This window comes from Sinohyriopsis cumingii, chromosome 1, assembly GCF_028554795.1.
Source record: "Sinohyriopsis cumingii isolate HCF-2022 chromosome 1, ASM2855479v2, whole genome shotgun sequence".
NCBI classification, from domain to species: Eukaryota; Metazoa; Mollusca; class Bivalvia; order Unionida; family Unionidae; genus Sinohyriopsis; species Sinohyriopsis cumingii.
Window position 1 is genome coordinate 140113011 of NC_142961.1, and position 72089 is coordinate 140185099.

General features: G+C 38.0%; 1 protein-coding gene across 1 annotated transcript; it reads right to left on the bottom strand.

Moving 5' to 3' along the window:
- Positions 1-853: 853 nt before the first annotated feature.
- On the bottom strand, positions 854-44146 carry LOC149808013 (annexin A11-like). Its single transcript, XM_089972514.1, has 9 exons — positions 43982-44146; positions 29625-29703; positions 24254-24348; positions 18832-18945; positions 13369-13459; positions 7845-7993; positions 7466-7643; positions 6690-6802; positions 854-4591 (listed from the first exon to the last, which is right to left on the bottom strand). Exons 1-9 carry the CDS (start codon positions 44000-44002, stop codon positions 4472-4474), a joined length of 960 nt encoding a protein of 319 aa, XP_089828640.1. The 5' UTR covers positions 44003-44146; the 3' UTR covers positions 854-4471.
- Positions 44147-72089: the final 27943 nt, after the last annotated feature.

Consider the following 72089-nt stretch of genomic DNA (forward strand, 5'->3'; position numbering starts at 1 on the left):
CCGAAAAGTTTGGTAACTGTTGATGGTCGAGAACTTTCAAACTTTCCTTCTCTCAGTCCCAGTGACCTTGACCTCTGAAATCTCGAAATCAATAGGATTCTTCCTTATCCCAAATGCAAGCTATTTACAAATCTGATAACTATAGACACCTTAAGTTACTGTACGGAAAACAAATTGGTAACAGAGAGGCCATCATAACATAATAGGCTCCACCTTAAGGCTGACATATAAAAGCAAACAAAATGTAGGAATTACAAATGTAGAGAGGGATCCGGCAGTATATACATGTACTGAGTTATTGGGAATGGAGTGTAAAGGGTAAATTGCAAATATTATTGCATATGCATGTGTGTTTGATTTGGATTTTTAACATACCTTTAACAATTTTCCAGTCATATCACTAGAATGCCTGCATGATGTCCCACCCAATAATATTATCCTTATATTAAGCTGACCACTCCAAAAACTTACTTCTTAATGCTGAGCGCCAAGCAAGGCAACTGCTATTACCATTTTTATAAAAACCACAACCTCCCACATCTGAGGCTGACACTCTAACCACTTCGGCCACTGGAGTGGTCATTATTGTGTATAATAATGATTACACATAACGGGTAATATCATACCCTGCCATTAAATGTGTAGTTGCTTCATGTTAGTCCTACCCTTCACTTTCAAATGCAAATAGATCATTTTCTACCTCCTAACTGTACCCCAACCACAGCTCCTGTTAAATACTGGCTGCTCCCTTATTGTATTTCTGTCACCATGTAACCATTTTGGAATGCTGACTGCTAGACTTCAAAAAAACTAATAACATACAATGGATTTTCCAAGAAACTGCAAAAGACAATTTCTAAATTGAGAAATGCTTTATTTCATAATATAAGAAAAGAGAAGTATACTTACAAACAAAATACAAATAAAAACACATGTCTGTGTGTGTTTGTGTAAAGATGATTCTACCATACTACTACATCTGCCCTAACCTCTTTTGCACACCAAAAGTTTTATTTTGAAATATCCCACATCAAACATTTAGAAAATCTTGCAAGCCATAAATTTTCCATCATTTCTTTCAAATGCAGAAATATGTTATAAGATTGGAAGATTAGTTTACATTTCTCTATACTGGAATTTATTCTGATCACACACAAAAACATGCCATTGTTTGTATGTGTGATAAGGCCTAATACATACTGGGATTATTCTGATCACACACAAAAGAATGTCATTGTTTGCTAGTGCCATAAGGCCTAATACATATTAGGATTATTCTGATCTCACACAAAATAATGTCATTGTTTGTAAGTGCCATAAGGCCTAATACGTATTAGGATTATTCTGATCACACACAAAAGAATGTCATTATTTGTTAGTGCCATAAGGCCTAATCCATATTGGGATTATTCTGATCACAAACAAAAGAATGTCATTGTTTGTTAGTGCTATAAGGCCTAATACATATTGGGATTATTCTGATCATACACAAAATAATGTCATTGTTTGTAAGTGCTATAAGGCCTAATACATATTGGGATCATTCTGATCACACACAAAAGAATGTCATTGTTTGTTATTGCTATAAGGCCTAATACATATTGGGATTATTCTGATCACACACAAAAGAATGTCATTGTTTGTAAGTGCTATAAGGCCTAATACATATTGGGATTATTCTGATCATACACAAAATAATGTCATTGTTTGTTAGTGCCATAAGGCCTAATACATATTGGGATTATTCTGATCATACACAAAATAATGTCATTGTTTGTAAGTGCCATAAGACCTAATACGTATTAGGATTATTCTGATCACACACAAAAGAATGTCATTGTTTGTAAGTGCCATAAGACCTAATACGTATTAGGATTATTCTGATCACACACAAAAGAATGTCATTGTTTGTTAGTGCCATAAGGCCTAATACGTATTAGGATTATTCTGATCACACACAAAAGAATGTCATTGTTTGTTAGTGCCATAAGGCCTAATACGTATTAGGATTATTCTGATCACACACAAAAGAATGTCATTGTCTGTTAGTGCTATAAGGCCTAATCCATATTGGGATTATTCTGATCACACACAAAAGAATGTCATTGTTTATTAGTGCTATAAGGCCTAATACATATTGGGATTATTCTGATCACACACAAAAGGATGTCATTGTTTGTTAGTGCTATAAGGCCTAATCCATATTGGGATTATTCTGATCACACACAAAAGAATGTCATTGTTTGTTATTGCTATAAAGCCTAATACATACTGGGATTATTCTGATCACACACAAAAGAATGTCATTGTTTGTTAGTGCTATAAGGCCTAATACATATTGGGATTATTCTGATCACACACAAAAGAATGTCATTGTTTGTTAGTGCTATAAGGCCTAATACATATTGGGATTATTCTGATCACACACAAAAGAATGTCATTGTTTGTAAGTGCCATTGGCCTAATACGTATTAGGATTATTCTGATCACACACAAAGGAATGTCATTGTTTGTAAGTGCCATAAGGCCTAATACATATTGGGATTATTCTGATCATACACAAAAGAATGTCACTGTTTGTTAGTGCTATAAGGCCTAATCCATATTGGGATTATCCTGATCACACACAAAAGAATGTCATTGTTTGTTAGTGCCATAAGGCCTAATACGTATTAGGATTATTCTGATCACACACAAAAGAATGTCATTGTTTGTTAGTGCCATAATGGCTAATAAATACTGAGATTATCCAACATATGTGCCTCATCAAATTATTACCAGGCTGCCTAAATTTATATTATGATGAATAAACTGATACATATATAGGTTGCTGGTCCTCAACAGATACATATATAGGTTGCAGGTCCTCAAAAGATACAAATGTAGGTTGCAGGTCCTCAAAAGATAAATATATAGGTTGCAGGTCCTCAACAGATACATAAATAATTTGCGGACTTGTTCTAAAAAACACTTTTTATAAGAACAAAGCAGGTACTACTACTTGAACAATAAAAAAACAAATTGTTTACAAATAAGAAAATTATACAACTAATATAATATTATTTTATTAATATGCTACTAAGGAACATACAAACTTTTAACCAAAATTATAAAAGTGATGAATGAAAAGAAGTTAGAAACACCAGAAGCCTATTCATATACAAGTCCCAAAAGTATTAATTTTGTAATAAGTTATTTCCATTTCTAGGAATGGAGGCCCCAAAATCTTGTTTGAATTGTCCCTGCTGGTGAAACCATAACCTTCTTTCTCTTATACACAGACAGTCCACATCAAGAGATGAAAAAATGTAATGATGCTAACTTGGAATTCTTTGCCATATCATTTAGCACTGCCTTCAGTATTTTAATTGACTACAGTCACATTGCTATAATAGAAATGAGACAAAAGGAACAAAAACAAATACAGTATTTTACATTCTGGACAGAAGCAACTATATTAAACAGATTATATATGACATTTTAACGATAATGAATAGTGTTCAATATCTGTTTTCTAATCCTGGAATAAATTTGATAAAGTAATTAATCGCAAGTAATTGATATTAATCACAAGATTTCTGGGTAATTTTGTCTCTTCTATTTATTACTTGCCCTTTGTCCCAACTGTTTGTGGGACCCACTGTTTCAGTATTGTGGTTAAATGTACATTTTAGTCCTAATGAATTGGGCCTATAGTTGTACCTAGATATAACAATGCCATCTCTAGGGCCAGTTAATTTATACAGAATTCACTGTAGTCTGCAAATCAGTTATTCCATGAAGTCTAAAAATTGGCAGGAATTAGCAAAATATATAATCATGAATTATCTCTAGTTACTTCTGCCGAAGAGAAAGCCAAGGTTGTAAAAAAATTCAGTTTTTTTAGGTTTTTGAAAATCTGTTCATATCACATTTGGTATAACAATTTCCAACACTGAAGAATTTTGTTTCTTAAAATTTATGACAATTTTATTGAATTTGGTTTTTAAAACTGAATTGCAGATAGAATGAGGAAGGCCGAATGCATATATATTTCTATCATAAGACAAACCCACTTGCTTAAAAGGGCCATCAAACTAAAACTCAGGTGTCAATATCACTCCATATTGTTATACAACTGCAAATTAAAGTTTGCAAAGGACTGGTTAAAGAAAATACTTGACACATGTCAAAATAACTTCCAAGGCAAGAAAGAACTATATGAAGGCAGAAAAAAATGAATAATTTCTCCTGAACCATTTCAAAAGTAAAACTTGTAATCATCTGAACTCAGCATGTTCAACTGTACACAACATACAATAATGAAATTCTTCTTTATTACATCAGTATAAAAAGATGCCTCTCAATATACACCTTCTAGACAAGAACGAAAAGCTTAAGAAGTCAAGTTTGTAAAGTGCTATATTATGTAAGCTACAAAGAATACAACAGCTAAGCCATCTCAGAAAATGGTCTGCAATCTTGACCTTTCTTACGTGACAAGACGAACAAGAAGTTTCTCATAATCTCCGCTAGTGTCAGCTGCGATGTCCTTTTTAAGCTCCCGCCCATATTTCTTTTGATACTCTTTGGCAATATCCTTCAGATCGGTCTTTAATAAAAAGATTGAATATGTCAAATTACTTTAAATCAAAATTATTTTGTTTCATTTGTAAAAACTATGTATAAGTTATATGCCAACAAGGAAGAGTAACATCATGTTTCATTTAAACCACAGTATAAATATGGGCACATCACAGATTGTTTGCAACTGTTACAAAAACTTGCTACATAATGGCAGCACAACCATGGGCTTTTATATCACTGTACAATGTACATTACAGTTCACTCAAAAGACAGACTGATGGAGAAATAGTAATGATTTGCTACTAAACGTCATTGGAATGTACTGTCTGCATTTCTAAATGCCAAGACCTGAAATAAATTATAAAACATGAAGGCTGCACACACAACAATTGGAATAATTTTAATATTTCTTCCATTGACTAGAAGTATAGAGCTCAGGAAAACCACTTGTCCTCTCACCGTAACCAAGTAAAAATTAACTGGGCCAAGCTATGTGCTCGTCCCTTGTCTCAGTAGATGCAGATTCACATGTTCAGTAGATGCAGATTCACATGTTGACAATAAATAAAAATGTATTTTCTCCCATTGAAATTCAACATTACCTTATATTTGGTGCATATGAATTATAGATAATGTTTGCCTAATCTGCCTACTAGCTGTCAGTCTAGAACATGTCCCATAGGAAACCAACTTCATTTTCTTTTTTACACAAGTATCCATAAATACGATACTAAAATGGGGAACATATTTGTTGCAGTTTCATACCTAGCCCCCAGTTTCTTATTGGTTTTCACATTTTCAGTGATACTTTTCAGCAATTTAAGCATCAATTTTTATGTTAAGAAAGTTTTTATGATTTTTCATTTTGACAGGAAATACTACATGTGTAGGTCACCAATACTTGAAAGCTCAGATACATTGTCACACCACAGGGAAGACACTGGCTGATATTTCATAAGTATGTAATCACTCTTCACTGAAGAAATGTTAACTTACATCAAAGATTGTTCTTTTAAGTGTCCCATCCAATTACCACCAACTTAAACATAATCCATGCTGTTGAAAAATTTAAAATGCATATTTTAAAACAACAACTGCAACAAATGAATGGGCAAAATATAGTTGGGGTCATGACCTAGAAACATACTAAATCTTTTGGACAATCAGTAATCTTCTTTTTTATGGCACCCACTGAGTAAGTCTCTATACTGGAGATTTGTTGTTGTTGCTGCTGCTGTTGGATTTAATGCCATTTTTCAGCACCTGATAGGCTATACATGGCAGCCAGTAATAATGGTGGAGGAAGAACCCGGGAAAACCCCAGAAAGAACCACTGACCCACGAGAAGCTACTGGCAAGCTTTCTCACATACCCACATTGTCTGAATCTGAGACTCGAACCCACACAGACAGAGGTGAGATGGCAGTGATCCGTAATGGAGAGCGCTTTAGACCACTCGGCACTCAGGGCCCCCCTGGAGATCTGACCAAATTGGATAAATTTAGTACAAACATTGGTGGAGACTGAGATGGTAATGGAATTCTTCTTCCTAATGCAAATTACCGACATTTATTTTGTGAAAAGTAGCTACAGCATTATATAAATAACTGCTGGCATCGTTCCTGTGGTGTGACAATCTATTAAAAAAGCTGCACATTCCTGAAAATACAAGATATCTGGGACAAGCTAAACAATATCTGGCCACACAAAATGCATAAAATGTTGCCATTTTTTTGTTATTAACTTTGCCCATATCCAACTCATAAAGATGTGTGACAATTCATTGAAAGGAAAATTGATCAACATAAAATGACTTCTTGATTACTGAAAGACATCACTGTAAATGTGAAGAAAACTAAAAATATCAAGGGCTGTGTGTAACTGCAATGTTCACGCTAAATTCTCGTCTTTTACTGTGTTTGTCTATTATTAGAACATAATATTTTCATGATTTTGACTCAAATATGCATCAGACACCTGTGATTCTTCTGGTAAAAGTGTCACCTGTGTACTGTGTTGAGTATAAAGAGGACAGGGTCAAGTAACTAGTGCATCTCACTCGTCCCATGGACAAGTGCCTGGACAAAGTTTTCCTGAGTCTCAAGGCCAAGCTTAAAACTTACCTCTGAATGGGACACTATCAGTTGCATCAAGCGCTCATCATCAGTTCCAGCACCTGCCATGGTCTTGTTTAGAAGTTCTGCGAAATAGTCCCGGGGATTTTTGATGTAGTGAACTGAAAATGTATGAAACCAAAACTCCTTGCATTAATAAGATTGTTCGTGGTTTTCAATACAATCAAAATCAGTACTATTTCACAGTGTTGACTTGATAATTCCATAACAATTATTCTCAGACAAGAACTGTAACAATAAATCTTTTCTATATGCATAAAAAAGAAAATGAAATGTAACTCTGAGTGAAAATGCAACAACAAACAATTTTTACAGAAATCATTTGGCCATTATATGGCTATTGTTCTTAATTTTTTTTGCTAAAGTCATTGACAAAACTTGTTTGTGTGTGTGTGTGTGTGTGTGTGTGTGTAATTTGGATTTTTAACAAAGCTTTAACAATTTTTCAGTCATATCGCTAAAATGACTGCAGTGTGGCAGTTTATTGTGATTTCAAAAACTGTGGCATCATGCCACAGACATGTAGCATGATCTCCCACCCAGTCACATTATCCTGACACCAGGCTGACCAGTCCTAACACTAACCTCTTAATGATGAGCACCTAGCAATGCATCTGTTAGTACCATTTTTAAGTCTTTGGTATGACTTGGCCAGGGCTTGAACCCACAACCTCCTGGTCCAAGGCAGATGCTCTAACCACTAGGCCACCGAAGTGGTGAAAAAACCGGAGTGGCGACAAAACTTGCAAGATATGAATGCTTACTGATGCCAAGAAATGCTTTCTTCAAATCCCCACTAGTTTCTGCATCGACAACTTGCTCTATTTCCTTGCCATGCTTTTGTTTATATGCCTTGAAGACCTCCTGAAGATGTGCAATGCTGCGACGGACAAGTATCCTATTAAAGACTGCTTCATCTGTACCAAACTTTCCAGGCCCTGCCTGTCAAAAATTTCAGAAAATGATGCTTATATTGATCAAAGAATATCAATTATTGTCTTCGTAAAGTGTTGAATTCTGATTAAGATTGTTTATATGCATTCAAACTCACATTATTTCAGCCAACTCAAAAAGTTTACATCGGATTGGTTGGTGATTTGACATTAACCAGTCAGATTAGGGATTTTATCTAACTTAACTTACATCATAGAGCTCCTTGACATCTGTGTGCACCTGGGCGATGTCAAAGTTTGGATTTTCATCTCTGTGGCCCTGGCTGAGGGAGATCATCAGCAACTTAAAGTCTCCAGACAAGTCACTCCGGAGATCATCTTCCAGTGTTGTCTTGTACACTAAAAATATGTTATACAAATTTGAAAAACTAGAATTCAAGCATTCTGCCAGAGTACAAAACATAACAAAAGAAAGACAGATGGATAAGTGTGACATTATATGCCACTTCTATATTAATACATGTAGTAGGACATGAGAAAGACCAAATATCAAGTAAGACTTCCGTACACATTCAAGTTATTTTGCATTCAGGTGATGAAAAACAAATGAGTCTTTATCCACATGGCAACCAGAAAGTTTAAGATAATAAATGTAATCTGGTAAAATTAGACTGTAAATGTGATATTTCATAAATATCATCTGGTCTATTCATAAGTTTAAATAAACCAACTCAAAATTTTGTTTATTTTTCACTGCACTAGTCACAGTTAAGAAGAGTTTATGGGATGGTGTGTTGTCTATTGTCTGCTGTCTGTCCATCCCTTAGTACAACCTTGTCACTAGTCCTCTTAAACTACTTGAAGATTTGCCATAGAACTGCACACACAAATTCATCTCCAGGTCCAGCTGGTCCTAAAGAAAAATGGTGCTGCCACCGCAACAGCCAACTTAAAAATCCTGTTATCAATACTCCTTCTGAGTTCATATTCATATCAACATGGCGTTTCCATCAAAAGACTTCTTATGACGTCTAGTTGATCTTTTCTGAAAATGGTGCCAGTCTGATGTTAAATATGGCTGCCATCATCCTGAATGGAAGTGATATTAACATTTGGTTTTCAAAAGAAGATGCATGATAACTTTTAATTCCTTTTGTTTTTGAGTATGATTGATCAGGTATAATTTGGGCTGTAGAGTATATTGCTTGGTCTTACTACAGATGTGCACCTCTGAAAAGACTGCAAGCTCTTCTTGGTCATTTACAATTCCTGGACTTCAAAGGTAAGTTGGAAAAAAAACGTACTTTTACTTTTTATATATCGTAAAATTCAGTCATTGCACTTTCAGGAACTGATACTGTCTAATCTGGCAAAATTAATTTTCCCTTTTTTAATAACTGCTAAATTTAGTGTACATTATATTGTTTCTGGTTCATTTTTGAGCACCTGGAAGCAGCCAGTTTTATTGGCTATCTGCTTTAGTTAGTACATAGTTTCCACAATTACCACATTAAAATAATTTTGTCAAAGTACATGTAAGTATCATAGAGGTATGCCAACAGTCTCTCAACTGTACATGTTGCCAATGCCAACAACTTTACTTTATACTGATCCCTCTCTCAGAAAAATATTATAACTATAGGGCAGACCTAAACACAAGTCATATCAATATGGGTTTTCACCAGAAGGCTAAGAATTTATGACAGAAAGTCATAAATTGTGACCTTTTGCCCTATGACTTTCTGTCCAGTGACCACGAATTATTATGTTATCCTGGATGAAAACGGTGCCAATTTGACCTCAAATACAGCCACTATAATGAAGATATGGAAACTCTTCTCACAAATTCTCCTGAATGAATGGCCTTATAAAAATGTGGTTTCACCAAAAGTCTTCTAATGGTATGTGTGTGTGTGTGTGTGTGTGTGATTTAGATTTTTAATGTAGCTTTAACAATTTTTCAGTCATATTGCTACAATGTCTGCAGTGTGGTAGTTTATAATGATGTCTAGCACTGGGGCATCGTGCTGCAGACATGTAGCATGATGTCCCACCCAGTCACATTATCCTGACACCAGGCCGACCAGTCCTAACACTAACCTTTTAATGCTGAGCACCAAGCGAGGCAGCTGTTAGTACCATTTTTTAAAGTCTTTGGTATGACTCGGCCGGGGCTTGAACGCATGACCTCCTGCATCTGAGGCAAACACTCTAACCACTAGACTACCGGAGCAGTTTCTTCTAATGATATCTAGTTTGTCCTAAATGAAAATGGTGCTGATTTTACATCCAACATAGCTGCCAGAATTGCTAATTTGAGAATCTTATTATGCAAGAATATCAGAGATCATTTCATCACTCAGCAGTTAAAATGAAGAAACTGTCTTATCTTTAATTCTGTAAATTCCTTTCAGTCAGTAAAGTGTCAGTTCTTTCAAGGGACTCTTGTTTATTATTGCCCAAATGTGAACAAGCATCAGAAATATACATCAGATTTCATCTTTTTGACTTCCATGAAAAGCAGGTTTTAAAATGTTTCCTTTTCAAAAGAACCCAAAAGTGAAATGAAAAAGAACCAGGCAACTTGCAAGTTTCTTAGTTTGCTTCTTTGTCTTCATACTCACACATTTATGAGACTTATTGCCCCACAAAGCTACAATCATCAACAGTTAAAAACTTATGATTGTGAGAATGATCGGTTACTGGAGACAAAACAAGCAATGAATTCTTCATTCCTTTAAAGTTGAAATCCCTTATATTCACTTCTTCCCTTTTCTTCAACACATTAGTGATCTTGAAATTCTGATGCCTCTTACTGGACATCTTTTGCCAAAAATTAACATGGCAGCCATATATTTGTAAAATTTAATGCAAAAACATTAAAAAGAGATAAAACATGTGACAAAAAGAAAATACAGATATACCTAATTATTAAATGTATCAGAAAATGTGGCATTTCAATTTCATATTTACCGCTGTTTAGTGTTTCTTGGACTAAGTGGCTACCTCTGAAACCAATTATATGAAAATAATTTTTTCTCTTGGAAAACTATACAAATTATTTAAAGAAACAAGTGTATTTTATTCCACTCTATATTTTTTAGATAAAAATTAATTACTGGATTATCAATTAAATCCAATATAATCATAAAAGTTATATCACAAGTCCAAAAGTACAGAGTGTGCTGAATGAATTCCGGTACTGAATGTGTTAATGTACCAATAGTCTTGAATAGGTTAAAATAACAGCAGTCTTGATGAATCTTTTGGACCCCAATTATCAAATTATAGCGGGATTCCACTGTGTGTGTGTGTGTGTGTGTGTGTGTATATATATATATATATACACCCTATTTTCTGCATATTTTGGGACACCAGACTTTTTAGTGAAAAAAATCTCATTGTGTTTGCCAGTACTTTAACAGAAAGAAAGTCAGCTTCATTTGGTCAGCAATATATATTCAATGTGATCATATAAAAATAATTTTACATGTGTCATGAAAAATTCCCCAATATTTCAGTTAATTTTCCCAGGTATCTATTGTAGGATGAATGATTGCAGGTTCACATTAATTTCTAACAAAAACAGAGCTGAAAATTCAACCAAATGCATGAAAATAGCTTATTGTTTGTACAATCCCTACCTTAGCTTCTTTGTTAAATCTTTTTGTTCAATTTTCATGAAAAGTTCCTAACAAATATGTGAAGGACAAAGAACACACTATGTTGGGATGATTTCTGAATCAGGACATGTGTTGTATCATATGTGTCTTTTTCCCCATCCAAAATAATAATACATTCCAAGTTTTCAGTCTAAAACTTCATAAAACATTTTTAAAAAGACAAGAATTTTACTCATTACATTTTGATACTTTGATTTATTCTGTCCTCGAGAGGTAGACATTATATATACCTCGAATGACTCATTTACAACCTTGCAAGAAATTTGCTGTGATATGCTACAGATCAAAATACTGTCAAAGCTTACAAATTTTAAGGCATTTACCACAAACAGGCCCTACATATTGTATATCTTTAGTTCACATAACTTCCAAGTCTTTCAGGGCCTATTCTAGATTTGCAAGATTCATGCCAATTTCTAAAAATAATTTCCCCCCAAAAATCAGCCAATTGTGTGAGCATCATACATCACATTTTCCATCAATAACAACGTTTCTTTTCTTTTTTTCACTTGCCTGATTCATTTGATAAAAGGATGACTAGTTGTCAGTGTAAACATTGTTATACACAAGTCCACTTTAAGCAGATAGCCTTGACTTTGATTAAAGACAATGAAATTGGTATTATATAATATTTTACTAAGAAAAGCATGATCCCCTATTTCATCTAATTAAATATTTAATGAAGTAGCTGGTATGGATTAGTAAATTCAAAATAGTTGTGCAACAAAAGAAACCCATTATCCTTGCGGCATTATGTAGCATGGATTAAGCATAGTTACTGTTCTGAAGCAAATGAAGCTCTTTGATGTTTAAAAAACAAAATAATGGTCAATGATAAACAGTGTTTGTGGGTGCTAATTTTCAGTAAATGAAATCCATTAAATGAAATCCACATGGCTGATCACTATAGATGAGTACTTTTTATTTTCAAACACACCTGTAAAAGAAATCTCACAAGTTATCTTTATAATAATTACCACCTAGTCACCTTGAGATTGCCAACAATCAATACAACAAGAGGTAGGGGAGGGGTTGCATATCTGTCTACCATTGTTTAATTTTGGACACCAAAATTAGAATTTAATATTTCTTCAGACAACAAAAACAGTCATTATTTTTGCTGTCCAAAAAACATGCCAAAAATATTGTATGTAATCTCATATAGTGACTGAAGGAGATGGCAGATGAGATCACTGCATCTGTGTGAACTCCATTTTCTCTCTAGAATGTCAAGTGTCCAATGCATAATACTATAAATGGTTTAGAGTTAATGCAGTTGATGTGGAAAAGCATATTTACATATGCCATGTACAAAGAAAAGAAATATATTACAGAGCAACATGTATTTTTAATTTCATTTTAAACATTTCCCATAAATAAATTTATAATCAATAGTTGGGGCGTGTCATTTCATTCAATTATTAATATGCTTGTGGAACATATTTACACCTGATTTCCCAGTCACTTTAACTCTTTCACATTATCTTAATGAACTGAGGGTGTTGTTTTCTTCTTGGAATAACTATGATGTTATCACTGATCCAATAATTTTACCAGTTCAGATGGCTAAAGAGCAACTGTAGATGTGGAATCCCTAAGTCAGTTGAAATAATCAGTTAATTTTCTTTAGTTAAACAAATGTGGATAATTATATTTGGCTAAATCATATAAGACATTTATTTCAATAAAGAAAATAAACCTCAAGTTAACAAACTTTGTTATTCCATGGCTAACATCAATCATCAACCAAATGAATGGAGATCACAGCCCAGCCATCTGATTGTGCCTGGATATACTTCAGTAAGGGAAAAGGTCCCAAAGTGTAGTACAAAAGGAGTGATTAGACTCTAATCTCTGCAATGCTATCATTATGGGATGCCAACTATATGAGATATTTTTTAAATCTGGTCTCTTTTTCTTAGTTCAAATGACTTCAGACCATGCTATGCAGCAACAATAGTTCACACAGTAAGATACCACCTACCATCCCACCCCCATCATGCATATTCAGGTCAATGTTTTATACTGCAGAAATACCTAAGGCTTGATATAGATATACATACATACATAAACTGTATTTTATTTACATACACAGCTTATATTTGTCCCTTATTTGAGCCATTTGAAGGTTTGTTTTTGAACACAATATCTCGATCAGAGTCCGTTCATCTGTACCTGCTCCCTGAAAAAAAAGGAAAAAATTGCAAATCAAACCACCTTTAACCAAATACTAATTCTGACAGGTACTCAATATTTTGCCAAAAAATCAAAGTAAAGATGTCCCAATTTCAATTGATAATTTTGATATCAGATGTTTGGAATGAATAAATGTGCTCATTTTTCTGTAGTTGCACAGGGAGACAGTTTACACTAAGAAGTATTCAGTACATTTTATTTCTAACAAAAATATGTGCCGGCACTATTTCTTTACAAATAATTCTAGCGAAGAATCAGTCAAGCAACTTCCACAACTCACCAACACCAATTCCCATGCTTAGTATATTATATATTGCTCTTCCCCTTCCTCAAATCCCTATTTTCATGGACAGTTGTTTTTTGTTGTGGGTTGAACAACAATTTTCAGCACGAGATCGGCTATACATGGCAACCAATATAAATGGTGGAGGAAGAATCCAAGAAAACCCCTGGAAGAACCACTGACCCACAGGAAGCTACTGGCAAGCTTTCTCACATACCCACATTGGCCAAGCCCAAGACTCCAACCCACATGGACAGAGATATGGAAGTGACGAAGAAGTAATAATGCAAAATCAATTACATATATGGCATGTAATCCAGCTATATTATATTGTATATATAAAGTTTGGTCAAATGTATTTGAAAATATCACTGTAATTGAATTTTTTTGTACTTTATACATTGACTCCCCAGCCAGAGACCCCTGGAAGAGGGAGCCAAGAGTAGTACCTCTCAAGCAGTTGATTACTTTATGGCAAGATAACTGCTCCTCTGCGGTTTTAGCTTTGATCCCCAAAGAATACTTGTGCAAGATTCAGCAGCTGCCATTCAATGGCTGCCATTGAACAATTTAATTTTTATAAAAATTTAACTATATGAACTTCTCTTGTTCAATACAACCCAAAATTCTATTAATTTATGGCAAATGATATACAGTGGTCCCCCTCATGAACGGCACCCCTGACCAGTGGCCACCCACTTTTTATGACCAGAATCCCTTGGCAGCAACATCTTTGTTTTCAAAAGTACCCCTCAAGAAAGGCCACCCTCTCTAACACAGCCAGCAGCCAGCATATTAGTGCAAAAAATGTCAAATTTACCCCTCACAAGCAGCCACATTCGATTTTAATGCGTCCAGAACCAATATTTAATTCATATGGTATGGTAAGTAATCCAATTATCTTTACAAATGCCTGTTTCCTATTTGTCATATTTTCATTACTAAGGTTAATATTATGTCATTAATACTGACATTTACAGGAAATTGGGTCAACAATGTTGTGATAGAGCATTTGTCAAGATCATAACATGGTCAGTATGGGCTAAATATAGATTGTGTTGATTAACACACAGAGAATTAACCTTGAACGAAACAGGGTACCAGAGAAAGACCAAAAAATCATGTGACAGTACATGTATCACTTCCTTTATAAACAAGGCATTTTGTCAACTATACAAAAGTTTCATCTGCATAATTAAGTTGCAGTACTAAACAATTAGCAACATAGGAATAAAAGCATTACAAAACTTTAAAATGTCATCATATAAATGGAGATTTAATATTTTTGAAGAAAAAGTAAAAGTTGATTCACTTGATAGTGGGGAGAGTTCGAGAGTTTTTGCAAAAAAAATTTGTTTGGAAGACTCAAATATACAACATCATAACAGATAAGGAGAATATTCTACAGCAGTTGGAAAATGGAATAAATGGAAAGAGAATTATTTTTAATGAAAGCAATTTATGTATGAAGATTTAGTGATTTTTTAAATGGTTTTGCCATGCACATGTCAACAATACCTTACCTGCACACTTAAAAAGAGCTATTAATGTTAACTTGAAATAAGTCGGTTCTTAAGACAAGAGGAACCTTATAAAAGCTAGTGCTTTTTAATAACTAGTGCTACTTTTAAATGAAGATATTCAATGCTTTGAAGCTATTTGTAGCTTTCTTATTACATACACATACTTGTCACAAAACAGAGTCCCCCTCTGGAAAGGAAACCCAACTTATATGGCCACTTTTCCGGTGCAGAAGGGGGTGACCTTATAAGAGGGGGACTACTGTGTATGTTCTTAAATATGTTCACCTCAGAGATCCTGATATTCTAATGGCACTTGTCAGACACTGTCAAAGAAAAATTAATAAGGCAGCCATTCATCTGTGAAATTTACTATAATATTATAAGAGACATGAAAAGTTGTCACTAAAAGAAATCAATGATATAACTAATTATTGAATGTAAATCAGACATGTGCTGGATTTGCTGCTGCTTTAGTGTTAGTATTAACTTTCTGTGATTAACTGGTTTCCTCTCAAATTAATTATTTGTCCTCCAAAAATCACTTTCTCTTTTATACTATAAAATTTTCACCAAAACACAGTGTTTTATTCCAACCTACTGTTGGTTAAAATTAATTATTCATTATCAACAAAATGACTTCCTACCTCAAATATATGTAACACCTAAATGACAGACATTTCTCAGATAATGACATTTTATTTGTTCAGGTAAAAATAAAGGCTGTTGTATTATGATGATAACAAAACTTGTGTTGATGTAAGCATAATTTTTTCTCAATTTTGGTCAAACTTCTGATATTTTATTCTAAAGCAATTATGTGCTTACATGCAATGACACAATATAGTTGAAGACCCTGTAGTGTGAGGGACTGATGTACACTACTCCCTCGATAACTCGCGCACTGATAACTCGCAAACCCGCTTATAACACGGTGTCTGGTGTAGATCCCTATTTTAAAACCAGAAAATACCCCCAAAATTGATCCCTATTTGTTGAACGTAAAGAAAATCATGATCAAAATTGGTAACGACAACTTTGATGTATCGCTCGTTTTATCATCAAAAACAGTAGATAGGACCTGGAAATTTTAATCAACACTATGAAATATCAAATTTAAAAATATGTCATACAATTTTTTACATTTTCTTTCCAAACGACATTCTTAGCATGCCGCAATTAATGATATGTAAGGAAATTTTGATCAATGAAAATGTCAGTACTTTAATAAATAAATACAAATTAAATAATTTTGTTATCAATTGAAATTTGTGTTCTAGTTCTATCTTTTAGTTCCTTTTAAGTGTAATCATCATAAATGCAACATGTCCTCTTGTAATTAAACGTGAAATGCATCAATCTACCGTAACAGCTATGTGTGCGAGCGTTTCTCTGAGAACATAGTTAAGTGTCAACCGTGTTTTGATAACTGACTTCCGGAAGTATTTGTTGTATTGTTGTACTGAATTAAAAGCTGACCTCCTTTGTATTATCATGGTAATTATGTCTATTGAATCAAATAAAGGAGGTGGAATAAAAGAAAAGTTAAAAGGTACGAAAATCCTACAAACTTAAAATATAGTGGCCCCCGTCGCATGTCGGGTGAACTCACTTCATTTGATCAATAGAACACTTATAAATGTTATTGTGTATGTAACAAACATAAACCACCTTAAATTAACTGACTCTTTCATAAATGTGATCAAAGATAACAAGGCAGCCAAGCGAAACGAATACTTCATAAAATAAGAGAGCTGGATTTCACAGATACGGACCGCTGTGGGCAAGCGAGTTTCAGAGAATTCTTGAACTGGCACTTAGAGATATCCTCAAGGATGATAAGAAGTTTCATTATTAATTCCAATTAATTAATTCATGACATCAATATTGTACTAATTGAGCAATACAAAAATTGAGTTTCAACGATTGTCTCCCGAAATAAATGTTGTGTGTTTTTGAAAAAATGAATCTTGTTTGGTGGCGTATCAACTGTTAGTCTACTTCCCTGCTCTATGGATTCCTAATCTGGAAGGATAATATTAAACACCACTTACAGGAACCAGACTCATCAAGAAAACAAAAAGCAGTGACGTAATACACAGATTTTTATGTGTACACGTGATAGGTTTTTGAAACCAATTGGAACGATCTTTCATATGTTGGACATTTTGAAAATAAATGTTATTTAAACAGAATAATGAACAACTTCTTTAGAAAAAGTGCTTTATTAAAAATTATTATCGACGTGATTGTAAAATGAGGATTCAGTCAATAAACAGCCCAGTTCCCTAAAGCCGCTCCCCCCACCACGGTTTTCTCGATGTCAAAGCGACGTTTCTTTTTTTTTTCATTTTGGAGGTCCCTCGGTAACTCGCACCTCGGTTATAGTGTGGTCTATGTTTGTGGACCCCGTTGTGTGCGAGTTATCGAGGGAGAGGTGTATGTCTATAGTACAGTCCCTGGGGCAATTGTTCAATTAAAGGAGTTGTTTAAGTCCAGGCTTCCACACATCTTTTGTCTTGTGCTTTGTGGCTATAGAGTGTTTAAGCAATTCATAAAACACAATAACAATTCATAAAACACAATGTTGTATATATTAAATTTATATTGTTCACTTAACTTTTGTCTGTAACTGCAAGTTGTAAACAGAGTATTTACACAGCTAACTTTTGTAAGTTGTAAATAAGATGTTTACAAGCATCCGAGTTCAAAGTCAGACTTGTTTACAATTAGACTGAACTTTTCCACCTGAATGATTATAACATGGTCTGTCAAGTGAAAATGTTAAAAAACAGGGATCTGGTAAACAAATAACTCATTCCTCTTTTAAATCAGTCTCTGGGAATCTATTTTGATCAGTCAGCATTTACAGTTGTGTTCAGGTATAATTCAAGCGTAAATAATTTGTTTAAACTATTCACTGGAATTTTGAAAGTTTTCCTTCTCCATACACATTTCTTTGGGATTTTTGTGAACTCATTCAAAGTCATTCTGGACTGATTCACTGTATATTACCAGGACATTCAAGACTATCGGCATTTATTCAGAACATTATATATTTTTATACTTGTGATAGGACATTTAGGATTATTTGGAATTTAATTCACAAAAACTTTAAGTGTTTCTTGAATTTTCACTTGTACAGTAGAGAAATAAATTGCTCATTGATTTTGCTTAAATTGTTGGTTTTACTTCTTTCTGTAACATATTTAAAGACCTAAAGTCATAACACCAGAACAAGGTTGGTCAACAACACATTCATTGATTGTCCGACAAGGAAAGAATGTGCAAATCTGGCCTAGTCACCTCCAAATTGGGCTTAGTCAATGACACTTTTATTGGCTGTCTCAAATATAAACAATGTGTAAACTAGACCTAGTCACCTCTGAACTTAACTTTGTAAAGGTGTTCAGGATATCAAAATGAAACACAAGTTGATATAAAGATATTTGAAAACAACAACCAATGTCTGCTTGATCAGAATATGTGCCAGCAAAACCTTTGTTCTACTGGACATGTCTGGCAAATACAGAGATTTCAGGAACTATGGCTCACCTTCATGGCTTTCTTAAGACTGTAGGCATCCAGATCACGACTCGGCATCATCAGGTACTCTATCAGCTTCTGAAAATTTCCGCCAGTCTCACTCTTTAAATCATCCACCAGGTCCTGCACACAAATAACAACTACGATAACTAAACTAATTAACATCAAAAAGTGCTAGTGGTGGTAGAGATAGTAATAGTATAGGAGGAAGAGGAGTCAGGATTAATTCAAAGCAATGTGGAGACATTGTGCAACCATATAATAGTTATCGAGCATGTCTTCTTAAAGTGATTCAATGATCAGAAGTTGAAGACAAAGACCATATGCCAGCTGGCTAGTACAGTATCAGCCTCTCATTTTATGTTAGAACGCCAACCATACTGTGATGCAAAGTGAGTCTGTCCCTTACAAACTTTTCCATATGGACTGGATATGGAATCCATATGTACTTTTACAGAAATATCCATATGGAAATTTTTATTCTATAACTGAACCAATCTAATGGATTTCAGTATATCCATATGGAAATGTTAAGGATTCATTACGTACTCCTTATGGAAAATCCTATGGAATATATAAATTAGTCCATGAGATCTGTAGGTTGCCCATACGGAATAGAATTTAGCAATAATCCATATGGAATTTGTGAATAATCCATATGGAATTTGGCAATAGTCTATATAGAATTTGTGAATAGTCCATATAGAATTGGGAAATATACCATATGGAATTTGTAAATGGTCCATATGGAATTTGTAAATAGTTCATATGGAATTTGGTAATAGTCCACCCCATACAAAATTTTACAGGCGTACTTAAGGCGGATTTCAGACAGGTTTTTTAAGCGCTTTCTGCCTAAATCATAAAAAAATCTGCTTCAGATTTCTATTTAACTGCCTAATAATTCTTAGACATTATTAGGAATCAATGATAAATATTCACAATAATTATTAAGATGGATCATAATTTTTTTTTGACAGATGTTATCAAGTAAGATTTAGGTTTTTCTTGTCCTCATTTTCTTTCTTGCATACAAGTCCGTGATGGCACCACTTAAGTCTTTTTCATTTCACTGAAAAGTTTGGTGAGATTTCACAAATATTTCGACCAAAACTTTCATTAAAATTGTGGTGATATCTCACTAAAATTTCTCTGAAATATTTGTGAGGTTTCAAAACAAATTGGACTAAAACTTTCATGAGATTTCACTAAAATTTGTATCATTATATAGTATTTTACTGTATATAGAATTTTACTGAAGTTTCATAAGTTTTTCAGACATTTCAGAAGGTTTCAAATAAAAAATGGATATGAATTAAACAGGACCTTATTAACCAAAGTGATATTTAAGTGTGCATGAAAAATAATATACAGATGTTGTAATTATATGACATCCAAGGCAAGAGATATGGGAGTTAATAATAATAATATTATTATTAATAATGATAATAATAATAATAATAACAAACTTATTGAGAGAAGGTAACTCAATTAGTTACTGAACTAATCTACCTTGAGGAGGCCTTCTGTTCTGTTATGTAATATATATATACAGTACATACAACATGATGTGTGAAGAATCTGGCTTGAAACTAAATAATTAAGTGATTTTAAAAAACCAAAGTATCAAGCCTGGAACATATGCACAGGAATCTGTGAACACATAAACATATATTAAATATAAAATATTACAATGCATTGAAAAATTCAACTATGAAAATAATGCAAAATTAAAGAAAAGCATCCATTTGAGACATTGATTATGAAAAGAAGAAATGCAAGGAGCATGCCTTATGTCACTTGTACTGCAGACTTGATTTTCGATTAATGTACAAACTATGATGCTGTTGTGGTCTCTTGACGTAATCCTTGTTCCATAAGCAGCCATGACAAACGTTTATCATGATATAATTACTTTTATTTTACACTGAATTCTAACATACCTAGAATATTTTGATAATATACACAATAATGCCTCACGATATTGAAAGCTGATTCTACTTGTAGGCCAAGAAAATTCCTTAAAGATATGACTATCTTTGATAGACATGAGTATCTGGCAACAATTCCAATGAGTGATCTGTACATTGTCCCTCCTTAAATTCTGGAAGTTAATCAGTTTGGAGTTATATAACTTTGAAATCATCCTGGTTCAATTCCTTGTCCTATTTAGCATGTCAGCCACTAGTGCATAGCTTTTTATAGCACAAAAAGCAAAATGCTAGTCCTGGAGTTCAGTTTTCATACAGACTGACCAATTATGTTCCCATCGACATTGCATTCAAGCTATTCTCATTGCCACACATTTTCCAAATGGTTATTCAATCGCATATCCTGCTAAAAAATTTGAATCGCCATGTGTAGCAAGCATGCTCATTCTTTTTCGTCTTGCATGGCAACCAAGTAATCAACTAAAAAACCAAACAAATTGCTGTGGTCTGTTCCATAAAATGAAGCAATATGCAACTATTAATACTTCAACCTACTAAGCAAACTAAGTAGCTATTTTTATCTCAGATTTGGGTTTAAAGTGACTTCTAGTAAATCTGTTTTCACTTTAATATATGCCTCAAAAGCAATCAACTGCAACAAAGACCCTGATCTGCCAAGCCATAATGTCACTGAAGATCATGGTCTATGTAGTTTATTCTACTGAATACTCCTAACAAACTGCACAGACCCAGATATGCTAGTACATAATGCAATGGCAGATCTAGGTCTGAGCAATTTGGGGCTGAACTCATCATATAGGCGAATATATAGTGATTATCAATATTTCCAGCAACTGCTCATTATCTGTCAGTTTTTCTCTATCTTCCTAAAGCACATCCATTTGTCTCTATCTCTGTCTCTCTCTATCTGTGTGTAGGTCTTTGTCTCAGTAGATCTTGCAGTGTCTGTCCCTATTAGTAAATATAGAACAATAGGAGTTTAAGTGTCCATTAACAAGATATTTATTTTTCATTTTGGCATTCTCCCTTTGTTTAATATACTACATTAAAGAAAAATAATTCTTGAAAATTTAGGTCTTATGTGCAAGTATTTTCACTTTACCAGTAATTACAAAGCAGTTGAATGTTTATCCACTTTGTTGGCTACCTGCCAAAAGAAACTCTGTTGTGATACATTAAGTTTATTTTGCTACAATTATGTAACATTAGTTTTAACAAGAATCATTTTTGAAAATCTTTTTCATGGTAAGGTTGAGGGTATTTAAAACCCTTCAAATCAGGTCTTAGCAACAACAAAAAGATCTGAAAATATTTCCTGCATAATTTGCTGTTGTTATGATTTATGTCATGTGGAATTTTCCTCATTAAACTGCATTTGCGCAATTACATGAATTAAAAACCGACTCAGTGACTTGAACAATTGCAACTGTTCATCAGATCCTACCTCACAGTATGTCTAGGATTCATCAGGGAGATCAGTGTTTACAATCTGAGAGATTGGGACCAAATCAGGGAGATCAGCGTTTACAATCTGGGAGATTGGGACCAAATCAGGGAGATATGTGTCCACAATCTGGGAGATTAGGACCAAATCAGGGAGATCCATATTCATAATCTGGGAAATGGGGTCCAAATCAGGGAGAACAGCATTCACAATCTGGGAGATGGGGTCCAAATCAGGGAGAACAGCATTCACAATCTGCGAGACTGGGACCAAATCAGGGAGATCAGTGTTCAAAATCAGCGAGATTGGGTCCAAACCAGGGAGATCAATGATCATAATTTGGGAGGTTGGGTCCAAATCAGGATGATTAGTGTAATGAACTACAATGAATTATAGTTATTCAACATAAATAAGTTTCTTGTATGTTTTTTCATGACAATTCATATTTAAATTCGTTTATCCAAGCAATTCTGAACTTGCAAACATATTTCTTTTATTCTACAGCATATTTTCCTTTGAATCTCAGCGTAAATTTCAACATGGTACAAAAATTATTATTTTCAAATAGTTCAAGAACTGTTTTATACATGTTAGGTTGCCTGCAGTCTGTTATACACAACACATTACTCAATACTGAAATAACAAGGAGTAAAACAACTTGCATGTGTACAATAAATGCATCAGCACATGTCACACAACATGATTTGATTTACTTTTAGGTCGATAACAACTTGCCTGATGAATCATGATATTTTTAACAGTTATAAACAGCCTAGTAAATCTTGTACAAGATGGAAATAAATGTAACTATAATAGGTGGATGTTGTTTTTGCTGGGTATACCTGTGCTCAGCAGATTTGTAATTTCCAGTAGATTTTATCAGCAAATCGGTAGACCAAAAGACTGAGATATAAATCAAAAGACTACCAGACAATCCAGGAGTATTGGCACGCATGCAGGTATTCCAAAATGGAAATAAACCTTCAAGTATCTTGTGTGTGACAAATGTTATCTCTGGACTAGAATACAAGGTATAGAATGTCACAATTTTCTATACTGTGACCTTGATCTTGAAACTGTCTATCTGGCTATGGCACAGGATACACCTCCTCATCATCATATATATTTGGGCAAAGATTCATGATGTCTCCAACCATTATAAAGTTATGGATTGGACAAGAAAACATTAATGAATAGGTACAATGACACAGTATTGGATGGGCAGATGAACCATGCCATAACATTAATGGATGGACAGATGAACAATGCCATAACATTAATGGATGGACAGATGAACAATGCCATAACATTAATGGATGGACAGATGAATAATGCCATAACAGTAATGGATGGAGAGATGAACAATCCATAACAATAATGGATAGAAAGATGAACAATGCTGTAACATTAATGGATGGGAAGATGAAAATTGTCATAATAATGGATGGACAGATGAACAATGCCATCACAATAATGGATGGACAGATGAACAATCCATAACAAAAATGGATGGATTGATGAATAATCCCATAACAATATTGGATGGAAAGATGAACAATGTCATAATAATAGATGGACAGATGAACAATGCCATAACATAATGCACTCAACAAAAAACAGGTTTCTAAAAACTATATTCAAGCAGCATGAGCAACTTCAATGCTTGAGTGCAGTTGATGTCACAAAATTACAAGTGGCAAACCAGCTAGTTTTACATGGTCAGGCCAGTTTCCACTGGTGTGATGCATGCGATAGCAGGTTTGACAAACAAGATTTTATAACATCATCCAAATTCAAGCATCAGCATTACACATCTTGCCTGAGTACTTGATCTTTTTTGTTACTTTTATAATGTGTTTTTTGTAAGTATTTAATATATCAGTTCTGTGTACATAATATTGCCAGACCACTTTGAAAACACTCCAAATTCACCAGCTCAAACTTTTTCCTTATGCTCCAGCAAATGTTTGTATGTTTGTACAGAGCAACAAAGTGTGATCCTGATCTATCCTGTTAGAAAAAAGCTTATACTCACGCGGCCAAAGCATGTCTTGTACATAGTCTTCAACTCCTGCCTCTCAAGATTGCTGTGTCCTACCAGGATGTCAATGATGGCCTTTTCATCTGTGCCTATAGAATTAACAGCCGTAATGAAGATTGTTAGATACAAGTTCTCTCTCTCTCTTTCTCTCTATCTATAATAAAACTATAATAAATACTGAACAAGACCAAGTAAGACATGCTATTTACATTAAAGCATGTTTAATTATGTCAATCAGAAAGGTGGGTTGGGTGGGGGTGGGTTAAATTTTGATAATGTAATACTTACTTGTAGCTAATGCCTTTCATGCCTTTTCTAGGATGGAATCTCCCTCACTGACATTATAATGTATGAACCTTCTACTGACAGCACAGCCCCAGAGTGATTCATATAGCATAAGCCATTCTTTCTTTCATGGACCCGGACTACTTGTGGGATATCAGAGCAGGGTGGAAGAAAGGAATTTCACAATAGTGGCAGGTAAGTATTACATTATAAAAATTAGTTTTACCCCACCACCACATTTTAATAGCAGTAATACAATACCTGTAACTACTTCCTCAACGAATCTGCCAGTTTGGAAAGAGGAATGATGGCCTCAATAACTGGTATAAGATATTTATATGCTTACCCTTACAGCAGAGGATAGTCCACTTCTGTATACTGGCAGTAGAGTGGACAACTTTAGGTGTTGGGCCCCAAGGAAAAAACAAATACCTTTACACTGGTGCACCAAAGAGTGAAGGTAGAGGGGGAAAAAGTAGTATGTGACCAACAAAAATGTGGTTCTCAAAGCATCTTCATCTGACAAATGAGATAGGCCCATAGAGAAGCAATAGCCCTAACTTCATGGGATTTAATCCTCATGAAGGAAGGGTCCCTCTCAGTGAGGGACAAGATCTCTTGATGGTGAGGACATTCCACCTGGAAACAATGGATGCCAAAATATCAGTTGAGCCCTTTATAGTTAGGAAAAGATATATTGTATCATTTCTTCTTCTTTTAGATGTGGCCAAATATGTCTGTAAAGCCTTACCTGGGTACACAAGCCTAACCTAATCATCCCCATAGCAGATACATCTGAGACTGGGGATCTCAGTAGGAAGTGGAGCTACCAAAGGCAGCCGGTTTTTAGCCAAAATGTAGCATGTACAGGAGGGAAATGGATTCATAAATTCATAATTACTATTGAACCATAAACAACCCTTTTGTGCAGATAAGGTATGAGCTCACTCCTCCATGCAGATGCTAAAACAGAGCAAGAAGGCAGTTTTAAGGGTTAGATTCTTGAGGAAAAAAACTTCACCTAATAAGTTCATAAAGTGGTTTTGACAAAGCCCACAAAATAAATGAGTGATTCCATCTAGGCATTAATCAGTGAGCATGGGAAGTCCAGACTTTGTGGAGTGCTTATGAAATCATTCTGAAGGATGGAAAGGCAAAAGTGTAAAGATGATCCCACCTCAGACTGAATGATTCCACTGCCCAAGCCCTCTGATCTGGTACTTGGTACACATAAAAGTGGATCTTGTTGCTCAGTTTTGTCATGAATAGGTTTGCTTTAGGTCTCCCCCCTAGTCTGAACAGGGACTTTGCTATGGATATGTGCTGAGGCCACAACATGAAAACTACCTTGCCTCTCCTGGGCAGAATGTCTGCCAAAATATTTTTTCCTACACAGATTATGACAAACCTAAAGAGTAATCCCCTCCAAAGCTGCAAAGAAAAGGAGCATGTATACATCCTTGATTCCCAAGATATGCTACTTCCAATGTGTTGTCAAAGGATTATGCTACTACTGGTGTGTTGTCAGAGGAAACCATCACACTCCTTTTTGGTTTATACATCCAAGGCTGTCTTCAGTTCCAGATTATATGAAGGGTACCTTCTTCCCAGGACCACAAACCCTAAAGAACTCCCCTTTCTTGCTCCAAGCTGAATCTGGTGTGTTGGTGCATAGACTGAGTGAGATTTGGGGGCATGCATTATGACTCAGGGAAAAAAACTGGTCCCAAATGGCCCACTAACTCAAGTGGTGACGAAAATCTGGTCCTGGAGGAATCTGAGCTGACAGGTGTGCAGGATCTAGTTTGCTAATAGGATAAACTGGAGATGGCGCAAGTAGTCTTCCTAAGGGACCTAGGCCCATTGCAGAGTTCAAGGTCCCCAAAAAGGATAAGTAAAGGCGAGCCAAAAATGAGGTTTTGGTTTGAAGAACTGCCAAAAGAGCCAGAATACTATCATGTCTAGTGGAACATGGAAAACTCGCACTAAATTGGTGAGGCAGTTCATCACCACATACATAAACTCCTGAGAAGGGCTTGGCTTCGACTTCTAAAGGTTTGGAATAAGCCCCAGACAAGTCACTGCAGGTCAGCAGCATAACTCTTTAAGGCTCTTGTGCAATAACCACTTGAAAAAATATTGAAGGATGCTGATCCCAAGAGCCATCAGACAAATGACAGCTACTCTCATCATCCTGGTAAAAGCATGAGAGTGGAGTTTAAGCCAAACAACAGGACTGGAAATGGGAAACCTGTCCAATCAAGGTAAAACTGGAGGAAAAACTGGGATGTGAAAATACACATCATGATGGCTGATGGAGACTGTTCAGTCTTGTAGCATTGCTGACTGAGACAACAGTCTCCTTCTTGAATGGTTCCTCCTGAAGAAACATGTCTAAGGCAGAAAATTGTCAAAACTTTTGCCTTAAAGGATACCAGGAAAATCTAGGACCTTAAAGGATACCAGGAAACTCTAGGACTCCAACTGAAGATAACTTGTTCTCTACCCTTTCTAATGCATCCTTCTAAAGAAGGGTGTACACCTCTGTTTTATTTGAACTAGTTTTGGCTCATGAAAACAGATGGAGGTCCTAGAAAGAGGTGCCACAGAACCAAAGATGGTAACTCTCCCTTAGAATAGAAAGGACCCACATATCTTCCATGATGCCTGACCAGACCTCATAAAAAGGGCTAGCCAAGCTTCCATGGAAATCCCAAGAAGAGGGATGCAAGGCTGGAGAGTCAGCATGTGCCATGGGCTGCCTCCCCACCCCCTGGCTTCTTAGGGAAGGTAATAGGGCCACAAATGTTCTTCTTGGGTCCTTCCGATCACTTTGTCTAGATACAGAAAGGTTAGAAGAAAGTTTTAATTAGGGTTGCTTTCTGGACCGGGGCTGCATCCCATTGAGGGGCAATCAAGATGAACACGTTTCATGACTGGTGTTGACAGAATAGGAGTGGATGAGAGGAACCAGTTCTGTTGGCCCATGGGGTGCCAAGGAGGGAATGAGACCTCAAAAAAAGAGCATTTCTCATCTAAGGAAGCAGCCCCAAGAAGTTTCTTACTGTGATTCAGTAGGACCCTTGTGCATCATCCCTGTGGAGGTTCAGTAGTTTTGCTAACATCACAATGAACATGGACAAAGCACAACTCAAGGTTTTGGCATCCCCTCCAGCAAGTGCTGTGGCATGGCTGGAGACAGAGATTCCTCTTTCAGAAGACTGAAGGAGACTGCAAAGAAAAAGTTCTACATGCAAGGCTATGCTGACAAATGACTTAACCTTAATCTCCAGCATCTTAATTAACTGGAAGGCTAGCACATGTCCCACTAAAATTCCCACCTGCAATACCCCAGACATGACTTAAGGAGCCAAGTAGGAGTGTGAGGTGTAGCTAGCCACAGAGACCAGTGGTTCTCAGCATAGAGTAGGAAACAGATAATCCCTTATATTGCCTAGTGAACCGCTGGCTCTTTTAAAACCTTTGCAAGAGCTCCCCAACTATTGCTGAACAGAGGAGTAAAGGAGATCTGGTTATGAGGCAGCCCCCAAGAGTCTCTCCAAACTTGATGAGACTTTTGCATCCTCTGAGCCCAAGGGCTTGTGACACAAATCTGGGAAAAGGAGGAGGTAAACTTTGTTTACTGACTTAATGAAAGACCAGATCTCTTCCTCTTCTGCCACCAGAACAGATGGGTGGGAAGAGGCAGGGTACCCAAAGAGAGCTGGAGATGCTGTCTCAGCCAGTTCTTCTGTGAACTCACTGGAGTGCAACAAGACCAGACAGAACATCCTCATCCTGCTCTTGCTCCTAGGTGGCAGGACCATCCAGCCACACATCTTTCTATCAAGAGGGAGACCTCATGGTAGAAGTGTCCTTGTCCCACTACTCATCACATGGGAGTGACCCTATAAGCAGACTTTGCTGGATGATGAGAATGCATCTTCATCTTCCTCGCGTGTCAGGGGGAAGAATAATACCCCCCCCCCACCATGACTCCACATGATGATGTGAGTCCGCAACCTACAACATTAATAATGCTATGTGACTACGGCATGGTACCATAAATGGAAAGGACAATTAACTTCCCTAAAAAGGATTCCCATATGCCAAAGGGATTAAGAGAAATCATAAGGAAGAGGAGATACCAATGTTCCCTGGTCTGGTGTTTATATGCCAACTTCCTGTCACCAACCCAAATATGATTGATTGGTAGCATAGCATTTTTCTGGTTGCCCAGTAATTACTACAATTGCCCCAAATAGCAGCAATCAAAATTATTCAACAGCTTTTGTCACACATGTATATATAAATAGTATACAATACTTATAACTCACCATCAGTCCTGCAAGTGAAAAGTGTCACACATGTTGACACACCTAATTAATCTGTTTAAGATCCAGAATTAAAAAATACCTGAACAACTTCCTTTATTTTTATTGTGTTTTGAAGTCTGATATTGCAACCTAAAAATCAGACTTGGTGACTTGTTATCCACAAGTTTTCTAGTAGTTGACCACAAACAGCCTATCTTTTATATTTATATGTTTACATCATTACACTTAACAATATCATTTATATGATACTATTATTTGTGTGTCTAAGCTAAGGTAGATGTAAACATTCCATGTAACACTTTTGTTTAAGTCACTGCCTTACAAGCCAATACAGGATGCAACAACAATTAAAGGGAGATAATTCATGCACCCTGCTAAGATACCCATAAGGACACTTTTCATGGGGAAAAAATATAAAATTCCATTGCAGTGTTTAACAAGATCATTTTTTAAAATAATATTTTTCGGTTGCTTGACTGGGCTTTCACATTGGGAAAAACAGTGGCCCAAAATTAATTCTGATTGTTTTAGTTCTAGTCCCAATTAACAGTATGGGATAAAGTGAAGAAATTCAACTGAGACCCATTTTTCTAACTTGATATAATTATAAATATATTTTTGATTTGTAAAATCTGTATAATTTCTGAGTCCTTGGTTGGAAGATTTACCTCCCACCACAAACAAACTAATGAGTGCACACACCCCAGAAATGAACATGTAACTCAGTGTGAGAATAACTATACCTAGGCCTTTCATTGCATTCCGGAGTAGCTTGGCAGTTTTCTCTGGGGTAAAATTCCCCCCTGCTGGTTTGATTGTGCCCTGAAAGAAATTAAGCATAGAGATTTGTAAAATGGGTGATCAAGCATAGTGAAGAATAACAACAGGTGGTATAGTTTTGATGTGAATTGATAGTGAAAGGCCATACTGCTGTCATTCGGATCAACAAGTTAGATTTCCATGCACATTTTGGTCAGTACACCAGAGGCATGTATATTATTGGTGTCCCTGATTACACATGGCAATCTGGCCATGTGACTTCAAATGAATACAGCAGAAACTATATATTGTAATTAATTCTAACTACCTGGAGTAACGAGACTGCATTATTGTAATTATAAATAGTCAAAACTATTTAATTAACTACCAGTAAAAAAAAATCTTTTAGTTGTCAAAAGTTCACCAACCAGTGTAATCAACAAATATATAGCTCAACTTGTACTTGTTTCCAACAGACATTGTAAACATTATCGGGCAGAAATTTGATTCTAACTAAAGCAATCTTGGACCCTATTCTAAGAAATTTTTTTTTCGCTATTTTGTATTTTTACTTTGGAACATTTAATCATATCAGAATTTAACATTTGATTTTTCAGTTGGCACTATATAGCCAGTATGTTTTCCTAATACACTGTAAAACCACCTACCTGCCTGTCCATCTACTCACCTACCTACCTGTTCATCTACTCACCTACCTACCTGTCCTTCTACTCACCTACCTACCTGTCCATCTACTCACCTATATAACTTTGAGCCACAGTAGCTCAGCAGCAGAGCATCAAACTCCTAATCCAAGGGTCTTAGGTTAGACACCTTCCCAGGACAGTCTGGCTCAGCTGCCTTGTGTGTCCTTGAGAAAGGCATTTAACTCCCATTTCCGCAACATTATATAGCCAATAATATGTTAAAAGTATCATTTAAACCCACAGAAACAAAAACAACCAAAATAATTAGTGAGATTGGGCATGAAAGACATAAAATAATAGACATATAAAAATAAAAAGAACATTTTTTCTATCAGATCAAAATAGAGGTACTATAATGAGCTGTTTTTAAAGTTGATATGTTTTGTATTTTTTTTCTTCAAAATGATTTTTCTTTAAGTCCATTTGACAAGCTAATACCATTGTCCATTCTGGGAAACAGATTTTATTGGGTGAAATCACAGCTTTTAGTAATCCTAGAGTGACACATAGCAGAACACAGTTCATTTATCAATAATTACTTTGATTAACCACTACAGGTGAGGCCTCACATAAAAAACATGCAACATGCATACTCATTAACATCTACAATACACAGTTAACCAGGTGAGGATAATTTATAAAATAAAATCAATATGGAAAGCTGAACATTGAATAAACATATATATTCCTATTTCCAAGACCCAGTTAAGTATGCCTTAAGATTTTGTAAGACAGGGCTTACTTCTATGCAAAGAAGTTGAACAGTAAAACAGAGAAATGGCAAAGTGCTCTCCCCTAGCCAATTCTGTGAGTATGTGACAGGCCATCAAGACACCGCTCAAATGTGAAAATGTCATTACTGTGAAATTTTTAATTCAATTAAAGGTTAAAAAACCCATAAAAGCAGAGTATTGGCTAACTGAGATAAGCATACCGCATATGGAGATACTGAGTTTGTACATCTGCAGGAGATTAATTATGTTATTGCTATGTTAATAAACCAATCATTCACCAGGTGATGATTCTACTGAGGAGCACATCGACTATGCTACTGGTACTTATGTTTTGCTTTAATAGCATGTATGTGCATGGCTTTATTCCTCACAACAGCAACTATAATACCAGTAATCAAGTAAAGACGGATTAAGTGTTTGACAAAAACAATTATCAACCTATTATCATGGCCACTATGATATCCAAAGCTTTTGAAAAAGTTTTCCTTCAAAGATGTGAAATGAAGCTCACAGATAATCAGTTTGGCTTTAAGAAACATGACTCCACTAATGCATGTCTATTTGCTTTCAAGTCATTAATTACTATGTTGATAACTGTAGTCCAGTTTATGTGTTTTACATGCTAAGAAGGTTTTTGACTGAATAAATCAGTGGACCCTACTAAGAAAGTTAATGATAGAAACGTTTCAGTGTATATTGTTAATTTGCTTGTTGTTGGTACAACAAACTACAATTTTATGTACAGTTGGGTTAGATAACTTCTGTGTCTTTCTAAGTGACTAATGGTGTTTCACAAGGTGTTCTATCCCCATTTATGTTTAACGTGTATTTTGATGACCTTGATCGTGATTTGAATAGGTCTTATACTGGATGCAAGATCAGCAGTTTATTTATGAAGAACTTCAGTTTCGCTGATGATACATCTGAACTTGCCCATAAATCAGTAGATTACAAAAAAAATATCAGCATTTTGCATTAGCAAATGATATAGAGTGCAACACAGAAAAGATTATGTTTGTGTTTCACACCATGTAATCTAAAGGAAAAAGTGTCCATATCACAGGAAAGACTGGAGAACAACTGCTGTTTGTCAACAGACACAAGTACATTGAGTATGTCATTTGTTCTGATTTGTTAGATGATAGTTATATACAAAGGCAGTATAGTTCTCTACATTCTACGAATAAATATGCATTCAAGGTCTTTAAAAACACATTCTACACAGGTACAAATATTGCCTTTCAAATCCTATCATGAATTTGTATTTTACTTCCATCTGTACAAATTGTTCATGTGATACAATACACTAAAACATCTGTTACAACAATGGATTTAGATTTTCAATGGGTTAATATAGGTATGATAGTGTGTTTGGAATGCTTGTGGATAACAATGTTAAAAGCCTTTGCACTTTGATTTTTTTTTTATTTGTTTAGAAATAAAATCGCTAGCAGTAACAACATAATCTTGAATGAAGTGTTTCACTTTGCCTGCTGCTGCAATTCATCAAAACTTGATCATTTGAGCAAATTGTTGTATTAATATTTTTAATGTCATATCTTGTGTAAAATTGATTATTTTTGTCCATGGACTTAAGTCTTAAATAAAATTATTATTATTATTATTATTATTATTATTATTATTATTATTAATTAGATGACCACTGAAAACCTATTTTTACTTCCAACTGCATTGGTCAGAAAGGATCTGATGAGTTGATTAGGATGTATATAGGTTTAGCATGGATGAATCAATGTAATCAAACAAATTAAACAATGTTATTAATTTAAAGCATAAAATGTAGGTCTCAGGGATGGGCTTTTAGTGCACCATAGTAACTGATATGCATCCAAAATATCAAACTTCATGATAAACAGCATACTATAAATTAACTTTTGACACAAAACTTGAACAAATTCACTAAAGCAGAAAATTCAGGTCACAGAGAAAAAGGATGTAGAACTTATTAAGATGCATTCACTTGCCAAGTTTCATGTTTCTAGGAAGGATAGGAAGTATACAACATGATGAAACTTGTGTTTGCACTGTGAGCATCACGTGGTGTCAAAAATGATATTCCGGTATGAAAATTGCATAAGTTTGGGGTTGGGATGCATAAACTTCTCTTGCTATGAACTGCCACTGACTTCTCTGGTCAACTGGATAATATTCTTATAATTTGTTTTAATACAGGTATCCCAAAATATGGACCTTTCTGACCACCTCATTTGTTTATTTTATTTTTTATGATTTTTTTAAATACTAGGCCGATGATTGTGGCATTAAATTTGTGCATAAAAACTGGCCCCTGCCTCCTAAGGTACGCGAGTCCAGATCATTCTTGTTTATCATAACAGCAAGTAAAGATGAGTGGAGTCAAATGGTAATGTTGATAACTGATCAGCGGCCTCTTGGGTTGTTTTTTTTAATCAATATCATGTATCAACACACCTGGTAAAGTTACAACATTTTGACATATATCATCAACATCATTAGTCACCAGAAACAAAAATCATTCTGAAGTATTCAGTACCTATACGGAAGGAAATTTATCTGTCATTCTTTAAGATATGTTATTACATATAATGTATTTTATGGATTCTCAACAGGATGTTAATACAGCATTTGCTCATGGGGTGTTGGACCAAGCGACAGTTTATGCTAACATTGAGAGCAATTTTGTTCCACTAGAGTGGTGTCAAATTCAGTCGAATCCACCAGTTACATTCCCCACCAATTATGTTAAAACAACATGGACTCAACTAAGAAGACAAAGATACTGACTATTATTCAACAAGCATGCACTTGGTCGCACAACAGCTCTTGGACAAAAACAGTTATTAGAGACAAAAGGTAAAGGTGTAATTAGTATGTTTCTAAATGAACATGATGCCAAAACCCAGGAGCACACATTTACTGGAGACTTAAATATTGCCGGGATATTTTCTATCATTGTATGATGGTTGTACCAATACAGAAAAACGCTTAGCTGGAAGTGTGTGCATGTTTTGCAGCTGAACAAGGCCTACCTGTCAAGCAATTAGTCTCCATGATGACAATATTAACAGAAGAAATATGATTGAATCTCAGAACAACCAATGAGTAAAAAATAATTTAAGTGGAACAACAGTAGCATGATTGTTTGGTTACTGATCTGGGTTAAAGTCTTATACATCACATGGCTTTCCTCTTGCATGGGCACTTCGTGGTGAACTTTATTTCGAGGGTGAAGCGGAAAAAGGCTTTGACCTAAATCGGTAAAAAAATCTAAAATTTCTATTATCATACTACTAAACTATATTAAACAAAATATTTAAAATGTTTTGATATAATGCCTGAGTTCATCTTTACACCTTGAACAGAGGCCGCAATCATCAACCCTCCTGGCATAAGATTATCGGGTTAAGGGGTGGCGTACAAAGTGCCAACAATTTATCTACTATATAGGAATATTTATCAGATGTTTTGATACAATGGCATAAAATCACCGGGAGATGAATATAATTACCACATTGCTAAAGTTTTCGTGGCAAAGGTTGAACAGATTATTAGCTACTGTAATAAGCCAAAGGGGTCTCTTTACCGAGCAAATTCAACCCTGGAGTGAATCCTGCTAGAAGACACTTGCTTTCCTCTTATTTCCAATGACTTCTCGACAACAACCGTTATCCACTGGAAATTACAACACGCCCAGACTATAAATACTTTTCCTCTAATCAATCCATGACCACAAGTATAACAACTATACATTTGCATCACAACATCACAACTGCATGACAAACTCATAACTGCATGGTTTCTTCTTATTATATTTCTGTAATGAAGAGCCAGTACTTCACATTGTGAGAATCTGAATGCACCCCAACACAAAATAATGGGAACTATTTTTCCACGCTAACCCATGGTCATTCAAATCATGATTTTATGACTAATTTCGCCAGAAACTCACCATATTTACCATCATAGCAACAATAAAAGGCGTCTCCAGACAAGGGAACAAACCGTTTTCCATTATTCCACTGTGCAAATTATCAGACTATCGCAAATACTTCACATGGAAATACACAATCAATCAACACAATTAGATTTTGATAGGAACTACCTGGCTCCATGCCCACTTAAGCGGCTCTGACCCAAACTCACTACGAAAATAAACCATGTCATCATGAAATTTCGTCAAAACTGCACTCTGTGACGTTTGTTCATGGCAAATGGCTAATTACTCGTGCTAATGAATATTTCCCCAACAGTGACGTCCCATAATCAAATAAGAAATCACAAAAATCTAATAAACCCTTAGAATGGAGAGGTATATACAAATGGCTGATACTCCAAATTTATTACATTACTATTCAAATATTATCAGAGATCATCGATGCCACGTTTCCAGCTATATGAGAACGTTTTGACTGGAACAATCCCAGTCGCCCGAACCCATTAGAATCAATATAATCTTATGCAGGAGTCCGATGGGTTCAAAGGCCATTCAATATTAAAAATATCTAAACATGAAAAATTTCTCGACCACCCCACACACCAACACCCAACACGCATTGTTATATAAGAAATCTGCTGACAAAAAGTTTTGGTTACTTTTGCATTGTATTTATTTAATTATAAATCGTGTTAAGGATATGGTTTATTTGTCCTCTTTTCTGCTTCTTTCGCAAACAAGCGCGCATCTGTTATGTTATTTGTACACGTACACATGCTGCTGTAATGAAAACTGAAAAGCTCGAAATATCTTAAAAATGAATACATGTCCCTGCTTCAGAAGCAACAATGGTTCTAAAGTCTTATTTCTCGTAAATCTGTGACGAGAGAGAGATCGAGATCGTTAATTTGGGGACCTTTTGTCTCTGCAGACTCGAATGAAAACTACATGACATCTGCGTTGCCTTACCTTGTGCTCATACGGATTATTACCGGTAAGTATGAAGAAAAATGGCTGAACAGAAATGTTATTTGTAACAAAACAGAAATGTGTCCAGTTTTTTTAAATAACTAACCGATGGCCCGAATGGCAGCTATCGACATACATTCAACGTAGGATTGACGTCGAAGTTGCGAATGAGCCGACGTCTTCTTCCTGTAAAACCGCATGACAAATGTGGTCTGAATCCATAAGTTCTTTTCAAGTTACTGAGCGAAAACGAAACGCGTCACGTGACGAAGGGGCAGAGGACCCTATATGCTTATAATTTGAGTTAAATGTTTTTATGGCTTTTAAGCAAGATTCATGAACAAAACCTCTCTTATTTAACATTTTCAAACAAATCGAGCTCGGGAAGAGCAAATGATGTCCGTCTACACTAGATTTCTGAAGATGTGAAAAGCTTGTTTGTTTTACTCGAAGTCAATGACTTTACTTTTCTTACTTAACTTTCCTTTCATGTCGAAGCTGCATATTTTATGTTTTATGCTACTATAATAAAAATGTGCAGCCGCATTTGCCAGTACAGTGTTGAACTTGTAATGCAACGGTCCTGAGCTCGACGCCCGCCCAGGTCAAAAGCAGGATATAGCCAATTGAATATGTGATGAAAGAGCTGTTAAAAACCAAACAGCCATCATCACATACATCTCAACAACAGCATGTACTGTTCGTGGACACTGTTCAATGCTTATAACTTTACAAATCTGTCCGATATACCTCTATGCTTAAAGCTATACTTTTTTCCTCCAAAGTTATGTTAGTCAATCACCGGCAGAATACTATGGTACTGTCATGCTAGAGTCAATTCTAAAACGAATTATAAAATATATAAAAAAATCGTTCATCTAAAATTGTGCGAATGTAATAAACAGGCAACTGTTTCATCTTCAATGCCTTTCGCACAATTAGTTATCAGAGAAAGTTTCAGCAGAATATTTTAAACATCAAATGTATTCTCGCTCTGATTTGTAGCCTAAAAGTACTAATTATACCCACTTTATTACTTTTACAAAAGACCGTTCCGGTGACCAATGACTTTTTTTTAAAAAAATGCTACTAACAGCTGCCTCGCTTGGCGCTCAGCATTAAAAGGTTAGTGTTAGGACTGCTCGGCCTGGTCTCAGGATAATGTGATACATGTCTGTAGCATGATGCCCCAGTGCTAGACATCACTATAAACTGTCACACTGCAGACATCGTAGCGACTGAAAAATTGTTAAAGCTACGTTAAAAATCCATATCATACACACACACATTTTTTTTACAAAATGATCTTGAGGTAATAATTACGAATAAAACCCTTGCATTACCCGTCCTCCCATTCCCCCCCTCCCCGAAAAGGAAATGGCCGATCTCTAAAGAACTGTGCCGTCTGGCGATTTAGTTCCAAATTTGGATATTATGTATGTCAAACGTCTACTCAAACTAGTTTCAAATACCTGGGCCCTTTATTTTGTTTGCTGTGAGGGTTTGCAAAAGGTTAGTCTAATATATGTATTGATTGTAATTTAAGCCAAGTAAAACAAATTAAATCATGTTAACATGTGTCATGTATATTTGATTTAATTTATATTTGATTTAATTTAATTGTTTGATTGTTAGTTTTAAATTGTTTTATTCCATTACATTCTATTGTAATGTAACTTTATTTACTGGATTTGACATTTTCCAGAAATTCATTTTGATCTGACTGTTTTTCGTAAACACCTAATAATAGAAACTTTGTGTTTAATGCTGACCTAGTTCCTGACCTTGATTTAGAATCAGTAAGAGTTGAAGTAAGCCACCTTTTTTATTTCTATTTTTTATTCTTTCCCAGAGTAAAACTCGTTGTTTTTAGTCAAGGCAATACTGGCAGTACGTGATGTTAGGCATGTAAAAGCTTATATTTTGTTGTAGAAGGGTGGTCATGTCACCCTCACATGGGAAATTGTTTTGCGTCTTAAATTAGTATATAACTGTTCTCTATAGAGAATTTGAGCAGTCGGGGTTTAAATCACTGACACTTAAAGGTGTTTTGTTGTGACCAGTTTGAGTTAAAGTTTTAATATTTCTTCAGATTATTTGGGTTTCAAGAGATTATTTTTCCCTGGAAATACTTGTTCTCTAAATTAATTCTTGGACAAGGACAATTATCGAAGTTTACACGGAATTCCAATTGGAATATTATTTTCTGTGATTCAACAAAGAACTGTTAATACATCAGGACGACGCTGACCACAGCATATGTCATCGCCTTCCATCGGGATTCGAACTCAGTTTCATTAGGACTTTTTACTACTAGGACTTCTATTTTTAATTCTTGGATTATTCTTTAATTATTTTTGGATTTGACTGGAAGAACCGTAAGTTCTTTTTCTCATTTTTACCTTGTTTTTCAAGGGAAATAAATTATTTGCTAAATTTTAAAAAGCTTGTTGTCTTCACTCTTTTCTTGTTACTGCTTAAAAGAGCCCAAACGTAACACGTGCTTTTGCAAAATGAAAATTTTTCCCTGCGCAGTGAAGCACTTCCGTTGTAAAACCTTCAGTTTCGGAAGTGTGTAGTTTTTTGGGGTTTTTTTTCTCACGCTGTTAAGCTCTTCAATTTCAGAGTATGTAAATTTCGCATGAAATCTGTAATCCCATAATGCCTAAACGAAATGAGCGGTTTTGAAAAACAATTGAACTCATTAAGTTTGCTGTAAAGTTACGCAATTCTAGCAAGATTTTCGATAGCATGGGTCAAAAGAAGATCCACTTTTGCTTGAATTTATTCATTTTAAAGTAAGTAGCGGACTTTTTTTGTGGGGGGGGGAGGAGGGATGACATGTCATTGTGCACGATCCTACAGTCCACTCACAAAGTACCATCAAATTTTGCATATCCACTGACTGAATACCTAGCAATTGCGCATAGTTTTTATTCATTTTAACTGATAAACATTTGCGGTTTCATATCTCCAGTTAAGTACACTACCGATGTGCGAAATAAAAATCGTCCGCTGATTATTGATTAGAGAGATATTCAAGTGGCTCAATAACACCACATCCTTCAAAGTCGACCGTATCTATTAAGATCTGCATCCTGTTAAATGTACTTCAAATAGTCAGTACATGTATAAGAACTATCCTGTACAAATGACTTTATAAGCGTGCATGAATGAAAGCCCAACCACGACATTTTCGGTTTTCCGAGAGAGGGAGACAGGATTTTTTTAGCCGAGATTTAAAAAAAATATGTTACCTTCAAATAATGAATGTATTTAATACTTTTTTTCTTTGCCTATTAATTAGAGAAAGAGGGACTCTGGGTGACAGTAATCTAAGGCGTGCGTCTTTACAGATACATGTCACTTTTGTCCGCGAAAGTTCGAATCGTGGCTTTAGGGTTTCTTCTCCACCAAATTTACTGGCCGCCGTGTATAGCCTGTCATGTGCTTAAAAATGGCGCTAAATCCCACAAAACCAAGCAGATCAAGAATATTTTTATTGTGCTATTTGAGAGCCGCAATATGTACTAGTTGGAAGCTGCAAACTTTTGAATTCTGCATCATAAAAAAACTGACATACGTTCTAAAACAAACGATAATTCAGTTAGCCCCGAAAGATTTGCGTGGTAGAAACATATCTGAAATTACCAAAATATCGCGTTTTGCAATTCAGAAACATGTTAAAATATTTCACAAATGAGGGTCCTGAGAAAATGGGAAGAAAGATGTAAGACAAATAATCACATGCATAATAATGTACTTTATGCATATTTTCATCGCATTCTTTCGAAAAGCCTTTAAAAGTTTATGCTTACGAAAACCCAACAAAAACTGGCAAACAAACTATTTACGACTGAACAGTACACATTCGCCATCCAAGAATATTTCCATAATTTTTGGGGGGTTTTTTTTGTTTTGGTGTGTGTGGGGTGTGTGTGTGTGTGTGTGTGTGTGTGCTTTACATAAAATGTTGGAATATGACACCAGTTGTAAGCAAATTGACTCTGGCGAGTATATCATCATCTCTGATGAAAATCCGTGCGGACAGCTATTGCAAAATATTTTTCAAGTGGGAGAATTGTCCAACCTGCAAATCGATGGTCTTGGATATGATACTACGAGGACAAAACAATGGGGAATTGATACAAATAATAAACATTTAATCAGTGGCGTAACAATCTCACCACGGGCCCCACAGTAAACTTTTTGTGCCGCATCCCCCTTACTGTCACTTATTTTTTTCCTTGTTGGGCCTGGCCCCCCAAGACGGCCGGGCCCCACAGCAAAGCTCTATCTGCTACTACGGTAGTTATGCCACTGCCTTAATCTGCGCATCACATATCCCGAACCGCAATGTTTTTGATTATACGTGGCATGCATTTAAATTATAGCTTGAAAAAAGTCGACTGCTGATCTACTTCGTATTCTTCTCTACATTTGGGTGCCTCTCAATACATCTTACACCGACTCTACGACGCAACACACAAGGAGAGAGTACACATTGCTAATACTTGGAGCATCCCACCCCTTGATAGCCTTTTTATCGACATTTGCCGGAAATTCATCTAAGCTAGCAAGTACCTGCGTCACTGTGATATGTTAAGAGCGTCAAGTGATAGTGTGGCGATGTTGGCGATGTTAGGACTGTACTGTAATTGATTTAATATGTACACGAGAGATAAAGAGATGAGCGGGAAGGGGTCGTATCTCCGGCCTTCAATAATTATCTGATACAATTATGCTCTCTCTCTCATCAAAGTTGATCCAAATGCAATCGCCCGTACAGGCATTGTTATTGCGACAACCATTCAAACAAATCAATATTAATATAATTTAAAAAAACAATGAAGCTTAAAACCGCGTAACTTCCATTTTCATTATGTATGAAATATAAAGACGGCTCTTTTGCAAGGGTAGACCCAATCAGGCAGCTGAAAGATGTTTAAACAGGTCAGGGACTGCAGCTGATACATCGAAATGGAATGACAAACCTTGACCAGAAAAAAATGTGCATATTGTTTTACTACATGCATACTGAATGTCGTGTGTAAACCCATATCTCCAAGTACAGTGCAGTGGTGTGTCAGGGTTTATAGTGGGCTTCTCTTGGTCCTCTACAGCAAGGGAATATGTACTTTGTACAGTGACTAATTTTTTTTACAATAATTGTATTTATAACTAAAGTAACTGCAATGGCTCACCACTGCAAATTTCTATCCTATTACTTCAAATTCTCAATCATATTACCCCATCTCTCCTACAGTGAACCAGGGCCCTTAATGCAAAATGGATGCTTTTTGTTTCTGCTATAATAATCCGAGCTTCCTGTAACCCTTCCGACCCCAATTTTTTATATTTGAACAAGGGTCTGAGAAAACTCGGATCATCTGTTATGATTTCATGTATGAAGTTCGGTCAGAAAATATTTTAGAATGGTCAAGGCAAATGACATTTTTGAACACTGTACCTTTACCTTCTCGTACGAACCTCACGGGCGGGAGCCAGTTATCCACTCCGCGTTTTATTAGGAGACGTCAGAAAGGTAAGACGGATAGACGGATGGTATCAGAATATTCAACAAAAAACGCTTAATTTTTTTTAATTGTGTAAATAATAAACGTTTTCTGTGTTCACTGTCCAAGAATACTGTAATCCTAAATCCATTTATAACTGATATGGACTCTTTATTCAAGCTCCTGCTGGAGCTAAGTTTCTTCCTATCGGCCCGTTAAAACAATTATTTTCTATGTTTCCCGACGACTACCGTCTTACCCGCCCCCTGCGGTGCTCAGTAGCAACTATAAATAACCGACGCCCTGACCATTTTCATTTACAAACTGGTAAAGTGAAAATATGGTGGGATGGGGTGACGGTCTTGGGCAATTATTTTCCCCTCTCCCCACACACAAAAACAATACAATAAAGTACGTTTAGGATATATCACTCGAACAGATTTGTATTCTAGCTTTCCGAAAAAAAATAACAACACACACACACCAATCCAATGAAGCACGACTGGGATATGTTATGATTCTCCAGTAATTGTTATGAAAGCGATTTTGTGTATCATAACCTTCGTCTCATTTCTTGCTGTGAGAAGGAATTTGCCATGGTGAGAGAGAGATGGAGAGAAGAAAGAGTTCAGGCTCTCTTAACAAAAGGGTATCACTCATAACGGTGTAGATACGGCTACGTCTTGGGGTGGCTAAAAGAAAGGTAACGGGAGCGACTGTAAGGAAAGACAGCTGTTCTGACTCTCGATGAACGAATTTTATTTAAATAATTGATATATAATACTACATTCTAGATATACATCTATAAAGCCTTTATATTTAACATACACGAAATATATATAAGATAACAATTTTCCTTCCAGCTTACCAACTTCTTACATTTGAAAAATTAATGCCTTTTAGAATAAAATACAGATAATTATATCGTTTTGAAGAAATGTATTTTACTAAATTTAAAATAGAATACTAGTTTGGAAGAGGTTACTAAAACATTATTCTTTATTACTCAAAGAATCTTTTATTTCCAAATTTCCGATTTCAAGATTTTCAAGATAGCCGACATAGTGGCTATTTTGAATGTCAGATTGGCATAATTTTGATTCAAAGCCAAGAAGGCACCAAAAGATGTCTTCTATTGACAAGACTTTCAATTTAGGACGAGTAGCGAGAAGATTTTCAAGATGGCGGCCATATCTGAGATCAGATCGGCACCATTTTCTTTCAGAACCAACTTGATACCGTAATTAATCTTCTGGTAAACCCCCCTTATCTAGATGATTGTACATTTTAGGGGAGTAGCAGTAACAAGATTTTCAAGATTGCTGCCACGGTGTCTGTACTAGAGGTTAGAGCAGCGCCATTGTCATTTAGGATGAACTCGACAATATATATATATACATTTTTTTATAATTATTCACAAGATAAAGAAAAATTGTACACACATACACAGTTTAGACGAAAAGATACACGGGCCCCTTTTCATTATTATTATTATTTGTTCCATCTTAATATTTGTTGTATTTCTCAATAAAATAAACTATTTCAAATTTTGAACAGGTGAATCATCTACTTTGAAAATATTTCCCTGTTAAATTGGTAATGCAAGATAGTCTTAAATTATTTCAACTGAACTGATTTGTATGGAAAACAATGGTATTATCGCGCAAAAAAAAATTGGGGTTTTGTTTCCTTAATGAAGTTGTGAGCTGCCAAATGTACACAAGAAATAATGACAAATATTTTTCTGCAACTGTAAATATCACTGAAATCTAAGATGACACTCAATACTATTTCAAATGGTCCGAATCGGCCTGAAATATGGTCCAAATCAGCTAGTAATTTTGGTCCGAATAAGCCTGATCCGGATCAGCCTGCACTGAATGAATAATCAAACTAACGTATTTGCTACTTATTTTGGACGTACTTCCTGGTTGTTTATTGTATATATGTATATATACAGGCAGACCTTATTTTCGTTTTTTTTGTTGTTGTTGTTTATTTGTTTGTTTTTTTCTTGTGCAGAACTCACGGTTAGAGTCCTGCACCTTGTATTGTGCATTTGCCTCCTGTTTCTTCACCACAAATAGCGTCGTTTTCATACACTACACTCGCTTGCTTTCCAAATTATTACAATTTGCGCTGACGGAGCAAGTTATGGTCTGAAACTTATAAGGTATGAAACTATTAAATGCTCTAATTGTGCCAGGCAAAAATTTCACAAATGCACTGAAGGTGCGGATTGTGTCGGCTCTACATTAGACACTGCATTGTGCCGCGAGAAATATGGTACAGTGTGCCTACGCCAAGCTACATAAAACGATTTTCTAGGCGTATTTACTCGTCAATATGTATTCCCATTTATCTCTGTATTCAGACACGGTTTCATGCAATCAGTGTGGATACCTACAGGGTATTGAAGAACTTATAAAAGCGTCTTGTTCTCACTGCATTATAGAGTTCAGTAGAATGGAATTAACTTACCTCGCCGTAATATGCAGCCATGTTGTTCTCTGTTAAACTTTACCGGTAATTTGTAAATGCATGTACCGTAGTCACGAGGTTCCCGTATATCAACAAATATTCACGAGATATTTTATGTACAGACTCAACCGTTATCGCCTACTCTTTACTTTGAACCGGTAAACTATTGACCTTTGCCAAGTGTACACTTTTCCGCTGTCGTCTGCTACGCTATTGCTACTTTCCAGTTGCGTTCTCTACACAAAGGTTACCTCCCTTTAGAAAGAAAAATGCCTCGATTTATTTTGAAAGTCAGAGAAACTGGTTTATTCTGTCCTGCATCACCATTCTTTTATGGATTTTTTTAGATAAGAAACTTAATAAACTCTCTATCAGTATAATATGTAAATGAACCTGTTTAACTCGAAAATCACAATCTCGTTCACGAGGTTAACAAACACATACACAAGCATTTATATGTTCACAGACAATGCATACAACCACAGGTGCGGCTCTAGAAAGCTGCCAGCAACTGGTGCCCCATGAGAATCATGCAATTGGCCCCCACCCCCACCCCGCAAAAATTTCTCCTCAAATCTGGTGTCCACGGCAACAGCCTAGAAAGCCTACATCAGAGACCACAGAGTGGGTACGGGAAGTCTGTCACACAGTTTGTGGCTATTGTCACGAGCAGAAAGCTCCCACTCTGTGTCAATTGCAAATAAATTCTGCAGAAAGAAAGCATGCACACCCTTCAACTGAAAAAATAAATAAATTATTTCACAGAAGACTCGATGTCCTAGAAAGAAACCAAATTAGCAAAAGAAAATTACACTAAGCACTTGTGATGCAATTGGTCAGCTTGAAAAACGATGCTGTCGGAACATTCAACCAAGTTTCAGAGACCAATACAACAATACACATGCTATTTGCATTTTATGCTTTATCACATACATAGTTCTATGTTTGCTACAGGAAAGTCGACGCTCCAACTGGCTCAATCTTGTGGAATTGTTTCTACTTAATTTGATCCAGAATTTCAGCACATGGCAGAACGAGATCGAAGAACAGCAAAAGAGAGGGAAAGGAAACGCTGCATCAAACGCAAACTAAGCTGCAACAGAACACGAATTCAAAATTCAGTATTTGCCAATTCAAGAAATAATTTTGTAACCAATGAACATTCATACACTTTAAATCCTTAAATTAATACCATGTAACATTTATTAAATGTAATGAATATGACAGTATGCACCTCCCATAGCCCTTATAGCTTTGGCCTTCACCATTGGCTTTATGTTATTTTCTAACCATATTTACTCTCATTGGTTCACGAGATAAATGATCAGAGTTTATACAGATTTTTGTATGGCATCTATGTGATACCTCGCACTGGTATTGATTTTTCCATTGTTTCTAAATAGAACTATAGTCACTAAGCTAAAACAATCCTTTTTCCACGAAAAGTTACATAAAGTGTTTCATAACAATAACGATTATGTGAGCCTGGAGTTAAGGGACAAAATTTATGTTCTAAAACGCAGTGAATATGAACTAAATTAATCAATATACATACATACCAATATACATAAATACGACACAACATATAACTCCATGGGTGCAAATCCTAATGCTCGGGGGAGAGGCGCTCTACATACATTGCATACTTTGGAGAGAGTGACACGTGTAAAGTGAAGTTGTTGGAAGCTACAACATGTACAATGGAGATAATGTTGGCATAATGTCATGAACTGTGGCAGACATATTGTAATTGTGGAAACTGCACATAGTCTAAGCACACAGCTGACCAGAAAAGGACAGTGAATAGTCTGTCCACTTCTTTATATCGAGAGATTCTGTTTGGTTTGAAACGCCATTAAGTTGACAGTGTTGGTGTTAGCCCCCACCCCCAACCCCGGTGACGATAGGGTTAGAAAATGTAAATTGATAAATGAAATTGCAATTTTTTTTCTATATCCTTGATACTTTTCGTTTTTAAAATAGGTTTGAGGTGGGTACAAGTAAATGGAGGCGAGGATGGGGGTGCCAATATTTAATAAAGTTTAGCCAATGTCTATTCAATCCTAATTATTGAATGTTCTGCACCTGTACTGTCATTACGAAACTTCCAGACGAAATTTACTGATCTTTTTGGAAGACTTACAAAAATGGTACGAACAGCTGCCTCGCTTGGCGCTCAGCATTAAGAGGTTAGTGTCAGGACTGGTCGGCCCGGTGTCAGGATAATGTGACTGGGTGGGACATCATGCTACATGTCTGCGGCATGATACCCCAGTGCTAGACATCACTATAAACTGCCACAAGTAGTGAAGTGGGGCGATAGGGGAACTATAGGGACTATCATTAAAAACATGGTCTCGGCACTATAGGGACTATGTAAATTTAACATGGGGAAAACTGGCTCGGCACTATAGGGACAATGGAATTTAACATGGGAATATAATTTGGGCTTGTCTAGGGACAAGAGGAATTTAACATGGGAATAAATCGTGGGCCTATCCAGGGACAAGGGGGATGGAACAGGGTCGGGACCCTATTTTAATAGGGTCCCGACCTGATGGGTCTATGGAAATGGAACATGGGAAAATTGAAACAGGGAGGAGTCTCTATTATTTTTTTTTATTTTTTTTAAATGGGAGCAGGCAATGAAAGTCAAGATCTTTTCGAGACCTATGAGTGGCCCTGAAAAGGGCCTTTGGGTTTATGTTAATATACCCTTAATAGTAACATAAAGGGCATCTGTGAGATCTTCTTCTTCTTCTCAAGCTGCGCCTGACTGCAGGGCCATATGCTAAGACTCTCTTTAGGCATCCTTGCCTCTCCACATATATCCTTCTGATCCACAGACTGGTGTCTGTCCTGTGGACAACTGTCCACTTGGATCGGACACACATCGGTATGTCCGTCCGGAACATCATGGAAGAAACAAGAGTTGATGATTCGACTGTGGTCCACATGTGGGGTGGGTGGGTGACGAGAACAGGTGAAGGAATGCAGCAAACGGCGCATATTTATAGGGAGAGGAAGGATTGAAACGGATTGAGTTGGTTCACCAGTCCAAACACGCGTTACAAAATTCAGTCAGCCCACGTTCAATCCGAAGAGAGCAGTCCGTGACGTCACATGTCCTATACAGATACGCTAGCGCCTGTGCGGAATCAATCCATGCGACAGTTTTTCAACATGACGGAAACTCAGAAAACGATAAATTGGGGTGCACCAGCCGTGGAGACTACCCCAAGGGAACTCGGACTTACTTCCAGAAGAGGTGAATTGGGATTTTGTGGATTTTCTTACCTCACAAGAATTTGTTCCGGAACCTTCGCCACCTTCTACTTCATTACCGCACGTGGAGAATTTTAGACAGAGACAGAAAGAAGAATTGGAGAAATTTATACAACAGCAAAAGGAAGCGGAACAAGCTTTTCTCCTACAGCAACAGCAGCAAGAAGAGGTAAGAAAAAAAACAACAAGAAGAAGAAGCAGTAGCAAAGAAACGAGGGTGTGAAAGTCAAACGGTCACGGTACTGTTAGACATTTTAGCAGAGTTAAGAAGTCTGAAACAAATGTATCAGACTTCTTTATTACGACCGAAGAGAATACGACCTTCCCGAGTTCAACACTCCAACCCTGTGACTAAGCCTACCGTACCGCCCTTAGTTATTTCAACCAAATCATCATCATCATCATCATCAACATTACGCAGTCCAGAAGTAGGCCTTGGCCGTGGCAAAGGCTTAAGACAGTTAAAGTTGATTGCTTAAACTCACCCCTACCCCCAAAGGCCCTTTTCAGGGCCACCCATGTCTCTCGAAAAGAGATAGACTTTCAATTGCCAATAACTCAAAAAAAAAAACCATTTTACCCCTATAGTACGTGTCTGTGTATGAGTGCGTGAGTATAGCTTCTTATTGTAAAATCAATATCCAAAGGCACTTACCTTTATATCTAATTTATTCTTTTATAAATATTTACAATCCAATGCACAATTCACAACATAACACTTTTAAAAAGTTCATAGACTTCTTCTGTCTAATTGTTCACTCTGTCTTTTTTTTTGAATTTCTTCACCGTCACAGTCTTTTCCTCCTCTTCATCCTCACTGTCTTCCCTTCTTCTTTTCTTTTCCTGTTTCTTTTTCTTCACCTGTCTGCTTTCTTCCTCTTCTTCTTCTTCTTCTTCCTCTTCTTCTTCCTCTCCAGAATCCCTCTCTTCTTCTGACTCCTCTTGTTTCTTAGGGCAATCTGGAGACCAATGTCCTTTTTCTGGACAATAATAACAGGTATCTTGACTTTTATCTCTTTTAACCCCTGTTTTGCTTTGTTGACGGCCTGGACACTCTGAAGACCAATGCCCTTTCTTCTGACAGATATAGCAAGTATCTTGACTTTTATCTCGAAAGGAAGGAGAGTAGTCCCTCGACTGGTCTGAAGAGAATTTTCTAATGACCCCTCGCAACGCTCTAATGAAACGTTCGATTTGTGTAGTCCCTTCCATCGTTGTGCTCGGTTTGAGAGTGAAATGAATAGTGAAAGGACAAGACACATACCCTTTATATACGTTGGTTTCCCATGACTATAAAGTAGCCCATGGTGTTTAAATTTTAGTCATTTGACGTTTTGCTATCAAGATGAAACGATCCAATTCATTTGAGAAGAAAGAAGAAGAAAGTAAGAGGCAGAAACGTGATCTATCGCCTCGTACCAGGGCTGAAGTCTTCGCACAAATTCATGCCAGTGATTTTGAAGAGGACATGAGTGAACTAGAATCCAAACCCAGAGAGTTTTCCTCTAAACAAAGTTCAGCACCCTTAGTCAACCCTGAAAAATACTACTCCATTCGAGAGACGGAAAAACGACCTTCTAGAAAATTTAGAACCACGGCTTACAAATACACGGTGAAGTTTAAAGATTTCAAGTCCGAAGTACCGTTAGAGAAAGCAGAAGGGTTCATCACCGAGATGTGCGATTCTTTGCTCACCACACTCAAGCGACAATGTCAACCCAAAGAAGACGATCGCTTGAGACTTTCCATACAACACGACGGCTTGAAATCCCCTGTTTCGATCGAGTTAGCAGCCCTGCAGAATTGACCGCTTCCAAAGTCATGGACAAGAATCAACACGTGCAACAATCCAATGACCAGTTTGACATCACCGATTGAAAAGCCACACTGGACATGACCCACGTCTCTCCTCATCAAGGGACCGGAAAACGCAAAAAGGTGTTATTGGTGAACGGTCTTCGCAGCATTAAGCGTAGCCTCGTCCAAATTCACAATTCTCGAGACCAGATGTGTTTAGCCAGGGCTATCGTGGTGGGACGAACCTATGCCGACAAAAACGACACGACAGAATGGAAAAGGGCCTGGGAGAACATTCGAAAATAGAACAGAGCCAAACAACGAAATGAAGCACAACTCCTGTTACAACAAGCCGGTCTGTCCAAAGACACACCCTGTGGCCAAGATTTTAAGGATGGAAAATACATTCACCTTTATCATCACGATGAACATTTCGATACCATTACCAGCATCACCGCATTCCTGGGATACAGTTATTACTGTGAGAAATGTGACTATGGCTATAAAAATCGAGAACAACACAAACATTGCGATTGAAATGCTCAGGATGTTTGGCCTCTCAACCCTGTCTAAACCAAGGACAAGAACGAGTGCATTGTCCTGCTTGTCTGCGCACGTTTGTCAGTCCTGCCTGTTACCAACAACATTTGAAAACACAAGGTTCACAGAAGAAATGCGCTTGTCAACTGCTGAGATTGTGCCCCACGTGTGGACAAGGCATACTTACTAATAATACCAAGGCACACGTTTGTCGAGGAAAGAAAAAATGTCACATTTGTCACCACATCGTGGACTTGAAACACCAATGCTACGTGCAAAAATACCAATCCCAACCAGAGAACGAGGACGGTCACAACAACAAAGGCAATTTCATCTTTTTCGATTTTGAATGCATGCAAGAGACTGGCATTCACATTCCTAATTTCTGCGTGGTTCATCGAGCGTGCGAGAAGTGCATTCAAGAACCTATTTTCAGTCATTGCCCTCACTGCAGTAAGATTCCTGGAGGGCGTGAAAAAATCTTTCGAGGACCGAACACTCTAGCCGATTTCGCTCAATGGGTCTTAGACCCCATCGACAAGACGTGGAGCCAAGAGGACATCGAACGTTACGGAGATTGTCATCGTCATGCCACGGTGATGGCTCACAATTTCTCCGGATACGATGGACAGTTTCTTTTGAGATACTATACGGAACATGGTACCGAGCGTCCTAAAGTGACTTTGAACGGAGCCAAAATCATTTTCATGCAAGTGGGACAAGTGCAGTTTAAAGATTCGATGAGTTACTTGGCCATGCCTTTGAGTCGAATGCCTAAAACGTTTGGAATGACAGAAATGACTAAGGGGTATTTTCCTCACTTTTTCAATACCGAAGCCAATCAGCATGCCGTTCTACCCCATTTGCCTGAGGCTCACTATTACGACCCTTACAACATGCGTACCGAACAACGAGAAGCTTTCTACGCTTGGTACAAGGTCCATGCCTCCGACCCTTTCGACTTTCAGGAAGAAATGTTAAAGCATTGTCGTTCCGACGTGGACATTTTACGGCGTTGCTGTGGAAAATTTCGAGAACTGTTCGTGGAACACGGAGGGGTCGATCCTTTGAAAGAAGCTTGCACCATTGCCAAAGCGTGTTCCTTAGTGTACCGGCAACGATTCATGCCTGAAAACACTGGCTGTCATCAGTCCTCAAACGACCAACTATGTCAAACGTCAATACTCGGTCAAAGCCCTACGCTAGTTACATTACTTGTGCGACAAGGAAGACAAATGGATTCAGCATGCCCGCAAAGAAGGGGGTGAAAAGGCCATCGGAACGCATTCGGTCGATGGCTGGGACTTAGAAAACCCCAAGATCGTGTACGAGTTTAACGGTTGCTTATCTCACGGATGCCCCGTCTGTTACCCTGATCGTGGCACTAAAATTCAGTTTTTACAACGAAACATGGAAGACTTGTACCAGACCACTTGTCAGCGACGCCTAAAGTTAGAACAGGAAGGATACCAAGTGGTGGAAATGTGGGAACACGAATACGATCACCGTTTGAAAATCCATCCCGAGTTTAAACGTGTCGTGGAAAGTTACAAGCTGATGGACCCCCTGAACCCGAGGGATAGTTTGTACGGAGGAAGGACCAATGCCACCTGTTTGCTGTACCAAGCCGACGAAGAGAAAGGAGAAGAAATCAAATACTTGGATGTGTGTTCGCTGTATCCTTACGTGTGCAAATATTGTCTCTTTCCTACAGGGCACCCGCGATTGCTGACGGAACACATCGACCTCGTCAACATTCGACAATAAGAAGGCTTGATCAAGTGCAAAGTTTTGCCTCCCACCGACTTGTACCATCCCGTGTTACCTCACCATTGTCAAGGCAAACTGATGTTTCCTTTGTGCCGTACTTGTGCCGAAACGTGCAACCAAGATCAACCTTGTCAGCACACCCAGGAAGAACGCGCCTTGACGGAAACCTGGGTCAGCGTAGAATTGTTCAAAGCTCTGGACATGGGATATCAACTGTTAGAAGTGTACGAAATTTGCCACTTTCCCAAGACAGAACAATACCACAAGGGTGACCCCACGCAGAAAGGCATTTTCGCAGACTACGTGGATGCCTTTTTGAAACTGAAGCAAGAAGCCAGCGGCTATCCTTCCTGGTGTCACACTCCCGAAGACCGAAAGACATTCAAAGAGAAATACTGCGCACAAGAAGGCATTACTTTAGATTACATCGAGAAAAACGAAGGCAGGCGATCGTTTGCCAAAGTGATGTTAAATTGCTTGTGGGGAAAAATGGCACAACGACCGTGTTTACCCAAGACGGAATATTTGACAGAACCTTTCCGCTACTTTCCGATGATTCACGACAAAACTAAATTCATGAAACACGTTGACGTCGTTCGCGAGGATTTGATCTTAGTCAATTACGAAGAAGATCTGGACTTTGTAGAAGCTGACCCCTTTGGAAATGTCATTATTGCGGCTTACGTGACAGCTCATGCTCGCTTAAAACTGTACGAAGCTTTAGAACTGTTAGGGGAACTTGTCCTGTACTTTGACACGGACAGTTGCATTTACATCGATCACCCGAGTCAACAGCACCCTGACATCGAAGGAGACCGTTTAGGAGCCTGGACAGACGAGCACCCCGACGACAAGATTCTAAGTTTCGCCAGTGGCGGTCCTAAAAATTACGGCTACGAATACCGGGACAAACAAGGAGAAGTGCACACGAAGTGTAAAGTGAAAGGATTGACTCTGAATTATCGTACCAGTCGAGTGGTGAACTTTGGCGTATTGAAAGAAGCCTTACACTCTGGAAAAAATGACCACTTTAAAGTGACCACCTATCAACCGAACAAGATTGTACGTTTACCCACTCACCACATTGTCAGTCGATCCCTGGAAATTGTCTATCAAATTGTGTACCAGAAGCGAGTGCAACTTCCCACTCACTTCACCTTACCGTATGGACATGTCGGTATTGGTCTGTATATAAAAAGGAACCCTAGGCAAGATCGATAGTGCATTGTGACTACCAAGACCAAGCGAAGAAGACGAATCTTTTGAAAGAGACAACATTTCAGTTTGGGGATTGTAAAAAAGTTTTATCTTCCCCTAGTGTGACTAATATTGGATGGATAAGACCCATGCATTGCGACGGACAATGTCCGGAAGGATTCTGCGATTGTCTATGCGGTTACCATTGTAATTGCGTAACGGAGTTTGCAGACGAGTGCGATTGTGAGCCTTGCGATGGGAACGATGCTGTACGCTGTGACCTTAGCGATGCCGTAAAGCATCATGGGAACTTTGTTCACACTGCCCCTATCATGGAAAGTGATGCTGTGCGTGTCAAACCTGAAGGATGCGAAAGCGATGCCGCTCGTCCTCTTGGACACTTTACTGGGTTTCGTTTTAAAGTTGGATGTCAACCTTCACGATTACCCCTCTACGGATGTCATCCAGCCCTGAGCAAACTCCTGTCCATGTCACCCAACCCTCATCGAAACGAACCTGTGAAAGACGAATATTCGTTCCCTGTGGGTTTGTCGGAATACTGCGACTTTGAAAATCGTCTTCAATCGTTCAAAGGAAAATGGCCTAAGTATCTGGGAGGACCGACCCCCGAAGAATTAGCCAGAGACGGGTTTTTCTACTTGGGCGAAGGGGATAAAGTCAAGTGCTTCAGTTGCGGTGTTTCACTTCACCACTGGGAACCACAAGATTCAACCTACCTAGAACATGCTCGATGGTCACCGAACTGTCATTACTTACCCTTAGTGGGACCGAGACATTGAAGTAACTTACCATGTCGTTGAAGAAGAAACCAGATTGCTTAGGAGTCAAATGTTGGACATCACCGAGACCAGTATTTAAACTCCATTTCAAAAACGATATTGAATCATTACCTAAAGAACTGCAAGAGAAGATTTACAAGGAAGTTTGGCAGGGACTTACCAGAGTGAAATCTCAATGGGTAACTGTAGAACTTTTGTGCCGAGAAATTCACAAGAGGAAAGTGAAAAAATTCAACCAGTGTGTCAGATTTCTCTGGGTCAAGGGTGCATTCATCCTATTATATCACTCTAGACCGTTTACATCAAAAGAGTTCAGTGAGATTCTTGGACGTTACCCTGAGTGGCAGTGGTCAGAAATTACTCACTATGTGGATTACTTTTGCTCTAGGAGAAGATTGTGAATTGTACGGACTGACCTATTCATGGATACTTTGCTAGAGAACATTCGTGCTTTGCCTGTGGAGTTGAGAGAACGCATTTACCGAGAACTGGTCAAAATACAAGTGAAACGTAAAGAACAATTGCATCCGTTACGTCACCGGTGTTTGAACCACTGGTACCTGAATGGTATAAGAGGACTGATTCGTCAGAAATTGTTTCAGTGGTCAGACCTTGTTCAACACTTTGAGTTAGTGAATGAACGAAATGTTCATAATTTTGGTTACTTCGAGATTCACCTAGAGCAACGCATTGAGGAAGACGAGTTAAAGGATTACCAAAATATTTTATGTGGAATCTGCTTAGCGGAAGAGGAAACTTCTAAACGAACTCTGAAGTGTAGGTTACAGTATGCAAGATTTAGATTCCCAGCTAGAGAACGAAGATCTCTAGTTAGAAAGTACCTTTATTGCTTCCGAAATAAAGAGACTATAAAAACAGGAATCCATGCCACGGCTTATGTCACAAGTGATTGAACAGATTCCGTGGAAGGAACTCAATGACCATATTCAAACCGTGGATCATTACCATCAATTATTACAAGAACTGTTTCCGTTCAATTTGGGTCGACAAGTGGTGTGTGTCTTAGTGACTTGTTTTCTGGGATTTCGTTTACCAGCCGATTCCTTGTGGACTCTTTACGAACAGTACTTACCACCCAAATGGCCTTAAATGGCCACGAAAGACTCCTTTTGCTCAAAGCCTTGCGTTTTCATCTGGATACTTCTCGACCTCTACGGAAAAAAAAGATTCGTCAACTTTTAGCTACCGAAGACGTGTATGACGATGTGTGTGTAGCATGTGACTTACACCCCCATTGAACAGATGTACGATCCTGGAGAAAAAGGGGATTTGAGGCTTGGACCCAAGAAGTGGCCCAGTATGCTAGAGAGTTGTGATCCTTCCTTTCAACGTCCAAAGAAAAAAGTCACTTTTCAATCTGTGTTAGTGACAGTACCAGAAGAAGAACTCGTCACTCAGGACAGGACTGTCGTGGACATTCCTGAAAGACCCTTTCGGGAGGACACTTGTGTAACCTTACCCCTTATAGAACTGGTCAGAACATTACCCAAAACATGTACAGAAACTTGTTTCTATTCCACGTTGATGGTTTTCATGTGCCTTTTATCGTTGTACTTAAGCCTTTGGCTTTTATGTATTTTTGTCTTTCGTGTTCATGTTTAAAACATTCAATAAACGTGTTCTGAAAAAAGTATATAAACTCTCGTCTTGTTTGTTTTCGTGTCACAAGTGACATTCCTAACACTATGGCTACCTCTGCTGTCTCTGCTCCCTCTTCCTCCACTGTCAAAGTCATCGACGAACACTTAGATCGTGCCAGTTAGGAGGCTTTGTATCTTCGCCATCCCTTTAACATGCTCATTGCTGGACCTAGCGGTTCAGGCAAAACCGAATTCGTCAAACGTTTGATCGAACATGAACATCATTTGATCGATCGACCACCTCAACGCATCGTGTGGTGTTACAAAGAGTGGCAATCGGCGTACAGCCTCTTGCGACAAAGTCAACGCGATTTCATCGTGTTTGTGGAAGGCATTCCTAAAGAAGACGATGGAATCGTCTCTGACTCCCGTCAAACCCATTTGGTCATTTTCGACGACATGTTAAGAGAAGACGAAGAAGAAATTAAACTTTGGTTCACGCGCAAAGGGCATCATCGTAATGCCAGTGTCATTTACATCACTCAAAATTTGTTTCAACAAAGTAAAGCCCATCGCACCATCAGTCTCAATGCGCATTACGTGGTCTTGTTTAAAAGCCCTTGGGATAAATCTCAAGTGCAAGTCTTAGCCAAACAGTTTGGAACGCCTTGGCTGACTCAGGCGTACGACGATGCCACTTAAACTCCACACGCCTATTTACTTGTCGATTTGAAACCTACGACCCCCGATGATTTGCGATTTCGTACCCAATTGTTTCACCACTGGTGCCTAGACGGAGGGCCTGTCCTGTACACGTCTCCGTCCTCGACTTAACCCGACCAAAAAAATCTATAAAAACCTTAGACACTTTTCGTCTGTCTCACACAGTTTGAACATGACGTCCCTTCAGTCACATCTTCCCGTCAAATTGATTCGTGCCTTGTATGGCATCAGTCGAGAAAAAAATCCACAAATACGGGCTCGTGTCTTAGAAGCTAGTCTCAAAGAAGTCTTGCGATGGTTCACGGTGACAGCACGTCAATTACTGCAAGGGATCATTCAGATTCCTCATCAAACCAAACGCTTTTTTGATCGAAACAAAGTCGCTTTGACCCAACTGGCCCATCTCCGCATCGACACTCAAACCAAAAAAATAAATCATTTTGAAACCTGGAGGGAGCGGTACTCTAGGAGGGGTCATCATTCGCTCTCTCTTAAGATGGGATCCTAATGCTCCCAAAGTTCTCCCCAAGAAAAAAGCCAAACGAAGCTCCAAGAAGAAGAAAAAGAGCCACGGTGTCAGCACCAGATCCTCAAGGAGACCCGTGTCTCCAAGAACTTCTCCAGTGGCGGGACCCTCCTCTTACCAGTCACCACCCCGGAAAAAGAAAAGCCCCCAGAAAAAGAAACAGAGAAAAAGTCCCCAGAAAAAGAAAAGCCCACAGAAAACTAGTCGCAAGAGAGGCACTTCGGCCAGGACACAACCTTACACTCGCAAACCACGACCTGCAACGGCGGTGACAGCGTCTCCGGTAGCCTAAGGTTCATTCACTTCTCCGTTGGTGACACCAAGAACTGAAAAGTACTTGGAGACGTTGATCACACCAAGAACTTCTCCGTTGATGACCCCAAGAACTTCCGCAGTGGCAGGACCATCCAATTTAGCGGCAGTGGCCGCTGCTCACAAAGTACCTTCTCCCAAAAGTCCAAGAGAGATCGGGCATGTTACAAAGTTTACTGGATTTGTCCAAGCAATAACTGGCTCGATTTAGTCCGTTGCGTGCCCCTACTCGACGTGTCATGCCTGTCCTCAAGTTGATACGCCGTAAAGACAATCGGTGGCGACGCGTTCCAGTATAAAAAAGGCCTGCGACCAAGTAGGGGTATCAGTGAACTTCCAAAAAGATGTCATCTTTAAGAAGTGCACAACATCACTATCGTCAAAAAAGAAAGAGACAAAGGCAGACACGTCATCCGACAAAGCGCTTAGCCAAGCATCGACGTTACCCTAAGAAAAGATACAGTCATTCAAAGAAAAAGAGGCGTCAACAAAGGGGAGGATTCCTTGGCGATTTTGGAAAAAACATTGTCACCTTTATGACAAAGCGATAGTCCCAAAAAAAAGATAAAAGGGCGTGTGTTAAGTCATCGACGTTAGTGTATGTTTGGTGAATGTCCCGGAACCCACAAGCAAAGATGTCCCCCTCCAGAAAACATCCCTCTTCTAAACAACCCTAAGGAAAGAAAAGGAAAGGACTGCCTCCACGTTCAGTCAAACATGGCGACATGTTATCTGTCCTGTCCAAAGCTTCTCCACCCCTGCGAAAAAAACTAATTCAATCAGCCTCCAAAGAGGTCATCGATACCGTGTGCGAATGTTGTTTGAACGTCTTGAAAGGCACAATCCCTTTGTCTAAACACCAGAAACAATGCTTAGGCAAACATCGTCACGTTCTTCGCCAAATGGTTCAAAAGAAAATTCCCATTCGTCAAAAAAAAGAAGATGTTCGTCCAACGTGAAGGAATTGTACCCCTCTTGCTAGGCCCATTACTGAAAGGAGTCTTGGGAACCGTGTTGGGAGGACTGGTGGGAGCAAGATAAAAAGGCCCTCTGGAGTCCCAAGATCTCAGAATCGACCCCTGACATCCCATGGAAGGACGAAAACTAGCTTTAGTGCCTTACAAACGATGGATGGAATACCATCGTTGGCAAGAACAAAGCACCCCGCATTTACCTCCCAATCCCAATTTGAGCGAGATGTCCCAGTTACAACACGAATTGCAGTTCTTGATGGATCGCCAAGATTTGTCCGAAACAGAAAAATCGCAAAAGTACGGTCAACTCTTGCAACGACTGCAACTCTTTCACCAGAAAGCCTCAGACGAAACAGCTCTTCCCACTCTGAAAGATTTTAAGACCTTGATGAAAAGTCCAGCACCATCACCAGTACCACCGCCAATACCAATGACCAAGACAGAAAATGGAGAAGAAGAAGAAGAAGAAGGGTTTCAAACTCCACCAGAAAAAGTACGCAAGTTAACAACACCACCTACCTCCAGAATTGGATGGATTAAAAAGATGATGACCACCCCTTCTTCATCAGAAGAGAAAAAAAAGGTGAAGACAGAAGTGAAACAAGAACCGATATCCCCTGCTCAGACATCCTCCTCTGCGACATCTATTGCCGGTCGCACACGCAAGCATTGCAATCCAAGAAAATACCCCAAGAGAAAAAGAGTAGCATCCTCCAAGAGTGGGTGCCTTATTAACAAACAAACAAAAAATGGAGAAGGTGTTAGCCAGCATTTACTACGATCCCTCCCATCCTGCAGGTTACGCAGGCATTCAAAAATGGTATCGTGCTGCCAAAACGCGACTGAAAAGTCTCCGTTTACCTCAAGTGCAACGATGGTTACAAGAACAAGCTACCTACACTTTACACAAACCCATTCGACGCAAGTTTTCCAGAAGTCGCACCCGAGTGGAAGGCATCGATTATCAATGGCAAGCCGATTTAGCCGATGTCTCTCATTTGGCCAGCTACAATCGTGGCTACAAATATTTGTGTCATCGACGTCTTTTCCAAATTTGCCTGGGTCGTACCCTTGACTTCCAAATCGAGCAGTGAGTTAGTGCGAGCCCTGCAACGGGTGTTGAAACAAAGCGGTCGTCACCCTCTTCGATGGCAAACGGACAAAGGTACCGAATTTCTGAACCAAGCTTTCCAAAAAGAATTAAAGAAACGTGACATTCATTTTTTTTACCACCGAGAATCCTGAAACCAAAGCCAGCATCGTGGAACGTTTTCAACGCACTTTGAAAGAACGCATGTAGAAACATTTTACGCATCACCACACTCTGAAGTACATCGACATCTTACCGCACCTGGTGCAAGCGTACAACCAATCTTACCATCGAAGCATTGGACGTGCCACGCAAGAGGTGACTCCCGAGAACGAAGTGCTGGTGTTTGAGCGCCTATTTGATACGTCCCCGACGAGGGCTGTCCCCAAGAAAAGTGGAGTGTTGGACGTAGGAGATTGGGTACGCATTGGCAAAACCAAACGCACTTTCGACAAAGGTTACTTACCTAACTGGACCACCGAATTGTTTCGTGTCACTGAACGAGTGCATGATCGTCATCCTGCCGTCTATAAATTGGAAGACATGAACGGAGAAGTGCTCAAAGGAACGTTTTATTTGCCCGAGTTACAACGTGTCACCAAAAAAGAAGACGACGTGTACGACATCGAAAGCATTCTCGAACGCAGAACCCGTAAAGTGGGCAAACAACGTGTCAAAGAAGTCAAAGTACGTTGGAAAGGATATCCACCCAGTTATGATTCTTGGATCAAAGCTTCGCAAGTCATCGACTATAAAAAGAAGTGACCATCATGCCCTTTCACACAGACGCAGCTACGGCGACCACTCCTTCACCCATTCTTCTCTGCAAGATTTACAGAAACAACCCTTGTGGGTGTGGTGTGGAGAACGTGTGCCTAAAACGCAAATCGTTCTTTTCTGCCAAATCTTCGTGGTGTATTGTGTCATCGGGGCAGCCATCGTCAATTTGAGTTTGCAACAAGGAGACAAACAATTGTGGACCATTTTATTAAGCAGTTGCATCGGTTACCTGCTTCCCAATCCCTCCCCGAAATTCACCTCGGACGGAAACAACGGGAACCTTGTGTCTAGTGCCAGTGTCAGTCACCACTCCAACAACAACAACAACAACCCCATTTTGAGCGGAGACACGCCTTTGACGTCCAGTAACCCCTCGCACAGCCACAGAACTCTGGAATTATGAGCCACCAAAACCAATTTTACTTAACCTTACCCAGTGACAGTTCCATGGAGGTGTTTCCCAACAACACGTTGTGCTGTTACACGGCCAAATTACCTCAAGCCATCCAATTAGATCACGAAGCCCATTGGGAAGTGGCATTAGTGGAAATGATTCACCCTACACAAATCCAAAACATCACTGAAAACCAAAACACTTTTGAGGTCGAAATCATGAACGAACAATTGCAACAAACCATGAATGAAATCGGGTTTTCAGGTGACGTAAGACCAGCCAACAATTCACCCTTCAGTATCTACACCTTGAAAATTTCGTCATGGTTTTATTTTAGTGGCCAACATTTGGTGGATACCATTGCTTACAGGTTCTAGTTAGGCTTTGGCAAAGCCCTGAACAAAATCAAACAAAGTCTCACCCTGGAGTACCATAAAGTGGCTCGTCGCTTACTGATGAGATTTCATGATACCCAAACGTTGTCCATCAGTTTTAATCGTAACTTGTTTGATATTTTAGGTGGAGACACAAAAATGGCTCCAAATTTTAAACCGAAGATCAACAGCAATACGGAATTTTACAAGTTTTTTCGATTCCCTGTAGAACTGATCCAAGGACTGAATTTGATCTTTGTGTACTCCAATGTGGTGGAGTATAACGTGGTGGGACACACCTCCGTGCCGTTACTGCGTGTCATTCCTTTCAAAGTGGATTCTACCACGACCAGTGACCAGGAAGGTAGAAACACGTATCACGTTCACCGCGCATTTGTACATCCTCACTATTTGCCCGTTAGCAAGTCGTATTTGGACACGGTCAACATTGCTATAAAAGGAGATCTGGGCCAAAATATTCCATTCACCAAAGGGAAAGTCACGGTGAAACTCCATTTTTGAAAACGGTTCTCTCACGATTCGTAAGTCATGTATCCAGTGTACCGAGGGGTTGCTCGACAGCGAGGACATGGTTTAGGAGATATGCTGAAATCAGCCTTTCGTTCGGTGGCTCCGGTGTTGAAACCGATGGTGACACATGGATTGCACGCTTTGAAAGATGCGGCATTGACACAAGGCAAAAAATTTCTCCAAAATGTCATCATCGACAAACAAAACCCTAAAGAAGCCTTCTTGAGGGCAGTCTGAAATGTCTTGCTGCAAACGGGCAAAGACATTTTGAGCCGACGAGAAACACCTGTAAATGCCCTGCAAGCTACCGAGTCAGGCATTCCTACTTCCCTGAAGCCACAGCAAGGACAAGACAGAAAGAGACGACGAAGAAAACACCCTTTCACCAGACTTCACACTTCTAAAGCTAGAAAGGCAAAGAAAAGAAGAACCGTCCGAGACTTAGACGTTTTCGATTATTGAGAAAGAGAATAAAAATGATGTACCGAGAATCTTGCGCTTGTTCCAAGTCGGAACTGGATCTGTTTGCCATGCCACCCACCATGAGTATCCACCAATGGGTGGAATTTCACCCCGTTTCCTCTGTCGAGGACTCAGGATCAACTCCCCTCGAGTTTGAAATCAAAGGTCAGCCCGAAGATTACATCGATCTGAATAGCAGTTACTTGTACTTGAAAGTCAAAGTTGAGGATAAGGATGGACATTCTATAGACACTGAGCCAGTAGCTCCCGTCAACAATTTTATGCATTCCTTGTTCAACTCAGTGGATTTGTACTTGAATAACAAACTGATCAGTAGCAGCATGGATACTTACCCTTATCGTGCCTACCTGGAAAATCTCTTGACGTACGGAATACACGCCAAGAACACTCATCTGGATGCTTGCGTGGCATGGAAACCTGACACACCAGGTCAATTTAACAACACTGAAGTGGATATGAAGAAAGACCACAATAAGGGATTTATAGAATGAAGAAACAAAATCAAAGAAAACAAGAGTATAGAACTGATGGATCGTTTGCATTTGGACATGTGGTTGCAAGAAAAGTATTTGCTGAACGGTGTGGATGTCCGTCTGAGACTGAATCGCACCAGTACCGCTTTCCATTTAATGGATGCAACTGATGATGCTTACAAAACCAAAATCGAGGAAGCCAAACTCTACGTACGACTCGTGGAAGTGTTACCTAAAGTGGGAAACGACATCAGTCACACGTTGAGCAGAACGACCGCCAAGTATCCAATACGCCGCGTGGAAGTGAAAACCTTCACCATTCCCAAGGGATTGCGATCCATGATCGAAGATCATCTGTTCCAAGGTCAGTTACCCAAACGTTTAATCCTTGGTATCGTGAGCAATGCAGCCTTCAATGGATACCAGAATGAAAATCCTTTCAACTTTTATCACTACAACGTGTCGAAGATTGAAGTCAGTCGCGATGGCAAGACCTTGTGTACTAGACCTTTCGAACCTGACTTTAGTGACACGAAGAAGAATTACTTGAGATCGTACTTGTCCTTGTACGAAGCTACCGGTCAGTTAGGAACCAACACCAGTCATGGCATTACGTACGAGGATTATGCACAAGGCTACACTTTATGGGCTTTTGATTTCACTCCAGACCAAGGCAGCGACGAGGGACATTTCCACCCTATAAAATCCGGCCAGATTCGAGTGGAACTTCAGTTTGCTATTGCTCTACTCCACACGGTGAACGTCATCCTGTATGCAGAATTCGATAATACCATAGAAATCAACAGTTTGAGAGAAGTCATTTTAGATTATTAGAAACCATGGAAGACTGTTATCCCTCTTTACCTAGTGGAGAAACCTTGGACATGGAATGTGAGGAGACCGTGGAAGGAGAATCCCAAGACAAAGACGATGAAGTTATGATGAAGTCGGGATGGCCAGAACAAGAAGCGCATTTAGTCTCCTGTTTTGCTACAGTCCTGGCAGAAAAAATGAAGGAATTAATCAAGGAAGAGTGTTATGGATGTCAAAACGATCATCCCAGTCAAATTCAACACGATAAATGTATGATGCTGAGTCAAGAAGAAAAATTGGACGAGTATCTGGACGAAGCTTGGGGTCTCATCTCGAAAGAAGTCGTGTTGCATCAGTGGTATAAAGGCTTGCGTGAACATTCTCGTCCTCCATTGACGCCTCTGGAGATCCGTCGCATCGAAACTCTCATGAACCAGGGTCCGAAGTAAGAGCTAAACGCCTTTTACTTGTCAGACATTTTCCAAGAGAAAATCAGGATCGAATTGATCACTTATCATTACCTGTGAAGAAAAAAACCACACAAATAAATGGATACCTGGGAACTTTATTACCTTGTGAACCACAGTTCGTATACGGCTTCTTGGAATCCTGTCGTCTGTGCTAAAGATGAACTCCCTCATCGCAAACCTCAAGACCATCAAGCTGATGTGATCAACACGGACGACAGTCATCTCCCAGGAACCCACTGGGTAGCCGTCTACTTTCCTCAAGAAGGATGTGTGGAATATTTCGATTCGTATGGATTGCCTCCTTTGGAAGACGATATCGTTGACTTTATGAGAAGAAATGTTCAAACCAACCGATTCAATAATGTGAAATTACAAGGCACAGATTCCTTGGTGTGTGGACAGTATTGTGTGTATTTTCTGCATCATCGCAACCTGGGTTATTCCTTAGAACATTTAGTGACTCATTTTGATCCTCGTTCTTCTTCTAGAAACGATGTGAAAGTAGATCAATGGTTTTGTGACCATTGTGCTTTTCTTTTGTCTTAAGCTAGGAAACGTAGTGTCCATCAATGGCCTAATGACTTCCAACAGTGGAAATCACAATTTAATTCACAACGTTGTCAACCCTGTCCAAAATAATGTGTTAGTTGAAAAAAAATGTTTGTGATTTGAAAAAAATGTTTGATGTTATATTGTTTGGTTATTGTTAAAATGTTATAGTTACTTGTTAGTGTTAAGTGATTTTGAATAAAAATGTTGTGTTTTGAAAAAAAATGTCTTTGTGGTTCGTTTTGCTATAGGAATCTTGATTCATGCTCTTTGACTTCTTACTATCCCTCTCATGACACTCATTCAACGGTCCGACTCGAAAACCCTGTAGGGATGTTTTCCTTCACGTCCGCGCTTTGACTTTAAACCGGGGCAGTCTCCAGTCTAACCATCCATTGTCGACACATCCTCCTACGAAGATGTGCTCCAGACTAGCTAAGCTAAACGAAGCCTACGTGAATTTGCATAGGGTCAAACACAGTCTGATACCGAAGCCAGAAGAGATAGAGAATGTGAGAATGTTAAAAGTCACTGAAGACCTGATAGAAGAGCTCTTCAGAGAAGAAATTAACAGGGAGAAAGAAGAATGGACAGAGAAGTACAGACTTCAGAAACAACAAAGAGATCAGCAACAGCAACAACAAAAGGAGCAGCAGCAACCTGAACCTGACAGAGGCTTTGTCGACTGTCGTATCGATACCAAAGAGTTCTTCTTCTCTTTCCGAAGAAGCAGACCTTATCCTGGGAGAAAGCCTATCGTCAGAGGAGGCCGCAATCTTAGAACCTAAAAGATTGCCATAACTTCAAGTTCACACACAAAAAACAGCCCTTTTCAGGGCTACCCCAACCTCTAGAAAAGAAATAACAATCGATTGCCTATAATAAGTTAAAACATAGAAGTGCGTGTATAAGCACATGAATTATTTATCTTGCTTAGAAAGTGTGTGATTGTAAGCGCTCACGTACGTTTGTGTGGATAGTAGATTATGATAATGTTTTTTTGTTGTTTGAAGTGTGGGAATAGTAGATTTGGGTTTGATTTGACTGCTTTAAGTATGTGGATAGTATATTATTTCTTTAATGAAAATTTTTAAATTAGTTATGGGTAGTAAAAAAAGCGAGTGAGAATTCTTTTAGGTCCGCGTGTTGTTTGGTCATGATCTAGGTAATATAAATTTTGTCTTAGGGGATGTTTTCCTTCACGTCCGCGCTTTTCGTATAAATTGAAAATAGCTCGGCAGTCTAGCTACCCTTGTTGATTGATCAACACTAGAGAATGAACACCAGACTAGCTAATCTGTTAGAATTCCAGATGCACATGGAATATGCCAGGCGCATACTAAATGAACTGACCGCGGAGACCATAGTCGAAGAGGGAAGGATAAAGAAGGAAGAGGAGGAGAGAAGACAGAGGGAAGAGGAGGAAAAGAAAATAGGAGAGAGGATGGCTTACAATATTCCAGAGACAGAGGATTGGGGTGCTGAAGCCAATTATCCCGCCTCTGCGCTCCCAGTCAAAAGAGTGAAAGGAGACTGGAGTAGAAGATGTGTGTGTGGTGACAGGCCTGGAAGGTGCCGTCATTAACCAGGTGTAGTGGAGTTCTTAAAAAAACAGCCATTTTCAGGGCTACCCAAACCTTTAGAAAAGAAATAGTAATCGATTTGCCAATGTGTATATGTAGAGTAGTGTGAATATAAACACTGACTCTTTTTTTCCTAGTGTGAGTGTATGTGTTTGTGTTTGTAAGCGCTCACGTACGTTTGTGTGAATAGTAGATTATTGGGTTTTGTAAGTGATCAAGTAAGTTTGTGTGGATAGTAGATTTGGGTTTGTTTATTGCTGCTTCGCGTATGTGGATAGTAGATAATATGAAATGAGAAAAGTAGGGGATGTTTTCCTTCACGTCCGCGCTTTTTAGTGGCAACATCAGGCACAGCTAACTTAATTACTTACAAACAAATAAATGATCACAAACGAGTAAATCAGATCGTCATCTGTGGAGATTTCAATGCCCATAACGATCGGGGGGGGGGGGGGCGGTGTGACGGACAAAAGAGGCAAATTGATTGAAGAATGGACCGCAGAATCTAACTTAGCCATTTTAAATGACGGTACAAAAACACGCCTTAACACAGAAAACGGTCTCATGTCCGCCATCGACCTCACCATTTGCTCGCCATCAATAACCCAGGTGGCGGACTGGAGAGTGGATCAAACTGACCCCTTGGGCAGTGACCACTTTCCAGTAATAGTTACCCTGCAGATGACGGTCCAATACAACTCGCTAAAAAGAACTCCAGGATGGATATATTCAAAAGCAGATTGGACCACATTTAATGAAACACTAAGTAAAATAGACACCAAAAACCTAGAAAATGATAATATTAATAAATATTACGAAGACCTGATTGATACCATACTAAAGGCAGCCACCACTAACATACCCAAAACTAGTGGTAACCCAAATAAACAAGCAGTCCCATGGTGGAATGATGAATGCAAACAAGCCATCACTGATAAGAAAAAAGCCCTCAATAAATTCAAACGCACTAAAAACACTATTGATTTCACTATATATAAACAAAAGGAGAAAAACCTTAAAAACATAATTAAACAGGCAAAGGAATCAACTTGGCATAATTACTGCACGAATATCAATATCACAACTAGTACCAAACAAGTCTGGGATAAAATTAGATCAATTAGAGGAAAGACGACTAACACCACCCCAAAAATAGCTGGAGCCATTACTAATAAAGAAAAAGCTGACCAACTAGCTCAGCATTTCTCAGATATGAGTAGCAACACCAACCACACCCCAGCATTTCAATTACATAGGGACAAAGTAGAAAGAACCCATAGTAATCTCTTTAAAGACCTCGGTCCCAAAGTCTCGAACCTAAATAAAGACAATACAACTTACGAATGGGACCTAGCATTGAAAACCAAAAACGAAACTAGTCCAGGGGAAGATCAAATAGGATACACAATATACAAAAATATCCCAAATAACATTAAACAAACAATTATTAAATTACTAAACCAAATATGGACCTCAGGCAAACTACCCGATAAATGGAAACACGCAATAGTAATTCCAATACCCAAGCAAGGAAAAGACCCTAACGATATTAGCTCCTACAGACCCATTTCCCTAACAAACAACATTTGTAAGATCATGGAAACCATAGTCACCAACCGACTCAAACACCACCTAGAGAGCAATAATTTAATCTCCGATAATCAATGCGGATTTAGAAACAAACGATCCACCACGGATCAACTAATACGATTGGAAACCGCAATCAAATTAGCGTTCAACTCCAAACGCAAAGCTGATAGGAATTTAATTGCAGTATTTATTGACCTCGAAAAGGCATTCGACCTTGTATAGACCAAAGGCTTATTAGCCAAACTCAACCACTACGCCATCACAGGTCGAATGTTTAAATTCATTGAAAACTTCCTCGCTGACCGTAAAATATCAACCAGAGTCGGCGACACCTACTCTGAACCACACACACTTGAAAACGGTACACCACAAGGGAGCATACTCAGCCCAACCCTTTTCAACATCATGATTAATGACTTGGACACCAACTTAACATCAAAACTAATTGAACTCTCACAATTTGCTGATGATAGTGGATTATGGAGAGCAGGAAACACCTCCAACCACAAAGTAATCAGCGATATTCAAACAAGTCTAAACAAAATAGGGAAATGGGCTGATAAATGGGGTTTCAAATTATCCCATGAAAAAACCATAGCAGTATTATTCACCACCAAACGTAAATTACAAAATCAGTTTCCCAAACTCACCATCCAAAATCAAGAAATTAAATTTGTAAAAGTAGCACGATTTTTAGGAATGCATTATGACTCCAAGCTAAACTGGGGACACCACATAAACGAACTAGTCAAAAGGTGCAATAAAGACCTTAACCTCCTTACAACCCTTAAAGGAACCACCTGGGGATCCAATCAAGAAACATTACTAGCATTATATAAATCGTTAATTAGATCTAAACTAGATTACGGATGCCAAATTTACAACTCGGCACCCCAAAATAGCCTCAAGAAACTAGATAGCATACAAAGAAAGGCCCTAATTATTTGCACTGGAGCACTACCATCCACATCACTAGTGGAACTTCAAATCTTAACTGGAGAACTGCCGCTCCACCTTAGAAGACAAGAACTCACCCTCAGATATGCAGCCAGGCTAACAACACACCCCGACACACACCCCACCCGGCTAGCTATAAATAAATGCAACATACCTTTTAGAACTAAATTATCACAAAACATACCAGCAGGGAAATTAGTCCATCAATTAGTTGAACAACTTCCTATAGACAAACTCCAAGCAGAAATTGCAAATCACTATGACAAAGAACCATGGATAAATATCAACCCCACAGTTAACACCCTCATTACGAAATATGGCAATAAAAACGAACAGGAACTCAAACTAAACACAATCTGTACAGAAGAAATCAACTCAAAATATTGCAACTACATTAAGATTTACACTGATGGATCCAACATTACAGAACCACCCAGAACAGCAGCAGCTTACGTAATCCCCGAACGTAACATTAAAGTAGGACGAAGACTACCTAACCTCTGCTCTATATACACAGCTGAATTCTGGGCCATACTTGAAGCACTCAAATGGATCAAAGAGAACAAAATACCCCAAGCGGTAATAATAAGTGACTCGCTAAGCGTCATAAACTCAATACTTAATAACAACACCAAATCAAGAGAAAAGTATCTTAGGCAAACCAATTTATTGTTAAAAATACTGAACAATAATAACTTACAAGTAGAATTTATGTGGATACCATCCCATATTAACATACCAGGTAACGATATGGCAGATATAACAGCTAAACAAAAACTAAACGAAACCACTCACATCAACCTAGATTATAGCATATGCGAACTCAATAGCATATCTAAAACCCTCATTGATAATAAATGGCAGGAATTATGGAACACAAGCACTCAAGGCAGGAAACTAAAAATCATCATTAAAGAAGTATGTAGAAATAGGAAACCACCCAAAACAAAAGGCAGTGAACAAAAATGCATAAATAGAATACTCACGGGCAAAACCAAGCTGGCTAACAGCTTCAGACAGTACATAGGACCACAACCACATAACCCTAACTGCTACCACTGCAGGGTCCCAGAAGACATAGAGCATATTTTTAACAACTGCCATACACTTGAAAAAGAAAGGGCTAAGTTTAAAGTTAAACAGCATAATATTGGATCCCCTGCAACATACCCAGAATTCTTGATGAACACAAACCCCAATATTAATCTAACATTCAAAAATATCATAAGTTTTATACACGAATCCAATCTAATCAAAAAAATCTAAGAAAGTAAATCAAAGACCAGTTAAAAATATTACAAATCACTGTTTGGGAATTATGACGGCCGGCTCGGTCTCGTGGGTTCACAGATTGACACAGCCGTTCATAGCCCGAATAATAAAAACCAGTTAAGGACGAATATTACAAAATTACTGTTTGGGAATTATGACGGCCTGCTAGGTCTCGTAGGTTCATAAACTGACACAGCCGTTCATAGCCCGAATAATAAAAACCAATTAAGGCCACAAAAAATTAAAATAGGAAAATAGGAATTAATTAAAACAGGACTCCATAATAACATACAAACAACCATAAAACAAGTTTTCATTCCAAACCAATAAGACAAGGAATCAAAATAAATAAGGAATTCATGAAGAAAAAAAAAAAAGAAAAAGAAAAAAAAATATACTCCTAATCGTCTCCTTGTCTCTAAAACAACATCTGGCTGAACTTTTAAATCAAGCTTCCACAGCTATTTCTACTAACATACTCAGCCAAATCCAGGCAATGTTGGCAGACGACCCTGAAGAATTTGAAACTTCCACGCTGGCAGCGGCCCTGTAAGTATCATCATCCAGCGGCGATGAAGCTGATGAACCTGCACCACCTAAACAGAGTGGAAAAAAGGAAGGCTCTGTCTACCGGAATATGGGACTGGGAAAGGCAATTGATGATATCAAAAAAGCGGGCCACTTCGTCAATGCCACAAGACCAGGTGTCCTAATGTGACGTCATCGCTGCCGACCAATCGTAGCGGGAGTCACATACTGCTTGGTTTGACACCTGGGGCATTTCAATCCTACTAAGAAACACGAGTGTGTGGTGTGACTATTCCCACTCATGTTTATTAGCCTTTCAGTCAGGTTGTTAAGGACTAGTTAGTCCTACACCTGAGTGGCTAAATTAAAAAGTACTCTTTGAGTACATAAAAGCCTGGGGGATGAGGCTCCTTTTCCTTCCCCCAGGAGTAATTAAAAATCACGCAGTGCGTGAATAAACAAGTGGTACATGTTCAAAAGAACGAAAACCACTATAATCCAACTAACTAACTGACTAAGTTTTGTCTTGGGGATGTTTTCCTTCACGTCCGCGCTTACCATATAAGAACCCACAACGTTCTTCGTTCGCACCATTCTACAAAGAATAAAAAGAAGATGGCTTCGAACCACCTTGACAAAATGAAAAAGTTGCAAGACGTTTTGGACAATTTAGGAATAATGGAGCAAATGTTAGTAAGACTGGACGAGGATCGCTATTCTTATAGTCCACATAGAATAAAGATGGAGATCAACAACTTAAGAAAACTAAAGGAAATCATCAGTGATCTGTTGAAAGAAATAAAGGAGGAGAAGGAGGATGAAGAGGAAAGGATAAGGATGAGAGCGTGGAAGGAAAAATTTGAAAAGGAAGAAGAAAATGAGAAGAGGAAGAAAGAAGAGGAGGAGAAGCAGAAAAAGGAGAAAAAGAAGAAAAAGGAGGAAGAAAAGAAAGAAAAGAAGAGAAAAAGTGTAGGAGAGAAAATAAGAAGCTGGTAGAAGAATAGAAGAAATTAGAAGAAGAAGAAAACCAAAGGCCCTTTTCAGGGCCACTCATAGGTCTCGAAAAGATCTTGACTTTCATTGCCCACCCCCATTTAAAAAAAACAAAAAAAACAAATAGAGACCCCTCCCTGTTTCAATTTTCCCTTGTTCCATTTCCATAGACCCATCAGGTCGGGACCCTATTAAAATAGGGTCCCAACCCTGTTCCATCCCCCTTGTCCCTAGATAGGCCCACGATTTATTCCCATGTTAAATTCCCCTTGTCCCTAGACAAGCCCAAACTATATTCCCATGTTAAATTCCATTGTACCTATAGTGCCGAGCCAGTTTTACCCATGTTAAATTTATATAGTCCCTATAGTGCCGAGACCATGTTTTTAATGATAGTCCCTATAGTCCCCCTATCGCCCCACTTCACTACTGCCACAAGAAAAGACGACATTGTGTCGGTGTAAGATGTCAGACGTATGTAATGTAAAACAAGTTGTGCATCAGCATTGCTGGTGTTAAATTTTGCGTATAGATGAAATTCAAAATGTAAAAATCCCACAGTTTCTATGTGCGTGTGTTTAGTTTTTCTCCAATCTGTATGATGCTAAGAGATAATAAAAAAGATTGTACAGAGAGAAGTTACCATAAATACAAAACACCACCATCACCAACGAGACACCAACAGTGATGCATCTCAAAGAAGTATATTTATGACTAAGATGTACCTAATTCAACGGGGCGGTATTTGAGGATTTTTGTTGTTGAACTCATTTAAATCGTTTTGACAAATTTAGATGTTCGGTGATGGGTTATAGGGGAAGGTTAAAGTAAGAGAGTTATGTCCCTGCGTGTTGAAAAAATGAAATGATATTAAAACAATCTCTCTCTCTCTCTCTCTCTCTCTCTCTCTCTGTCTTGTGGATGATTTACGATCAAGAATCAGACGGAATCAAGGTTTATTTACTGAGAGAGAATGGAAGCATAAGTTAAAGCCAAACATATTTTTCTGACGCTTTCTGCTCGGCGTCCTAACCCCAGACAGGATATTTTTTAATGTCTGAACGATCGTATTTTTAGAACTATGGTTATATAAATCGATTTTTTTGAAAATATATAGAATAAGATAAATTTATCAAAACACGTGCTGACATCATAAGCCATATTTAACTTTATTTTAACATGTATCAGATCGTAATACTCCGCACCCCCCCCCCCATAGATTAAACAGATAGTCTGTGTTCACCATCAGTTTTATTCGTTTTTGTTTGTAATTCCATACTACTAGACTTGTTATGTCAACACATTGCCGCATATTTGTCCTTGAGATATTATGATAGTATGCTGTTTCTAATGTTCTTTCTGCCGTGCAAATAAAGCACTGAACTGGTTATTGTCAATTTTTAGGCAAATTACGTTATCTCCATTACAAAAAGCCCATTGACATTTAAGATTGTCTATCCGATTCGTATAAAAAATATACATAATAAACGACAGCTGAATTTTAAATTGCCATTTCCAAACTCAGTCAAGTAGAATTCCAGTTATATAATCTCTCTCTCTCTCTCTCTCTCTCTCTCTCTCTCTCTCTCTCACACACACACACACACACACACACACACACACACACAGATTTATTCATTTGATTTTGTCAGTAGATAAAAATATGTTCCTTTCTCAAAGAACAGACAGAAAAATTCCAAGCG

Bases quoted from the DNA above. Each gene is read 5' to 3' on its own strand.
- LOC149808013 (XM_089972514.1), bottom strand. From the start codon at position 44,002: ATGGCTGCATATTACGGCGAG. The intron at 13,460-18,831 runs GTGAGCCATAGT...CTTTTTTTTCAG, and splicing joins GTCTTAAGAAAGCCATGAAG to GGAGCAGGTACAGATGAACG. The intron at 7,644-7,844 runs GTAAGTTAAGTT...AATTTTTGACAG, and splicing joins ATGTCAAGGAGCTCTATGAT to GCAGGGCCTGGAAAGTTTGG.